Source organism: Oncorhynchus kisutch, linkage group LG10 (assembly GCF_002021735.2).
Source record: "Oncorhynchus kisutch isolate 150728-3 linkage group LG10, Okis_V2, whole genome shotgun sequence".
Classification (NCBI taxonomy): domain Eukaryota; kingdom Metazoa; phylum Chordata; class Actinopteri; order Salmoniformes; family Salmonidae; genus Oncorhynchus; species Oncorhynchus kisutch.
In genome coordinates, this window is record NC_034183.2 from 14,354,192 (window position 1) to 14,415,139 (window position 60,948).

General features: G+C 42.4%; 1 protein-coding gene and 1 pseudogene across 2 annotated transcripts; one reads left to right on the top strand and one right to left on the bottom strand.

Moving 5' to 3' along the window:
* The first annotated feature begins 22,352 nt into the window (after positions 1 to 22,352).
* Positions 22,353 to 36,685, top strand: cdhr5b (cadherin-related family member 5b). Of its 2 annotated transcripts, XM_031833166.1 has the most exons (15): positions 22,353 to 22,592; positions 26,739 to 26,914; positions 27,124 to 27,174; positions 27,729 to 27,818; positions 28,091 to 28,177; positions 28,294 to 28,392; positions 28,548 to 28,724; positions 28,890 to 28,980; positions 29,167 to 29,264; positions 29,688 to 29,894; positions 30,173 to 30,286; positions 30,421 to 30,487; positions 30,684 to 30,875; positions 33,243 to 33,418; positions 33,812 to 36,685. In XM_031833166.1, exons 1-15 carry the CDS (start codon positions 22,502 to 22,504, stop codon positions 34,364 to 34,366), a joined length of 2,271 nt encoding a protein of 756 aa, XP_031689026.1. In that variant the 5' UTR covers positions 22,353 to 22,501; the 3' UTR covers positions 34,367 to 36,685. The 2 variants fall into 2 exon arrangements, with proteins under 2 accessions (XP_031689026.1, XP_031689027.1); XM_031833167.1 differs by lacking the exon at positions 30,684 to 30,875 and having other exon boundaries at positions 22,355 to 22,592.
* A 623-nt stretch (positions 36,686 to 37,308) lies between these two features.
* LOC109897457 (cathepsin D-like) lies at positions 37,309 to 53,868 on the bottom strand (annotated as a pseudogene).
* Between the last annotated feature and the right edge of the window lie 7,080 nt (positions 53,869 to 60,948).

Genomic DNA, 60,948 nt, shown 5'->3' on the forward strand with positions numbered 1-60,948 from the left:
ACTCCCTGTTCACCCATGACTGCGTGGCCAAACACGACTCCAACACCATCATTAAGTTTGCTGATGACACAACGGTGGTAGACCTGATCACTGACAACGATGACACAGCCTACAGGGAGGAGGTCAGATACCTGGCAGAGGGGTGCCAAGACAACAACCTCTCCCTCAATGTGATCAAGACAAAGGAGCTGATGGTGGACTACAGGAAAAGGAGGGCCGATCATGCACCCATTCTCATCGATGGGACTGTAGTGAAGTAGGTTGAGAGCTTCAAGTTCCTTGGTGTCCTCATCACCAACGAACTATCATGGTGCAAACACGCCAAGATAGTCATGAAGAGTGCATGACAACGCCTATCCCCCCTCAGGAAATTTGGAATTGATCCTCAGAAAGTTCTACAGCTGATCCACCAAAAGTATCCTGACTGGTTGCGTCTGCACCTTGTATGGCAACTGCTCGCTCTCTGACCACAAGGCGCTACAGAGGGTAATGCGTACCGCCCAGTACATCACTGTGGCCAAGCTTCCTGGCATCCAGGACCTCTATACCAGACGGTGTCAGAGGAAGGCCCAAAAAATTGACAAAGACTCCAGCCACCAAAGTCATAGACTGTTCTCTCTGCTACCGCACGATAAGCAGTATGTGTGGGGTACAGAAATTAGGTCGTCATTAAAAAATTATGGTAAACACTATTATTGCATATAGAGTCAATGCAACTTATTTTGTGACTTGTTAAGCAGATTTTTACTCCTGAACTTATTTAGGCTCGCCGTAACAAAGGGGTTGAATACTTATTGACTCAAGACATTTCAGCTTTTCATTTTGAATTCATTTGTAAAAATGTCAAAAAACATAATTCCACTTTGACATTATGGACTATTGTGTGTAGGCCAATGACACAAATAGCAATTTAAAATAGCAATTTAATCCATGTTAGATTCAGGCTGTAACAACAAAATGTAGAGAAAGTCAGGGGGTGTGAATACTTTCTGAAGGCATTGTATATGTAAACACATATTCATTATTTCTGTCAATGGTGAAATTGGTTAATTTGTCATGACACTGTATATCCTATTTTTATCTCTTATGTAAATATCTTGGGACAAAGTCAAATATGACTGGATTGCTGTGTGAATAGAGAAACAAAGAGGCCAGACCATATCCAATCTTCTCCCTAGTATGAATACATTTGTTTATTGTAATAATAGTAGCTACTCTAGACAAGTCAACCTCGCTGGCAACCGATTATTAGGACATTGGCTCAATGTTATTACCAGTATAATAATTGTTTTGTCTTTTACATTATACATTGTTTTCTCTGCCAATGAAAAGGAGCCATGTGAGAAATGCAAGCATAACTTTTTAATTAGTTCACTAGACATGACATTATATTTTGTAAATAGATCTTGCATAATGCACAGCACAAAGATAAATGGTACGGATGTATAATTACTTAGCGGAACAAATAAATGTAAGACAAAGGGAGACAATTATGTTGTAAACTCGTGACAGGTTTCCACTTTTCTTGGAACAATTGACAAGTACAGTTAACCAGTGTATTTGTTATGTCATTATCCAGCACCTGCAAAGCTTCCTTTGGCACTAATAACCCTGGTTGCACCTCAAATTGCACCCTATTCCCTGTAGTGCACTAATTTTGTCCAGGGCCCATCCCAGCAAACAGGTGTTGTCATGAGGATGTTTGGTTATGTTCCCATTAGGACCCTTAAGGGTTTTGGTGTGATGTTATTCCACTGACATTCTGAGAACGTTTGAAGAACGTCCCCGGGACAAACCGGGAACTATAAAATGGTCCCCAAGGGAACTTTTTCTTTGGGACCTCTGTATAGTTCCTTGTAAGTTACCAGGACGTCACTGAGGACCATGTCTGGACCATGTCAGGTCCTTTTAAGGATATTCTCAGGTCTTATTTTACTAGTCCTTGGGACATTGCGTGATGGTCCCAAGGGAATGTTCTCTGGGAGACCTTTGTGTAGTTCCCTGTAAGTTCTCAGTACTTCACTGAGGACCATGTCATGACCATGTCTGGACCATATCAGGTCCTTTTTAGGACATTCACAGGACTTTCATTATAATTGTCCTTTGGACATCGCGTGATGGTCCCAAGGGAACATTTTATAGTTCCCGGTTTGTCCCGGGGAAGTTTTTAGTACATTGTTTCATGGTCCCCTGAAGGTCCTCTGAACGTTCTTGGGATGCTGTGTCATGGTCCCCTGGAGGTTTTGTGTAGTTCCCAGTTTGTCCCAGGGACGTTTTTAGGATGTTGTGTCATGGTCCCCTGAACGTTCTTGAGACGTACCCTGGAGGTTTTTGTCATGTGATTGATTGTCCAAGGTGTCCCAAATAATTATATGTAAAGTTATTACATTGTATGGGGGTTTTAAGGAATGTGGAACACTGTTCAGCTAAAATTGTGTAAAAATCTTTAATCAATGACCTTACATAACTTAGTAGTGACTTTTCAATATGACCCCACCTGGGTTTTTTAGTTTACTAGGAAAGTCAGTTAATAACAAATTCTGCCTTGTTCAGGTGCAGAATGACAATTTTTTTACCTTGTCGGCACCGGTATTTGAACTTGCAACCTTTCGGTTACGAGTCCAACGCTCTAACCACTAGGCTACCCTGCCGCCCCGCAACCTTTTGGATTTGAACTCACAACCTCTGGATTTGAACTCACAACCTCTGTGCTGTGCCACAAACTCTGTAGTATTTCATAAGTCCCCTACACTTTCAGTACCTAAAATACATCTCTGCACTTTGCAAAATAGTGCCTGCGTACTTAATTATCAGTTCATTTGACTATTCTCTCATTGATTTTATTTATTTATTTCATCAATCTGAGTTTGAGTTTTCAATATAGTTGTCTAATTTTGGTGGGGCACATTATTCTGTTTTAATGTTACTGAATCACTATAAAAAATATAATAGGTTTTTATTCCGTGTATTTTTAACAGAGCTGAGATTTACTTTGAAGTGAAAAGTGCAGGAATAGGCCTATAGGTAAAATCAGTCGTTAATACAGACATGATGGCGTAGCAGGAAGTCCAGAATGCTGTGAACCAGGAGGTTGTGCGTTTCAATCCCAGGAAAGTATCATTACTGTATGAATACACATACATAATGTAATCATGTATGTCAAATATGTAAATTGAAAAACACTATGTTTAAAGAACTGTTTGTGTGGTTGTCCCTAGTGTTGCCAAAAGAGCTGTGACTTGAGCAGTTCACCAATCAGGGCCTTGATGGGCTAGGCAACAGTAAACAGGGTGGTGTGTAATGAATCTAGGGTGGTGTGTAATGAATCTAGGGTGGTGTGTAATGAATCTAGGGTGGTGTGTAATGAATCTAGGGTGATGTGTAATGAATCTAGGGTGGTGTGTAATGAATCTAGGGTGGTGTGTAATGAATCTAGGGTGGTGTGTAATGAATCTAGGGTGATGTGTAATGAATCTAGGGTGGTGTGTAATGAATCTAGGGTGGTGTGTAATGAATCTAGGGTGGTGTGTAATGAATCTAGGGTGATGTGTAATGAATCTAGGGTGGTGTGTAATGAATCTAGGGTGGTGTGTAATGAATCTAGGGTGATGTGTAATGAATCTAGGGTGGTGTGTAATGAATCTAGGGTGGTGTGTAATGAATCTAGGGTGGTGTGTAATGAATCTAGGGTGGTGTGTAATGAATCTAGGGTGGTGTGTAATGAATCTAGGGTGGTGTGTAATGAATCTAGGGTGGAGTGTAATGAATCTAGGGTGGAGTGTAATGAATCTAGGGTGATGTGTAATGAATCTAGGGTGGTGTGTAATGAATCTAGGGTGGTGTGTAATGAATCTAGGGTGGTGTGTAATGAATCTAGGGTGATGTGTAATGAATCTAGGGTGGTGTGTAATGAATCTAGGGTGGTGTGTAATGAATCTAGGGTGGTGTGTAATGAATCTAGGGTGGTGTGTAATGAATCTAGGGTGGTGTGTAATGAATCTAGGGTGGTGTGTAATGAATCTAGGGTGGTGTGTAATGAATCTAGGGTGATGTGTAATGAATCTAGGGTGGTGTGTAATGAATCTAGGGTGGTGTGTAATGAATCTAGGGTGATGTGTAATGAATCTAGGGTGGTGTGTAATGAATCTAGGGTGGTGTGTAATGAATCTAGGGTGGTGTGTAATGAATCTAGGGTGGTGTGTAATGAATCTAGGGTGGTGTGTAATGAATCTAGGGTGATGTGTAATGAATCTAGGGTGGTGTGTAATGAATCTAGGGTGGTGTGTAATGAATCTAGGGTGGTGTGTAATGAATCTAGGGTGGTGTGTAATGAATCTAGGGTGGTGTGTAATGAATCTAGGGTGGTGTGTAATGAATCTAGGGTGCTGTGCCCTGGGTAGAACATTTTTTAGAGGAAGAACATTTTCTTTGCAACCATCAGGTGAACGAGACAAAACCTCCAGGGGACCATGACACAACGCCCTGACGACTTTAGGCCACAATTTTGCAATGTCCGATGGACGTCCTAACAACGACACATTATTGTTTGCAAGGATAGAGCTCTGGTCAAAATTAGTGCACTATAAAGCGAATAGGGTGCCATTTGGGACGTGGCCCCTGTCTGATTAATTTGGTCAGTCAGTCATAGTTCATCCCCAGTGGAACTAACAGTTCTTTAATTGACCAGTCCACAACAGAGGAGGATTCCGCCTGTCACAAGCAGTTCAGGGCCATTAAGGAGATGCCTCCGTTGTGTCTGTACTCCGCACAGTGAGCTTTACTGTTCTCCTTATATGGTCATCACGCATCACTTCAATGCAGACACTTTCGTATCTGGTATAGTTAATCAAAAAGTTTGTTGCCAAGGGGTAGTGGGGACCGGGGAGGGGGAATGGGGTTTCCAGGCACTTTTGGCAGTTGAACTCTTTTTCAGTGCTGGGAGGGCAGACCTCTTCTAATGTGTGCAGCTGACCATTTTCCTACATGGCTCCAGTCAGGCCTCCATGGGCTAGATTGCTTGTTAAATACTGTAGAGAGTGAAACAGTAGACATGCCTCTCTGGTTCTGGTCATGCAGAAAGAATAGCGTGTGTGTGTGTATCTTGTTTGCAATTGTTTCAATACAGCAGGGCATCCCTGGCTTTACAGTAATGCTATTGTTATTCTAGCTGCATGGAAAGTATGATAATGGTGCCTTTTATTCCAAAACATTCATCATGCTTTATTTTCTCTGATATTCATTGTGTTATTGTCTTTGTTGACACTGGTCCTTTTGTTAATGTGTGATGTTGGGTTTGGTTAATGTCTGTTGATGATGACAATGAGTCTGTTTTGAAATACTGGCAGTTGAGTGTTGTAGTGTGTTTGGTATGAATTCATTTAGAAAGAATAGAAGGTATTTATGGGTAGCAGCCAGGGTTGGGGAGTAACGATTACATGTAATAGATTACAAAAAAAACTATTGCTGTAATCTGTTAAATTAACAGCAAAAATATTGTAATGAGATTACAGATATTTTGGGAAAAATAGATGATTTCTATGATTACTTTTAAATTTAGAAAGGATGTTTGAGCAAAAACTATGACACTTTTCTGATTTCAATGACATTAAAATCAGCAAGTTTAAGTTTGTTCTGTCTGAGCGAGTCTGAACACAATAGGGAGGAACTAAAACGCGACACACCAAATGCGTTTGATGGATCGCAGGAAAAGAGCAGGAAAAGGCTTTTGTAGGCTACAGTCCAAGCTTTGTCTTCTAATGGAGTGACTGCTGTCGGCATCCACATATTATTCAATTTAAATAAATGCTTGGAGGTAAGGACGACAGCAGTGGTACATAGCCTTAGAGATGAGCGATACTGATATCTTGGCTACATAGCGCACTGATGTGAATCACACTGCTGCTCTCTCATGTATTTTCCCTCTGCGGATTGTGGTTGTTGTGGATGGCTGTTCACAAATGCATACATATATTTAAACCCAATAATGGCTGAATTGAAATAGTTTAAGCAATCCATCAATAATTGTTTTTACGGCCAGTGGTGTATTCATTACGGAAACCATTTACCGTTTAAGAACCAAATGGAAGCAAACAGAGCAAAACAATAATTTTTGTTGGACAAATTCAAATCCCAAATCGTTCCATTTGCTTCCGTTTAAGAAACAAACGTTTTGGAACGGAATCGGAGGCAATGGACAGCCAGTAAAAAATGTTCTCTTGCAACAACAGCTCGCAAAGGCCTAGTGCAGATCTCAGCCAAAATAATACAAGTTTTAGTTCCTCCCTTCTAAACTTCCCTGTGGTATTGTGCTCCATACTGTAACTGCGTTCTTCGTTTGTCGAAAGAGAGTCGGACCGAAATGCAGCGTGGTGGTTACTCATGTCTTTAATGAAACAAATGACGATACATGAAATAACTTATAAATACAAAAACAACAAACGGAACGTGAAAACCTAATACAGCCTATCTGGTGAACACTACACAGAGACAGGAACAATCACCCACGAAATACAAAGTGAAACTCAGGCTACCTAAATACGGTTCCCAATCCGAGACAACGAGAATCACCTGACTCTGATCGAGAACCGCCTCAGGCAGCCAAGCCTACACTAGACACACCCCTAATCAACCACAATCCCAATGCCTACAAAAACCCCAACAAGACAAACAATAACCCCATGTCACACCCTGGCCCTAACAAACAACCAAAGAAAACACAAAATACCAAGACCAAGGCGTGACACATACTATCAAAATAAGATTTTATTTTAAGGCCTTGAGAGTGGTTTTTATTTTCTTAATTGAAAATGTACCATCTAGTTTTTAACATGCAAATAGCACTTTCTTGGTACTGCTCAAACCATGCCATTCCCGAGAGCAGCATTTATTTTTCAACTGAAGCAAAGAGCCCCATCACGGCTTTTGTCGTAATGAGGATCAGACCAAAGCGCACCGTGGTAAGTGTTCATGATTTTATTTGATCACAAAAACACTCAAACAAAATAAACAAGAGTGGAAACCCGAAACAGTTCTGTAATGTGCATACACTATACAGAAAACAACTACCCACAAAACACAGGTGGGAAAAAGGCTGCCTAAGTATGATTCCCAATCAGAGACAACGATAGACAGCTGTCTCTGATTGAGAACCATACCCGGCCAAAACATAGAAATAAAGAAACTAGAATGCCCAGCCTCGTCACACCCTGGCCTAACCAAAATAGAGAATTAAAGCCTCTCTGTGGCATGACAAGCCCAATCAGTCTTCCATGACAACAAAATAATTAAAAACAACAGATTAGGCTAATTAGTCCTTAGTTTTTGGCTTATGCTGAGATAGGCCTAAAACAATTAGGCTAATCCATATTTCCATGTAAGAAATGAATTGGAAGGACTGGAAATCTGACAGACTGTTTTTTAAGTAAAAATATAGTCTAATAGTATTATTATCTGTAGTAGAAAGCAAGGGGTCGTTAGAAGAAGCCTACACAACCAATCCATAAAGTAAAATGCAACGTCCATTTATGCCCAGCTATGTAAACTCTAACATTGATTTATCCTGCAATAGATGTAGTTCAGTTGGTAATATACATTTTTGTCTTCTTCTTAAGCAGGTTGGCGTTTATTTGGAGGAGTCTTGTCTTTGGGGCAGAACTGAGAGATTTCCTCTAGATGGGCCATCTGCAAAGTCATAATTGGCTATTGTAAAAATTGAGGAAAACAAAAATGTGCTTTTTGGTCTTAATTTAAGGATAGGGTTAGGAATTAGGATTAGAAGTGTGTTAACTCAGTGTCTGCGCTAAGGTTGGAAAGTTGTGATATGGATTTCACATGATTGGGAATACAGATATGCATCTGTTGGTCACAGATAACTTAAATACCATGGATCAGAAAACCAGTCAGTATCTTGTGATCACCATTTGCCACATGAATCGCGACATCTCATTCATCTAGAGTTTCAGGCTTTTGATTGTGGCCTGTGCGAAGTTGCTGGACATTGGAGGGAACTGGAACATCTGTCGATCCAGAGCATCCCAAACATGCTCAATGGGTGACATGTCTGGTGAGTATGCAGGCAATGGAAGGGCAATGGGCCATTTTCAACTTCCAGGAATTGTGTAGAGATCCTTGCGAAATCGGGCCGTGCATTATTATGCTGAAACATGAGGTGATGGCAGCGGATGAATGGTACGACAATGGTCCTCAGGATCTCGCCAAGGTATCTCTGTGCATTCAAATTGCCATTGATAAAATGCAATTGTGTTCGTTGCTTATGCCTTCCCATACCATAACCCCACTGCCACCATGGGGCACTCTGTTCACGATGCTGACATCAGCAAACCGCTCACCCACACAACGCCATCGTCTGCCATCTGCCCGGTAGAGTTGAAACTGGGATTCTGGAAGTACTGCCAAATTCTCTAAAACGACATTGGAGGTGGCTTATGGCAGAGAAATGAACATTAAATTGTCTGGAGACAGCTCTGGGGGACATTCCCGCAGTCAGTATGCCAATTTTATCCTCCCTCAAAAGTTGAGACATCTGTGACAAAACTGCACATTTTAGAGTGGCCTTTTATTGTCCCCAGCACAAGGTGCACCTATGTAATGATCGGGCTGTTTAATCAGCCTCTTGATATGCCACACCGGTCAGGTGGATTAATTATCTTGGTAAAGGAGAAATGCTCACTAACAGATAACGTGTGACCATGGTGCATGAGCTGATGATTTGGGGTTGTTCAACAGTTGTTTGACAGCATCGTGGGAGTCAATCCCAACCATCCCCCTTTCTCTCCAGCTCATCAGATGTTGGAGTTATCCATCATCTCCGTCTCTCCAGAGTAGGGTGTCCGTAGACTTGGCTCATTGCTAGCCGCTCGTTGACATCATTTGGGGATGCGGAGACAGATGGCTGCAGTTAGGAAGGCGGTAGAGCGAGACCGTGATTCAAAAAACAGGACAGATTTGGGAGTCACCTCATGGTACAGAATCAAGGGGACCGGCTCACCTTGGCCTCCTGCTCCTCCTCCTCCTCCCAGTCCTCATCCTCCTTCTCCCCTTCCTCCTGCTGCTTCTCCTCCTCCCCTTCCTCCTTTTGCTCCTCCTCCTTCCCTTTCCTCCTCCTCCACCTGTTCCTTCTGCTCCTCCACCTCCATTTGGCCTGGGCTGCAATGCCTTCTATTTACTGAGATTGGTTCTGCCTGCTGAGGTCATATCAATGTAGCCTGGTCCCAGATCTGTTTGTACCCTTGCCAACTCCAAGAGAGCAGAAACAGACTGGCACCCAGACTAACATCCGTGCAGCCATCACCTCCTTCCAATGTAATTTAGTTTCTGCATATGGGTGCCAGTAGGATTTGGGAAATGCCACAGCCTGCTGTGATGGGTCAACTTGTCACATCGATGGCACTGGTCTGGTGCCACCCTGCTAGCTAGGAACTCAAATCAAATCAAATTGTATTTGTCACATGCTTCGTAAACAACAGGTGTAGACTAACAGTGAGATGCTTAATCACTGGCCCTTCACAACAATGCAGAGAGAAAAAAATAGAAAAATAATAGAAAAATGAGGAATAAATACACAATGAGTAACGAGAACTTGGCTTTATACAAGGTACAAGAACCAAGTCGATGTGCGGGGGTATGAGGTAATTGAGATAAATATGTACATATAGGTAGGGGTAAATTGACTAGGCAACAGGATAGATAATAAACAGTAGCTGCAGCATATGTGATGAGGCAAAAAGGGTCAATGCAGATCGTCTGTGTAGCTATTTGGTTAACTATTTAGCAATCTTGTGGGGGTAGAATCTGAGTCCTGTTGGTTCCAGACTTGGTGCATCGATACCGCTTGCCATGCAGTAGCAGAGAGAACAGTCTATGACTTGGATGGCGGGAGGCCTTCCTCTGACACCGCCTGGTATTGAAGTCCTGGATGGCAGGGAGCTCGGCCCCAGTGATGTACTAGGCCGTACGCACTACCCTCTGTAGAGCCTTGTGGTCGGATGCAGCCAATCAAGATGCGCTCAATGGTGCAGCTGTAAAACTTTTTGTGGATCTGAGGGCCCATGCCAAATCTTTTCAGTCTCCTGAGGGGGAAGAGGCATTATCCTGCCTATTTCATGACTGTAATGGTATGTGCGGACCATGTTAATTTCGTAAGGATGTGGAAAACAAGGAACTTAAAGCACTCTACTCGCTCCACTACAGCCCTGTCGATGTGAATGGGGGCGTGCTCAGCCCTCCGTTTCCGCCCCATGGCCTTCTAAATGTTAACCTGTTTAAGGGCCTTACTCACATCGGCTAAGAAGAGTGAGATCACATAATCGTCCCGAACAGCTAGTACTCATGCATGGTTCAGTGTTGCTTGCCTCAAAGCGAGCATAGAAGGCATTTAGGTCGTCTGGTAGGCTCTCGTCACTGGGCAGCTCGCGGCTGTATTTCCCTTTGTAATAAATGATAGTTGGCAAGCCCTGCCACATTCAATGAGCATCAGAGCTGGCATAGTAGGATTCGATCTTAGTCCTGTACTGACACTTTGTCTGTTTGATGGCTCGTCGGAGGTCGGAGCGGGATTTCTTATAAACGACCGGATTAGTGTCTCGCTCCCTGAAAGTGGCAGCTCTAGCCTTTAGCTCAGTGTGGATGTTGCTTGTAATCCATGTCTTCTGGTTGGGATATGCACGTACGGCTACTATTAGGACGACGTCGTCCATGCACTTATTAATGAAGCCGGTGACTGATGTGTTAAACTCCTCAATGAATCTCGGAACATATTCCAGTCTGTGCTAGCGAAACAGTACTGTAGTTTAGCATCCGCTTCATCGGACCACTTCCGTGTTACTGGTACTTCCTGTTTGAGGTTTTGCTTATATAATGAATTTTAATGTTTGTGCTTGTCTTATAACTAATTTCTGTGTTTTATTCATGTGCTGTTCTAATAACCAATTTCTGTGTTCAAACAAGTGGCTGTCTGAACAAATCCTTACTATCAGTAGCTGCAATTTGGCAGTACGCCCAGACCTTGTTTTGAGAAACAAAAGATAGTTTCAAGGTCTAGGCTTAGAGAGAAGAAGCCGCATGAGGTACTGGTCTGTCACATGTTATGAGCCAGTATTGGTCAGCCTCATGGATGAAAGAAAACAGTAATGATGAATTAATTATGCTAAATCATGCAAATATTACTTGTCTCTGTATAGTCGTATATAAGACAACTACTGGGACTACCCAGGAAGAGCTTCTGATTGACATGTACTATGGTGCACTGAGTTGGTTGGAACCCCTCCAGCGTGCTGACAAATAAACAATGCTTTATTTAAGTATGGAAGGACCACCAGGGGGCAGGCTGGTTCCACGGATAGTAGCACTACATGTGAGTCAAGGTGATCAGAGGCAGTTAAGCACAGCTGATGGTACTAATCACCTATTTTCTTCCCCATACAAGAGAGAGGAGGGAACTGGCAGGGGGAGACTGGTTGGAAAAAAGAGTGATTGATTCTCCAAAGGGGAGGATTTACCTGACGATTAGGGGAGGATTTACCTGATGATTTGGAGAGGAAGAGGACAAACTACCTCTTGGGAATGGCAACCATGGATCCGCACCACCACCTGAAAGGAGCTCTCATCGAACTGATAGTTAAGGCGCTGACACACCCGTGATTTATGTTTATAGTTAAAAGTTACTCACCTTGTGTTACTTATTCCTGCAAAGAAGATGATTTCCGTTATCCTTGTGAGATCATCCTTGATTGTGTGGGAGTGTTTGTTTTAAGAGAAAATACCTCAAAAGAGAATTTTGTTCAATGTAAGAACCTGCTCTCGACTCATTTATTCCACCTTTCCGTTTTGGAGCAACCTAAAAAGACTTGGTCTACTCACATAAGATTGACTTCGAGTGTCCCTGTGTAAGAATTTCCATGACACTTATAAGCAGGAATCAGGAGGATAGAGTTATGGTCAGATTTTCCAAAGCGAGGCTGAGGGACAGCCTTAGTACTGTTAACTGGTCTGGTGCCAACCTGCTAGCTGGGAACTGTCCAGTGCTGTTTGAGGTGGGGCCGTTGGAGTGTTAAATACAGTGGGTCATACATCCTCTTTGGGTTCTGATGCCATTCCTCTCCATGTTTAGAAGATGTATCTCATTGTGAAAACAGTCAGTCATATTTCCTAGTTTACAGATTGTTTTTGAGTGGATTTTTCCTTTTATATAGAGCAACCACTATATACACGTGAGTACTCGAGGCATGCGCAGACCAACTGGCAAGTGTCTTCATTGACATTTTCAACCTCTCCTTTACCGAGTCCGTAATACCTACGTGTTTCAAACAGATCACCATAGTCTTTGTGCCCAAGAAAGTGAAGGTAACCTGCCTAAATGATTACCTCCCCGTATCACTCATGTCGGTAGCCATGAAGTGATTTGAAAGGCTGGTCATGGCTCACATCAAAACCATCATGCCGGAAACCCTAGACCCACTCCAATTCGCATACGCCCCAACAGATCCACAGATGAAGCAATCTCAATCACACTCCACACTGCCCTTTCTCACCTGGACAAAAGGAACACCTATGGGAGAATTCTGTTCATAGACTACAGCTCAGCATTCAACACCATAGTGCCCACGAAGCTCATCAGTAAGCTAATGACCCTGGGACTAAACACCTCCCTCTGCAACTGGATCCAGGACTTCCCGACGGGCCACACCAAGGTGGTAAGGGTAGGCAACAACACATCTGCCCCACTGATTCTCAACACTGGGCCCGTCACGGGTGGGTGCTTAGTCCCCTCCTGTACACCCTGTTCACCCATGACTGCTTGGACAAGCACGACTCCCACACCATCATTACGTTTGCTGACAACATAACAGTGGTAGATCCGATCACTGACAACGATGAGACATCCTATAGGGAGGAGGTCAGAGACCTGGCAGAGTGGTGCCAAGACAACAACATGTCCCTCAATGTGAGCAAGACATACAGTGGGGCAAAAAAAGTATTTAGTCAGCCACCAATTTTGCAAGTTCTCCCACTTAAAAAGATGAGAGAGGCCTGTAATTTTCTTCATAGGTACACTTCAACTATGACAGACAAAATGAGAAAAAATTCCAGAAAATCACATTGTAGGATTTTTTATGAATTTATTTGCAAATTATGGTGGAAAATAAGTATTTGGTCACCTACAAACAAGCAAGATTTCTGGCTCTCACAGACCTGTAACTTCTTCTTTAAGAGGCTTCTCTGTCCTCCACTCATTACCTGTATTAATGGCACCTGTTTGAACTTGTTATCAGTATAAAAGACCACAAACTGTCCACAACCTCAAACAGTCACACTCCAAACTCCACTATGGCCAAGACCAAAGAGCTGTCAAAGGACACCAGAAACAAAATTGTAGACCTGCACCAGGCTGGGAAGACTGCATCTGCAATAGGTAAGCAGCTTGGTTTGAAGAAATCAACTGTGGGAGCAATTATTAGGAAATGGAAGACATACAAGACCACTGATAATCTCCCTCGATCTGGGGCTCCATGCAAGATCTCACACCGTGGGGTCAAAATGATCACAAGAACGGTGAGCAAAAATCCCAGAACCACACGGGGGGACCTAGTGAATGACCTGCAGAGAGCTGGGACCAAAGTAACAAATCCTACCATCAGTAACACACTACGCCGCCACGGACTCAAATACTGCAGTGCCAGACGTGTCCCCCTGCTTAAGCCAGTACATGTCCAGGCCCGTCTGAAGTTTGCTAGAGAGCATTTGGATGATCCAGAAGAAGATTGGGAGAATGTCATATGGTCAGATGAAACCAAAATATAACTTTTTGGTAAAAACTCAACTCGTCGTGTTTGGAGGACAAAGAATGCTGAGTTGCATCCAAAGAACACCATACCTACTGTGAAACATGGGGGTGGAAACATCATGCTTTGGGGCTGTTTTTCTGCAAAGGGACCAGGACGACTGATCCGTGTAAAGGAAAGAATGAATGGGGCCATGTATTGTGAGATTTTGAGTGAAAACCTCCTTCCATCAGCAAGGGCAATGGAAGATGAAAGGTGGCTGGGTCTTTCAGCATGACAATGATCCCAAACACACCGCACGGGCAACGAAGGAGTGGCTTTGTAAGAAGCATTTCAAGGTCCTGGAGTGGCCTGGCCAGTCTCCAGATCACAACCCCATAGAAAATCTTTGGAGGGAGTTGAAAGTCCATGTTGCCCAGCAACAGCCCCAAAACATCACTGCTCTAGAGGAGATCTGCATGGAGGAATGGGCCAAAATATCAGCAATAGTGTGTGAAAACCCTGTGAAGACTTACAGAAAATGTTTGACCTCTGTCATTGCCAACAAAGGGTATATAACAAAGTATTGAGAAACTTTTGTTATTGACCAAATAATTATTTTCCACCATCATTTGCAAATAAATTAATTTAAAATCCTACATGGTGATTTTCTGGATTTCTTTCCCTCAGTTTGTCTATCATAGTTGAAGTGTACCTATGATGAAAATTACAGGCCTCTCTCATCTTTTTAAGTGGGAGAACTTGCACAATTGGTGGCTGACTAAATACTTTTTTGCCCCACTGTATATGTAGGCAATCACGCACCATCACACTCATAGAGGCTTTTGCTGTCTTAAATGATGGCTGTCAAAACTGACTTGACTGGTCAAAGACTTACACAGTACTTGTAGTTGATACATCTGCCACATTGACCTGTCCATTTTCAGTGCCAATGAGGCAAACTAAACACGTGTTAATCTGGGATTCACTCCTAGGTGTCGAATGTATGTCAAGCAATCAGTTCTCTGACATTGATTTTTTTCTCTGATTTCATCATGTGAAAACACCCATGTGACATGCCCAATAGTAGCAATCTGCAGCAGTTCAAACCAATTAAGGAAGTGAAGACCGGCAATGTGATTGATCTCTATTAAACAAAGTACACAAACAGGACCATCATGCCCTGATTAGAACATGAATAACAGAGATTTAATTACATCAGCAAATATGAATGACAATAAATAGTATCTATCAAGACGGGCAAAAGGGGTCAGTCTGAATGTGAAGCGGGCGGTTGACATCACTGGCGTAGGTTCTGTGAAGGGGTCAATAACGTCCAGGGCTACATAAGGCGACCACACAGAGGGACCCTACATTCTCTCTGAGGTGACGGTCACTCTTCTGCTTCATGCCACTCCAGACCAAGGTCAGTACTTTCCTTGTTCCTCTCTATTAGATCTGAGGAGCAATTGAAGGGGCTTCTAAGGCTGCATTTAGACAGGCAGCCCAGTTCTGGTATTATTTCCACTAATTTGTCTTTTGAAAAATCACAAGTCTTTTTCAGAGCTGATGTGATTGGTCAAGAAAGACCAATTAGTGAAAACATATAGTATTTGGGCTGCCTGTCTAAACACAACCTAAGTGGTTGAGTCGCTGCTACTGCTAGGATTGTTAGTATATCACTGTTGTGTTTGTGCTCAGATCTGGGAAAATGTATCATGTACAGTATGATTATTTAAAATATATTTTTTGGGTGGTCAGATTATGTGACTTGAAGACTAGACCTACTGTAGAACATTTGTCTTGTTATTTCCAAACTATTGAAGTTTTTTTCCAGGGTAACATCATGGCCTTTCTCATCAGTATGGGACAGATGTTACTGCTCACAACCATTCTCTTCCACCATACAGCATCCCTTCCTCTGTGGGAGAGGTAAGATGTTCTTGTCCACTCATTTATAGCTCACCTTGCCTGATCTGGATGTCAATACCTTTGGTCCCCTGCAAATACCTAATTTCATACATGTGTATATGTGTAGCCAGTGTTACTAGCTGGTGTGTGTTATTCCACAACTTAATATCATATCATGTCATTACCACAGTAACCAGGGGGATCTGGAGGGGATCATCAGGAGTGAGATCAGTCATTTAAACACACAGTCCCTGTTCGCCAGGAACTATGTGGATGCCCTAGTCGAGGCAAGATTTAGGTAGGTTACACATCCATGCTCCTCTTAAAAAACGATTTCTCTCACTATGGGGGCTTCATGTGTGACATATACAGTGCCTTGCAAAAGTATTCATCCCCCTGTGTGTTTTTCCTATTGTTGTTGCATTACAACCTGTAATTTAAATAGATTTTTATTTGGATTTCATGTAATGGACATACACAAAATATCCCAAATTGGTGAAGTGAAATGCAAAACATTACTTCTTTCAAAAAATGTAAAAAAATAAACAACTGAAAGGTGGTGTGTGCACATGTATTCAGTATTTCGCTATAAAGCCCCTAAATAAGATCTTGTGCAACCAATTACCTTCAGAAGTCACATAATTAGTTAAATATAGTCCACCTATGTGCAATCTAAGTGTCTCATGATCTGTCACATGATCTCAGTATATATACACCTGTTCTGAAAGGCCCAAGAGTCTTCAACACCACTAAGCAAGGGGCACCACCAAGCAAGCGGCAAACCAAGGAGCTCTCCAAACAGGTCAGGGACAAAGTTGTGGAGAAGTACAGATCAGGGTTGGGTTATTAAAAAAATATCCAAAACTTTGAACATCCCACAGAGCACCATTAAATCCATTATTAAAACATTTAAAAAGCATCACAACAAACCTGCCAAGAGAGGGCCACCCACCAAAACTCACAGACCAGGCAAGGAGGGCATTAAATAGAGAGGCACCAAAGACACCAAAGATAACCCTGAAGGAGCTGCAAAGCTGCAAATTGGAGTACCTGTCCATAGGACCACTTTAAGCCGTAAACTCAACAGAGCTGGGCTTTATGGAAGAGTGGCCAGAAAAAAAGCCATTGCTTAATAAAGAAAACAATGAGCAAACACGTTCTGTGTTCGCCAAAGGGCACGTGGGAGACTCCCCAAACATATGGAAGAAGGAACTCTGGTCAGATTTTTTTTTTGGGCCATCAAGGAAAACACTATGTCTGGTGCAAACCCAACACCTCTCATCACCCTGAGAACACCATGTTTTTCATCGGCAGGGACTGGGAAACTGGTCAGAATTTAAGGAATGATGGATGGCGCTAAAGATTGCTGTAAACCAGCGGAACCCATCCAACTTGAAGGAGCTAGAGCAGTTTTGCCTTGAAAAATGGGTGAAAATCCCAGTGGCTAGATGTTCCAAGCTTATAGAGACATACCCCAAGAGACTTGCAGCTGTAATTGCTGCAAAAGGTGGCTCTACAAAGTATTGACTTAGGGGGTGAATAGTTATGTTTTTTTTTGTCTTATTTCTTGTTTGTTTCACAATAAATCATATTTTGCATCTTCAAAGTGGTAGGCATGTTGTGTAAATCAAATGATACAAACCCCCCCAAAAATCTATTTTAATTCCAGGTTGTAAGGCAACAAAATAGGAAAAATGTCAAGGGGGTGAACACTTTTACAAGCCACTGTATCTGCATTGGTTAAATATTCTAATGAGACCATATCGGCATGATAAGCACTAGTACTAATGTTTCTACCACTTCATTGATCTGCCTACTATTCCAGTCAATCTAGAAGATCAGGCCCACAGACGAGACAGTTGGGGGACATTGAGTTCTCCAACCGATACGCTGAGTACCTGAGGTCCAAAGCAAAGCACAGCTCAATCTGCGCCTTCCTCCAACGCATGCAGAGTGTTAAGAAAAGGTAATGTCACTCATAGAAATATAATTACTATCACGTAACGTTGACTTGAATGTGGATGTCTGTTATATACAGCTCTATTTTTTTATGACAACACCAGGGTCAAATCTCTCTCTGTCTCTCTCTCTCTCATTTTTCCCTTTCTCTCGCTTGCTTTCTCATTTCTTTCTCTCTCTCTCTCTCTCTCGCTCTCTCGCTCTCTCGCTCTCTCGCTCTCTCGCTCTCTCGCTCTCTCGCTCTCTCGCTCTCTCGCTCTCTCGCTCTCTCTCTCTCTCTCTCTCATTAACAGAGTAAACAAACATATTAATTTCCATATGTGTTGGTGTTTCCTGCTGTACGTGTCAAAACTCATCATAATTTCATATACTGTATCAATGTATCACTGCATGCTTGTCCACAGTGGGTTAGGAGCAGATGCAGAGGTCAACCTGCTGTTAAAGCAGTACATGTGTCCCAATGTCTACCACTGGGCAGACTGAGTTACAACTGAGTTGTAACTGGAGGACAACAGGGATGGAAATGCGGGAAGCGACTGGCGTCTCTCCAACTGGACTACCATGAAAGACTGACTACCTAATGTTACAGTAGTAAACAATGGATTGTTTAGACATTTTAAGATACTATTCTATTAGATGTGATGTTTAATCAATCATGGAACTATATGCTATTTAGAGGTCTCAGGATGTAATAAATATATTTTGTGAGTATGAATTAGGCTAATCTGTAGTTATTTATAAGTTGTCATAGTGATTTAGATATCTAGTTTCCCACCTGTATCACCAGTGTCTGTACCACTTTACAATAGCACAGTAACTTTCATGATTAAGCATTAACAAACTATTTATCAATATATATATTTAAAAACATTTATAAACATTACAAGTAATGAGCATTTATAAAATCTTAAGTAATGGCTAGTTTATTAACGTTATTATAAAGTGTTACCCAAGTATCTGCAGTGGTGTAAAGTACTTAAGTAAAAATACTTTCATGTACTACTTAAGTCGTTTTTTGGGGTATCTGTACTTTACATTACTATTCATTTACTTTTTACTCCATACATTTTCCCTGACAACCAAAAGTACAGAACAGAAAAGGGTCCAATTCACACACTTATCAAGAGAACATCCCTGGTCATCCCTGCTGCCTCTGATCTGGCGGACTCGCTAAACAGAGAACATCCCTGGTCATCCCTGCTGCCTCTGATCTGGCGGACTCACTAAACAGAACATCACTGGTCATCCCTGCTGCCTCTGATCTGGCGGACTCACTAAACAGAGAACATCCTTGGTCATCCCTGCTGCCTCTGATCTGGCGGACTCACTAAACAGAGAACATCCCTGCTGCCTCTGATCTGGCGGACTCACTAAACAGAGAACATCCTTGGTCATCTCTACTGCCTCTGATCTGGCGGACTCACTAAACAGAGAACATCCCTGGTCATCCCTGCTGCCTCTGATCTGGCGGACTCGCTAAACACAAATGCTTTGTTGGCTATCCGTAAACAAAACAAACAAGAAAATTGTGCTGTCTGGTTTGCTTAATGTAAGGAATTTGAAGTTATTCATACTTTTAGTTTTTACTTTTGATACTTTAGTATATTTTAGTGATTACATTTTCTTTTGATACTTAAGTGTATTTAAAACCAAATACTTTTAGACTTTTACTCAAGTTGTATTTCACTGGGTGACTTTCACTTTTACTTGAGTCCTTTTGTATTAAGGTATCTTTACTTTTACTCAAGTTTGACAATTGAGTACTTTTTCCACCACTGAGTATCTGTAGACTGGGTGTGTAAAATTATACCTGATACTATATAAAGACTGTCATGGACTGATACCTGATACTATATAAGGACTGTCATGGACTGATACCTGATACTATATAAGGACTGTCATGGACTGATACCTGATACTATATAAAGACTGTCATGGACTGATACCTGATACTGTCATGGACTGATACCTGATACTATATAAAGACTGTCATGGACTAATACCTGATACTATATAAAGACTGTCATGGACTGATACCTGATACTACATAAAGACTGTCATTGACTAATACCTGATACTATATAAAGACTGTCATGGACTGATACCTGATACTATATAAAGACTGTCATGGACTAATACCTGATACTATATAAAGACTGTCATGGACTAACCCCTTTTCTTTGCACATTGATCTGATAACAAGTTCCCTGTAGTTTATCTATCTACAGCTATCCTGAGTTTTAACCAAGTTTTAACCCATCCAGAGTTGTAACCAAGCCCGGCTTAGCTTTGATATTTGTCACTGATGACAGCTAGCTTCCATTCTCCTCTGAGTACATTGACTTCATTACAAAACCTAGGAGGCTCATGGTTCTCACCCCCTTTCATAGACTTACACAGTAATTATGACAACTTCTAGAGGATGTCCTCCAACCTATCAGAGCTCTTGCAGCATGAACTGACATGTTGTCCGTCCAATCAGAGGATCAGAGAATGAATCTAATACTGAAAGCAAAAGCTTCAGTTAGCTAGCACTGCAGTGCATAAAATGTGGTGAGTAGTTGACTAGAAGAGAGAGAAAGACAATTGTTGAAGAGTTTTGAACAAATTAATTTCTTCAAAAATTAAGGAGAAGCAAGAGAGAGAAGAGACATGCTTTTTTAAATAGTTTTCTTTCACTTATCTAGCAAATGCAGCTATCTAGTTTTGCCTACTCAAACACCTGGCTCAAACAGAGGGATGATATGTTAGCTAGCTGGCTATGATTATCCAACACAACACTGGAACTGTTCCAAGTACAGGGAAGCTTTTTACCTAGTATTGTGACAACGATGTAGGCTGTGTGTAGCAGTTATGATATGGTTTGGCATGGAAAGATTTTTTGGACCTGGTCACATACAGCTGATGTGTTGTGCATTGAAGTCCACAAGCGAAGGGAAGAGGTAAGAGGAGGAGAGCACGTAGATGCAAGAAGGAATACAACGTAGCTGCTATGAATGTGAACTGTGTTTACGTATGATCAGGGGTGTATTTATTACGCCGATTCAATTGAAAAATAAATGGAGATAAACATACTTGAATTTGTCCAATAGAAACTCTGGTTTGCAACTGTTGGACTAATTATTACACCCTAGATCAGCTAGATGCAGACAAGAGTGAGCAAGGCAGGATTGAATGTGTCACTGTCTGACCATGTGTTACTGTCCATCACCGGAAATGTATCTCTCGAGCTGTGTGCACCTACTGTGTAAACTTTCATTTATAGGCTGTAGCAACCTCATGATGGGTATTGGGAAAATTTGAGTATCATGTAGTAGCCTAAACCTGTCGCTGTTACATTGAAACAGGCGAATGGAATATTAATGACATCCAAAATGCTGTAATAGAAAAAAGGCCCTGCTCTTGAGAAGAAAACAAATTGTCCTTCCTCATTTTAAACAGCACCGACCACCGCTGGTATAGGCATACTGGGTTTCTTTTTGCCACTATCTGGTCAGAGTCAGCCCACACACCTGGCCTACATAACTACATAAAAGTACATAAAAACAAATCATGAAAATCATCATAGTATGACAGTGGCACTTGGTGGGTGGAGTTGAATAGTCTTGTGGTGTAGTCACAGATGAAACTAGGTTATATCCTATAGTATACGCCCTTGTGTTCCACCCATTCAAAGGTCCTCCAGCATCTCTCATCGAAACGATGAAACAATCTTCTCCTAATCATTTCCTTATTAATGTCATGCCCTGATATGTTTCACCTGTCCTTGTGCTTGCCTCCACCCCCCTCCAGGTGTTGCAGATCTTCCCCACTTATCCCCTGGGTATTTATACCTGTATTGTCAGTCAGTCTGTGCCAGTTCGTCTTGTTTGTTCAAGTCAACCAGCGGTTTTCTCAGCTCCTGGTTTTCCCCAGTCTCTATTTTTCCTCGTCCTCCTGGTTTTGACCTTTGCCTGTCCTGACTCTGAGCCCGCCTGCTTGACCACTCTGCCTGACCCTGGGCCTGCCGTCCTGTACCTTTTCCGCTACTCTGGATTATCGACCCCTGTATGCCTTCACCTGTCGTTTGCCTGACCCTGTTGAAACCTGATAATTAATCTGATGTCGTTTTGAATTCGGCCTTACGGTGTTTGGCCAAAGTCTTAAATACATTTATGGATGTCATATGGATCTAATTCTCCCCAAATCATTAAAGTAGTGTCTGCAGTAGGTAACATTGATATTTGGATAGTCAGTAGTATAGGCCTTTGTAACTCCTGATATTTGTTGTCCTCATGTGGATGGTTGTTGTACATTTACAAGACTAGTAGTTCCATAATAGAAAATATGACAAATATATCAAATCATTTTTATATGGGCTTAATCGTCCAAGTTTAGGGAGGTCATCATGCCTTACATGATTTCTTCTTACAGGTTATTCACTATACTTTACAACAGTTGTGTTCTATTCTCTGGACACTATAGCTTATAGGACAAAAAGGTCCATCCCTTTCCTCCATGCTGCCCTCAAAACAGATAATGTGCAATTTCTCATATAATGATCAGACAAATAGATCTCATCTCAACCTCAAAAACAGATCCGCTTTCATGTAGGAGTGGCTCTTATTATTGTATGATTTCTCCACAACAGATGTGTATTTTTATGAGGGGGCAAAGTCCACCAGAGACATGCTCCTCTCCTCTGATCATAAAACAGCAGATAAGCCTTATAGTCACAAAGGTGGAGACTAAAGTCAGTCCTCTCTCCTCAGGCCATTTAATCACTGCTTTATGCGGACAAGTACAAGTCGGTACAAAAGCCCTGCTATTCCTACCTTATTTCATTAGGATCGATCGGACAATTGAACAAGGCAATGGAGAAGAAATATCCACACTTTACTTTGAGGACCTTGTTGAGCTTTCTGCTTGTGTTTTTGCTTCACAGATCAACTGAAGCACAACAGAGTAAGTATTTCTAAACTGAAATTATTATTGGACATTGATAGGGACACAGCTTCAGGGTCTGCAGCTTTTGAAATATGTTTCAGATTGGTTGTCCAATGACTTTTTTACACTTTGAATTTGGAATTCTAATTCTGGAGTTGGAATTTGTCCCAAATAAAATATAGCATTTTCTCAGTCCTTTAATCACCAATGAAACTAAGGCTATATATGTATTACCTTTATTTTCTTGTTATTTAATTACACAAACCGTAAGGCTATCCACTTGGCACAAACCGTAAAGCTTTTTACTTGGCACAAACCGTAAAGCTTTCCACTTGGCACAAACCGTAAAGCTTTCCACTTGGCACAAACCGTAAAGCTTTCCACTTGGCACAAACCGTAAAGCTTTCCACTTGGCACAAACCGTAAAGCTTTCCACTTGGCACAAACTGGTTGTTTCAACGTCATTTTCCAGCTTATAGTGACGTGGAATCTACGTGGGAAATACATTGGATTTTGTAAACTGTTGTTTTGAGGGTAAAATTTCAACCACAGGATTATGTCATCCCGGTAACGAATTTTCAACATAGACAAACCTTGTATAAAATATGTTGAATTTGTACATTTGAAACAACATCTGATCTTCAATGTAATATCCACTGTAGTTGATATTACACTGACTACAACCAAAGTGGTATCATGAGAATGATTGTTGAGAAATCTTAACTTAATAGATTCACTGTTGCTATCAAAGTCATTCCAAAGGCTAGACTCAACAGAGGGACCGAGCTCCCTGCCATCCAGGACCTCTATACCAGGTGGTGTCAGAGGAAGGCCCAAGAAATGGTCAATTATAGTGGATTTATCGGTGGTGACAGTGTTTCCTAGCCTCAGTGCAGTGGGCAGCTGGGAGGAGGTGCTCTTATTCTCCATGGACTTTACAGTGTGCCAGAACTTTTTTGAGTTTGTGCTACAGGATGCAGATTTCTGCTTGAAAAAGCTAGCCTTAGCTTTCCTAACTGCCTGTGTATATTTGTTCCTAACTTCCCTGAATAGCCCCCGTGCATATCACGGGGGCTATTCGATGCTAATGCTTATTTAAGATGTTGAGGAAGGCACTTTTTAGGAATAAACGGGCATCCTCTACTGACAGGATGAGGTCAATATCCTTCCAGGATACCCGGGCCAGGTCAAAGTGTTTTAGGGAGCGTTTGACAGTGATGAGGGGTGGTTGTTTGACCGCAGACCCATTACGGATGCAGGCAATGAGGCAGTGATCGCTGAGATCTTAGTTGAAAACAGCAGAGGTGTATTTGGTGGGCGAGTTGGTTATTATGATATCTATGAGGGTGCCTGTGTTTACGGATTTGCGGTTGTACCTGGTGGGTTCATTGATAATTTGTGTGAGATTGAGGGCATCAAGCTTAGATTGTAGGATGGCCGGGGTGTTAAGCATGTCACAGTTTAGGTCACCTAGCAGCACAAGCTCTGAAGATAGATGGGGGGCAATCAATTCATATGTGGTGTCTAGGGCACAGCTGGGGGCAGAGGGTGGTCTATAGCAAGCGGCAATGGTGAGAGACTTGTTTCTGGAAAGATGGATTTTTAAAAGTAGAAGTTTGAATTGTTTGGGCACATACCTGGATAGTAAGACAGAACTCTGCAGGCTTTCTCTGCAGTAGATTGCAATACCGCCCCCTTTGGCAGTTCTATCTTGTCGGAAAATGTTTTAGTTAGGGATGGAGATTTCAGGGTTTTTGGTGGACTTCCTAAGCCAGGATTCAGACACGGCTAGGACATCCGGGTTGGCAGAGTGTGCTAATGCAGTGAATAAAACAAAATTAGGGAGGAAGCTTCTAATGTTAACATGCATGAAACCAAGGCTTTTACGGTTACAGAAGTCAACAAATGAGAGCACCTGGTGAGTAGGAGTGGAGCTAGGCACTGCAAGGCCTGGATTAACCTCTACATCACCAGAGGAACAGAGGAGGAGGAGGATGAGGGTATGGCTAAAGGCTATCAGCACTGGTCGTCTAGTGCGTTCAGAGCAGAGAGTAAAAGGAGCAGGTTTCTGGGAGTGAGAGAGTAGATTCAAGGCATAATGTACAGACAGAGGTATGGTAGGATGTGAGTACATTGGAGGTAAACCTAGGCATTGAGTAATGATGAGAGAGATATTGTCTCTAGAGATGTTTAAACCAGGTGATGGCACCGCAAATGTGGGAGGTGGAACTAAATGGTAGATTAAGGCATATTGAGCAGGGCTAGAGGCTCTGAAATAAAGCAATAATCACTAACCAGGACAGTAATGGACAAGGCATATTGATATTAGGGAAAGGCATGCATAGCCGGGTGATCAATAGGGGTCCAGTGACTGGTTGGGCTGGCTAGAGACACGGCGATTCAGACAGCTAGCAGGCCGGGGCTAGCAAGCTAGCAGAAGGACCTTAGAGGGACGTCTTGATGGGGAAAGTCTTTTTTAGCCTCCACGTGCGGTGACGTCGATAGACCAATCGTGATGAATTAGTAGGGTTCCGAGTAGCAGAGGGGTCCAAGTCCAATTGGCAAAATAGGTATAATGGCCCAAGAAATTGGCCGATGGAGCTATACAGCCAACAGTCCAATATACTCTAGACAGCCAGAGGGCCGTGGCTAGCGGATGGGCATTCAGGGGACATCGCGATGTAGAGGCCAGATGAGTGCCCCCTCGAGCATATTACGCCATAGTCCAGTCGTGAAGGATCGGCAGGGTTCCGTGCCCCGTACCGGCAGTAGAAGGTGTCCGGGTATTGTGGCCCACTAGTGGCTGATGGGCCTCTTTAGCTAGCCGGGAGAAAGGGCCTAGCATGGGCTAGCTCTAGGCTAATTGGTTCTTGTTCCGGGACCAATGTTAGCCAGTAGTCCCTCAGATAGCAGATAGCTAGCAGCGATGATCCAGGTGAAAATGTTCAGAGCTTGCGGTAGGATTCCGGGGATGTGGAGAGAAAATAGGTCCGGTATGCTCTGGTTTGAGTCACGTTGTACAAACTGGCGAGAGCTTTCCGAGCTAAAGGTTAGCTGATGACCGCTAGCAGTGGTTAGCTGACTACTAGCTAGTAGCTAGTGAGCTGGCTAGCTTCTGTTGGGGGATTTCGGATTCGAGGTGAATAATACTTTAGATAAAAACAGATCCGCACCACATTGGGTGAGGAGGGTTGCAGGAGAGTGTTTTGAAGTTGAGGTTTAGAAAAAATATATAAAAAAGATATGCGAAGAAAAATATATAAAGGGATATATACACGGGACAGGACAAGACGAGGACAAAAGATGCCTGACTGCTACGCCATCTTGGATTCAGGATTTTTGCAATACATTTAATAGCCTTTTAACTTTTCTACAGGTTAACTAATTATATGTTGGATTCATGTCTCCATCTCAACCGTAATATAAGTTAAATACATAAAATAATAGGATTAAGCTAGTGGCCCAGATCTAACTATCCAAGCAGTAGATACATCTGTGTTGATTTTTGGTTGCGTTGTCAACCAAACACAATTCAATATTACTTTTGTTAGGCAGTAAATAGCCTAATGTTAAGGATATCTTGAATACGAATGTAACAACATTTATTCAACCTTAAAATGAGTAACACATCCATGGCCACATGTTGAGGTTACCCTAATGTAAGTATAAATGTCTTCCTATGTAATCATAGAAAGCATGCTTGTTCAGGGTCGCACGTCTGTGGAAATCTTCACAATTGCTGTAATAATCTGCACAGAATCTCAAACAGCATTGATCACTTACAGTATGTTCTTTAATGTAACACATGAAGTTGTTTAATGAATACAAAGATCTGACCTTGTATTACCATTTGAACTTTGTTGTGCTTTTAAATGGTTGAAAGTGCTGTGATAACACATTGAGAAGTCAACAAACTTCTGACTGTCTTTTTGAGTTGGTGAAAATAGGTTGGAATCTCATTCATCAACGTACTGTATCTACCAAATGACCCAATTCTCCATGTTTAAATGACGTGGTGTGCCCAGTGGGATAATATCCATAGAGTTCAAACACATTTTGCTTGAATGATACTTTCATTGAAAACAGACAATTATTTGACTTTATGTTACATAATTTGGGTACTGTTCAGTCATTGTTATACGTCTTTTCTCTCTTCCATTGCAGTATGCTCCATGCTTGGGGCAACGCCTCCCACTATTAGAGAGAACAACGCTGTTGGTGCTGTTGTGACCACCATCACCACAGACGAAGGGGTGACCCTAACTATTGCCAGTAATCCTGCAGACTCTTTTGGTCTGAATGGCAATAATCTTATAGCGGTAAAAGTTTTGGACTATGAGGTATGTTATCACTTTTTTAGCATGAATAGGTTTTCATCTTGGATCTAGATTAAGCTACGAAAGGCACATGTGTTGTTGGGTACACTTAATTCCCTTGGCTTTGCTGGTGCCTTTTCCACATTAATTAGCCCTTTTCTTGCAGTTGATTATGAATATAGTCAATTGTATAATGCAGATGAGAAGTTGGTGTAATTTTGTTTATTTCACAGACTAAAACGTCTTTCACCATTGACCTTCTTTGTACAAAAGGTGACCAATTTGTAAGTGCACTTTCTTATACTTTTAATGATTGATATGTTATGGGAGTGGCTACCGTATGGGCAAGCTGGACCAATAAATACATTATTTAGAAAAGTAATTACAATAAAAAGTAATGTCCATAATACATCGATTGACATTATAATACAAATCATTTGGATTTGAGATTCATTCAGTCATAACTGGGGGTTTTGGCTACACACTTGTGTATGGTAATTTTATGGAATAGACATACAGACTGTACACTGTACATTTAGTTTACTATCAAAGTGTAAATGGAGAAATATTCCAAACTGCATTCCATGACATTTTCACGTGCAAATAGCACTTGATTTCTATTATACAGTATACCTGTAGTGCTCAAGGGACAACACTCCTTTAGAGCAAAATTACTTATCAAAGATATATTCAAAGCTACTGTGACCTTTTTTGAGGTAAAACCCTTAAATATTGTTAGATTTATAACATATGGCATGCAATATTAAACTCAAGTTAAACCTAATTTGACTTATATACCTCTATGGAGTCAGTAATTCAAATGTGATCTTCATTCCAGCTCACTCTAATAGTAGTGGTACTTATTGAGAATGTGAATGACAACCCGCCAGTATTTGCAGAAAGCCAGTACACTCTCAATGTCGATGAGGTGAGTGCATATTTCTTTCTCGGTTAGTGTACTTCATTATCAGTCATAGGGAAGTTAGATCACATTTTTAGCTAGTCAGTCAAACAGTTAAGCAGATAAACAGTTTAGCAGTTGGTATACTAGCCATGAGTACTTTACCATATTTCTAGAATCCTGTTAAGGTTTCATGGTAGAATGTCTGATTCCATTTACTCTATTCTATATATAAAACATATTAAAAAAACTACTCATGACAGAAATAAACACTGTATGTGTTATTTTCTTTGGACCAGTTGTCACCTGTAGGCAAAAGTGTCGGTGCAATTGTAGCGACAGATGCAGATAAGGATCGACTCTATTACAGCCTAGTGCCAGATACAGTAAGTCCCCATCCTCATCCTGTCTAAACATGAGAGCGAATACTAAAAGAAAATGCTCCTCCCAGCCATACATAACTTATCGAAAAATAAAATAATGTCCTTTTAAATTCTCACAGGAGGGTTTTAGACTGCAAGAAAACAGCCCAAATATACTAGTGCAACATGTTCTTGACTATGACGCAGCGACAAGTGTGACACTTATATTATCTGCTCAGGTGAGTGCTTGTTCTGTTTTTATAGTTCTTGTAATGAAAGTGATTGATTGTTTGGGGCCGTGGAATAATAAACTGTATTGGTTGAAACCATCACCTATTTGACGGCATCCAAGCTTTAGATCTTCACCGAGTCCTTTTGTTGTGTTTTTTTTTAGGATACCCTCACATCCACACCACCTTCATTCACTGCCACAGCCACTATCCATGTCAACATCATGGACATTGACAACCGTCCACCATGGTTTCAGCCCTGCACAGAAACCATAGTTGACATGTCCAAAATCTGCCTCAGCTCTGGATATACAGGAACAGTCAACTTAACAGAGCAAGTGGTGCGTCCACCATCCTCTCCCCTCAAAAACAACAACGTTGTTATAATCTTATAATACATCTGACTAATATTCACAATCTACTCAGCTTAGCCCATGACATTATTGGATTGAAATAGTAGTGACAGTAGCCACAGTAAGTAATGCAAAGTCTCATTTACGTCCCAGGTTGGTGCATTGCCATTGCTGCCAGGTCCGGTGCATGCCATTGATGGTGACAAAGGCTTAAATGTGCCTATAATGTACAGATTTCCAACTGGTAAGCATCATGAATATTCAACATTTTACAAGTAAATACTCTCAGAAATATCACGATCATTGATACTGACAGACTCGGCTATAATTCACAGAGCAACTATCTCACCTATAGGCCTGGCCAACAACACATTTCTTCTCCAATGAAAATACCTCTACTAACAGGGCTCTCACGTTTCTTCTTTTTAAGGGTCTGAATCTGACATTTTTCAGATCAATCAGAACACTGGGGACATCACCATGTCGAAGGCGGCAGATATAGCGGGCCCACTGACCTTAACAGTTTTGGTAATTCAAAGTTTCTCTGAATGAATCCATAATGTCCATATAGACCTCTGCCAACCATATAGTCGATACACGCTTAGAAAAAAAGGTGCCATCTAGAATTGAAAAGGGTTTTTCGGTTGTCGCCATAGGAGAAGCTTTTGAAGAACTCCTTTTGGTTCCAGGTGGAACCCTGTTGGATTCCCTGTAGAACCCATTTCACAGAGGGTTCTACATGGAACCCAAAATAGTTCTACCTCAAACCAAAAAGGGTTCTCCTATGGGGACAGAAGCAGAACCCTTTTGGAACCCTTTTTTCCTAAGAGTGTGTAGTTAATAACCTCTTATTGCAATTAATATAATTATGCAGTTGACATCACATGATTATGTTTTTGCGGCACAGATACAATCATTGATAGAAAATGTTAACGCGGTTTTTATTCTCAGGCTTTACAGACATCCAACGGCGACCAGTTTGCGACCACAACGGTCACTATCGTTGTTGTGAAAAAGAGTGTGAACCCGCCGCAGTTTGAGAAGATGGAGTATGAGGGCTTCATCTCTGCAGACGCGGATGTAGACAGCATGGTTCTGGAGAGCAAAGCCTCCAACAGGCCACTCAAGGTCCAGGCCAAGGACACAGACTATGCTGATGTAAGGTCTATGGGTCTATTCCCTTGTGTCGGTAGCAGTGAAAACATATTGCACATGTAAATACAGATCTCAGACAAAAGGTTGCAATTAATGTGTGACTTCGATATTAATTGGAGATATTTTATTTTTATAGACACCTCAAGTATGTTACAGATGATATTGATATTGATCACACCAACTCTAAATATGATCTTTAGTTAGCTTACATTTCCCATTTCAGGGACCTTATTTCATGGTACCCCTATCTAACATTATGGCTAACCAATCCTTCTCTACAGGGCATCAACCCTGATGTGAGATATGAGGTTCAGGGAAGCACTGAATTCTCCATTACCCCGCAAGGCTTCATCCTCATGACTAAAAACGTTATGCCAGGCACTGTTTCCATGAATGTGAGTGTGTTCTGTTCCCTTTAAGCCAAAACAACAACCTACAAATAAACTAGAGTAAAGTCAACTGAAGGTGTTTGAGTAAGACGTTCTTGTACTTAGACTTTCAATGTTGAACTTTTTGATTGTTTGCTCAGTTGCATGCCATCGACTCATCCAATGCAGAATCAACTACAGCATCTCTCAAGGTGGAGGTCATGCCAGGTAAAACCCATTAATGTAGCTAATATACTTACATAGTTATAAATAACACTGGGTTGCCTATGACCCTCCCTGCTCTCCATTAATTACACGCAAATCATGTGCTATTGCACGCCCTATGTCATTCTCCATGCTATGGAGGGACAGAGATGGGGAGGGGGTCCATGCTGAACAGCTGCTGACACTGCACTCCTCCCAGGGATTACAACCATGGCCCCAACCACCACTGACATGGCCACCACTGACATGGCCACCACTGACATGGCCACCACTGACATGGCCACCACTGACATGGCCACCACTGACATGGCCACCACTGACATGGCCACCACTGACATGGCCACCACTGACATGGCTACTGCCACCCATGCCGCCATCAACTCCACAACAGGTACCCACATGGAAAAATACTACAGTTTACTATAGAATATTATAATATTTACTATAGAATTCTCTAGTAAACTGTAGTAAATGGTAGTATACTGTAGAATACTATACTCCACACTGTAGTATCCCTCGATCATGTCTAGTACTTACTTTAGAATCTTGTAGTATACTGTAGAATACTATACTACACACTGTAGTATCCCCCTTGATTGTGTAGCGCTTACTTTATAATTTAGTAGTATATTGGAGAATACGATAGTAAATGCTACAGTATCCACATTTAAACACTGTAGTGAAGTAAATAATGCAAAAACACGACAGTGTCTGCTAAAACACTATAGTTTTTAACTATAGTAATTTTACAGCATTTCAATTGCATACACCCCACCCATTCCTATCCACCATATCCCAGTTTGTGCTACCCATGAGTGAGAAACCTACATGCCAAGTATAGACCACATATTGTGTTCCCTACAGGTTACACTGAAACACCTCTGTCCATCATGCTCCAGATGTCAGACTGATATAAACTCAACCTCACATTCCACACAACATCAATATACAGTGCCTTGCGAAAGTATTCAGCCCCCTTGAACTTTGCGACCTTTTGCCACATTTCAGGCTTCAAACATAAAGATATAAAACTGTATTTTTTTGTGAAGAATCAACAACAAGTGGAACACAATCATGAAGTGGAACGACATTTATTGGATATTTCAAACTTTTTTAACAAATCAAAAACTGAAAAATTGGGCGTGCAAAATTATTCAGCCCCCTTAAGTTAATACTTTGTAGCACCACCTTTTGCTGCGATTACAGCTGTAAGTCGCTTGGGGTATGTCTCTATCAGTTTTGCACATCGAGAGACTGACATTTTTTCCCATTCCTCCTTGCAAAACAGCTCGAGCTCAGTGAGGTTGGATGGAGAGCATTTGTGAACAGCAGTTTTCAGTTCTTTCCACAGATTCTCGATTGGATTCAGGTCTGGACTTTGACTTGGCCATTCTAACACCTGGATATGTTTATTTTTGAACCATTCCATTGTAGATTTTGCTTTATGTTTTGGATCATTGTCTTGTTGGAAGACAAATCTCCGTCCCAGTCTCAGGTCTTTTGCAGACTCCATCAGGTTTTCTTCCAGAATGGTCCTGTATTTGGCTCCATCCATCTTCCCATCAAATTTAACCATCTTCCCTGTCCCTGCTGAAGAAAAGCAGGCCCAAACCATGATGCTGCCACCACCATGTTTGACAGTGGGGATGGTGTGTTCAGGGTGATGAGCTGTGTTGCTTTTACGCCAAACATAACGTTTTGCATTGTTGCCAAAAAGTTCAATTTTGGTTTCATCTGACCAGAGCACCTTCTTCCACATGTTTGGTGTGTCTCCCAGGTGGCTTGTGGCAAACTTTAAACAACACTTTTTATGGATATCTTTAAGAAATGGCTTTCTTCTTGCCACTCTTCCATAAAGGCCAGATTTGTGCAATATACGACTGATTGTTGTCCTATGGACAGAGTCTCCCACCTCAGCTGTAGATCTCTGCAGTTCATCCAGAGTGATCATGGGCCTCTTGGCTGGATCTCTGATCAGTCTTCTCCTTGTATGAGCTGAAAGTTTAGAGGGACGGCCAGGTCTTGGTAGATTTGCAGTGGTCTGATACTCCTTCCATTTCAATATTATCGCTTGCACAGTGCTCCTTGGGATGTTTAAAGCTTGGGAAATCTTTTTGTATCCAAATCCGGCTTTAAACTTCTTCACAACAGTATCTTGGACCTGCCTGGTGTGTTCCTCGTTCTTCATGATGCTCTCTGCGCTTTTAACGGACCTCTGAGACTATCACAGTGCAGGTGCATTTATACGGAGACTTGATTACACACAGGTGGATTGTATTTATCATCATTAGTCATTTAGGTCAACATTGGATCATTCAGAGATCCTCACTGAACTTCTGGAGAGAGTTTGCTGCACTGAAAGTAAAGGGGCTGAATAATTTTGCACGCCCAATTTTTCAGTTTTTGATTTGTTAAAAAAGTTTGAAATATCCAATAAATGTTGTTCCACTTCATGATTGTGTCCCACTTGTTGTTGACTCTTCACAAAAAAATACAGTTTTATATCTTTATGTTTGAAGCCTGAAATGTGGCAAAAGGTCGCAAAGTTCAAGGGGGCCGAATACTTTCGCAAGGCACTGTATACAATATTATACAATAGTTTACCATATTTGATTAGTCTCTAGAAAGAACCTTTTCCCCGACCAAGATGGCTGTCTTGTAGACATATTAGCTGGATGCCAATGTCCATTCTTGTGTTGTATTTATTTCTGTGAGGGGCAGCATGTTTTAAACATTGTGTTTGACCTTGGACCTGCAGAAGGGGTTCTTGGGGCCCCAGGTGGGTATGGTCCCGGGGACATGGCTGCCCTGGGTGCTAGCCTGGCTGTGTTACTGGTCATCTCTATGGTCGTCATCGGCCTGCTCGTCTTCCGCATCCAGAAGGGCAAGACAGATTGGAGGAAGCTGTCAGAGGCCAACATCTTCCGTAGCTCTGTGAGTTCATTCTACACTGCAAGAAGAAATAGCAATGCAAAGCTTTTAAAAGCAACACTAAAAAATAAATTGCTATCTTGAACCTTAAAGGGTTATTCTACTGTCCCCATATGATAACCCTTTGAAGAACCCTTTTTGGGTCCAGGTAGAACCCTTTTGAGTTCCATGTAGAATCCTTACCACAGAGGGTTCTACATGGAAACTAAAAGGGTTCTATCTGGAAACAAAAATGGTTCTACCTGGAAACAAAAAGGGTTATCCTATGTGGACAGCTTAAAATCATTTTGAATTGTAGTAATCAATTGATGGCAAAAAATATATATTTGTGTTAAAGATTTTTGCTCTGCCTCCCTAAATGCAGTCTGTTCTGACTGGTACATTGCTTGTTTACAGCTTGGGAAAGGTCCCGGCGAACTCAAGGCTGGGGTGCAGTACACCAACGAGGGCTTCCAGAATGATGGAGACACTAGCAGCGTGGGATCCAAAGGCCCAGAGGAGATGGATGGGAAGCGGTCCATCGGGAATGGAGTGACCTCCAGAGCTGTGGAGGAGAATGTCATGAAGGTCTCGGCTCCACTGTACTCCAACCTTCTGCTTGACACCAGCAGCCTGGCAGGGTCTGATAAGGCCGACAGCGAGAAGGAGGTGAAGCCCATCCTGACCAAGGAGAGGCGTGTGGAGGAGGGCTACAAGTCAGTCTGGTTCAAAGAGGACATCGACCCCAATGCCAAGGAGGAAGTGGTCATCATACCTGACAATGGGGAGCGGGAAGGTGACGACGATGATGATGATGAGGAAGAGGAGGGGTTTAGAGAGGAGGAAGAAGAATATGACAACTCGTCACCACAGACCCTAAAGGTGTTGTTCTCTGATGCTGATATGGATGATGGCCGTGGAGTGAGGTTTGAGGATTCTGAGAAAGAAAAGATCCAGACGTCTGACCTGTGAGGAGTAGAGGGGTAGGCCTGCACTGGATTTAGCTTGCCTTGTCTGTTTGGGTGGGTGAGGTTTTCTTTTTTCGTTCAGTTGTGCCGGGTAAGCTAAATATTGCTCAATTGGGGCCCCATTTATAATTGTTGTGTAAATTCCACACTAAATATCTGTGTGCGCCATTTCTGTCTAAACATATTGAGATTTCTAAACTTGGTACATGCCCTACAAACACATTTCTACCATTATAATTCAGACCTGTCGTTAAACTGTGCACACATGGACAAGCATTCTAACTCTGTCAGAAAAAGTCCTTTCATTCACCTTTTATAGTGACAATAACGCCCTTTATTTGCTGTATAATTTGGAACTATTGGAATTAGGCCACGTAGGTTTCTGAAAGAAAGAGTAATGGCAAATTTGATGACATTTTGTAGAGGTGTGTGCAGAATGTTTTAGTTTTTTACAGTGACTTTTTCAAACTTAACATTCATGCTGCCTATAGTGAGTGCCAAGCACTTTATTGATTGTATATTCAAAACATTTTACTTTGACAGTATGTGTATAGGCTACAGTATTGCTGTGCAATAGGAGCGTGACATCATAGCCTGTTTAAGCCTATACCAAGACAGGAGATAGAAACACAATCATCGATTGGTACACTAAATATTGAACAACAATTTGTCTTTTGCGTAAAACTGTGGGCTGTAGCATTTGACTTAAAACTACTTTTCTATTTACTGTGTTGGCAGACTGTTTTAATCTTTTGCAGTAACATTCTGTATTTAGCAAAGAACTGTGACAATTTCTGAAGGAGAAATTATGGTAAATTGTTGTGGACCTGTCAGCAGAACGTCTGACCTCAACAATGTTTTACGTTGACTCTCCCCCCAACCTAATATGCTGGACTGCCCGGGAAGGCGAGACATTTATTCTGCAATGGTTATGAAAATAAAATAAATAGGAATAGATTCCTATGTCTAATCATTCAACAACAAAAAAATGAACAGAAATTGCTTCATCTTGTTATTATGTTTTTATGAATAAGCGTGTCATAATAGCAACCATTTGCACAAAATACTTATGCCTTGTTCACATGCTATTACTGGCCTGCTTGCAATGCAATACTTTAACCACTAGACAATGTGTGTGCGTGTGGTGTAAAGTTTGCGTGGAGGGACATTCTCAAGTTAAATTTGGATAAATGCCCAAAAACTGTTTCGGGGTATATTTTGTATGTACGCAACATTCATAAATGAGGCCTCTGAAGTGCTGTACTGTATGTGAAAGAAAGAAATGCTATTTTCTGCACCAGGATCCCACCTGTCTGAAGCATCACATCAACCTTTTACTGCAGTGGGCTAAATCAGGGTCACACAGAGTGTTAGTGTTTCTTGGTAGTCTTAATCTACTTTGAAACAAAGAATACACTTCACACACCTGGTTATGGGCTTAAAAAAAGAAGACACCTGCATCATGTCAGATATTGAGTTAAAATGTATTCAATTTTGAGCATCCCAATATTACACTTTATATACATCACAGCAGATTGAAATATAACAAAACCGGTTGACGTAGAAACACTGGATTTTTAACAGGTTTTTTAAAATGATGTTTATTAATTATGACATTTTGAAAAATATGAATAACATTTTACCCATGAGGCCACTAGAGGGCGATTTGGTCATTTGACTGCAGGAATGAGGTTTTAGACTACTATTTTATTGGACAACATGTTAGAACTTCTGCTGCTTTTTCATCAATCCTGGAAACATTTAGTCCTGCCATACTTGCTCTCCATTATTAATCATGTGGAACTTTGACCCTAGTACACATCGGAGTCATGCTTCCTTGTTGCTTACCGAAACTCTGCTGTTCACTAATCAGTAACTCACTTTATTGCTTGATACAGTACTATTAGAAAATGTGTTATCATACACAAACACAAACAGAAAAAAATAACATTAAGTGCAATGTTTACTCATTTTGTTTTCCCGTTGTTCGGGTAAGATCATTCATGGCTTGAACTTAAACTTTCAACTTTCTTGTATCTTTGTAAATAATGGATGTTAAAAATTAAATTATTTATGTAATAATAAAGAACTCAAGTATGATTTGACAAACCAAATATCAAATGATCATGTCTCACATGAGTTTGATAATACAGACACCTGAATGTAAAAACGTGGCAGTACAGATGCTGATAGCAACAAGTCCTCCATTGTTAGTGCTTGTTTATGATAAGGCCCTGGTTACCAGCAGTCTGGGGCTGTAAAAGAGCAATAGACTGATGCAAACAAGTGCACTTTGTACTCTAATAAAATAATCATCCATGTACAATAATCATAGATGTTCTATATTTATGAGAATGAGTACATCTTAACCCATGACATACCAGGGGAGAACAAGTCCACTTGTCAATCCAATCCATCACAGGGACTGAATGAAAATGTTAGCTATTTGTCACTGCAGTATTTGTGTGGAATTACCATAATAATGTTGTGCCTAACGACCCCACACGTGTTCATGTATCAGCAATATCACTATTATCTAATGTCAAATTCCAAATCTGAATAGGAAGCAATATCCTCATAACATTGAATAATACACATTTATAAATGTACGCAGTATGAAAAGCATGTAGAGGGCGTGCTGAGTCCATATAGATGGGAAGTGATTCAAAAGTCAAAGGAAAGCACATTCATTTCCTCATGGCAACAGCAAAGCCATAACCAATTGTGATAAACATCGCTGTTGGTGCAACTTCACAACTACACCCAATCTGCTACAATTACTCTGAAATAACACGACATACACACAAATGCCAAATAACTGGGAGTTAAGTCTTTATTTGATTCATTCATCTCTTTACACACAAAAATATCAAATAGAGGTAATGATTAAATAGGGAGATTAACCAGGGAAATGACAGGAAAATGCACCCACTTACTCATAAAACAAACAAGACTGAATGCTGTGAAAATGAGTTATGATACTTGTCTGCTTATCCTCCTTTTCAAGGACAAATATAATTTTTACCAAGTTTGTTATTCTAAAATCATTTTAAATCTATGAAAGCACGAGAGACTGAAAAATAGCTTCTATCTCAAAGGCATCCGACTGTTAAACAGCCATCACTAACACAGAGAGGCTGCTGCCAACATACAGACTTGAAATCATGTGTCACTTGTCACATTAATGATGCCACTTTAATGATGTTTACATATCTTGCATTACTCATCCCATTTGTATATACTGTATTTTATACCATCAGGTGTTTTAGCATTACACTCTTTTCAACATTATTTCACTATCTAGAAGGTTTGGATTAAATGCGGATGCAGAAGACACATTTCGGTTGAATGTATTCAGTTGTGCAACTGAAGAGGTATCCACTTTCCCTTCCTCTTATATTGCTTTGGCAAATCCCACCCTATCGTTGTCCCGGTCAAAGACTGTGTAGTAAGCTCCAATGAAGATATCTCCCAGGGTCCAGCCAGGGAAGCCTGAGGGGAAAAATCCTAAAAGGCAGACTTTCTTTCCCTTCGTAGTCCACTGTTCACACACACACACACACACACACACACACACACACACACACACACACACACACACACACACACACACACAGTTAAGAAGGTGAGAAGGAGCACCAGTGACATCTACAGATATAATAACAAGGTTTCTATTATAACAGCCTGTATAATGATGCTACATTATTACACTGTATATTTCCATGTGCCTTTTACTTTCCTAGACTCTGACTATGCTAACATTACATTGCAGTATCATATGATATACATGATATATATACAGTAAATATATAGTGCATTTAGTTCTTTACAAACTGCCTGATACGCTATATACTGTACATACCCTGAGAATATACTGTTCCCCGTTCAGAGGGTAGACCTTTCCACTGACAGTGAAGGAGACACTGGGGAGGGAGGACACTTTCTCACAGTCAACCGTGTACTGTGAAACAAGTAACAGATAGTGTTTAACAACAGTAAAACCCCCCTCTTACAGCTAACATGCTTTAATGTCAACAGAATCCCTAGAGAGACGTGAAATGGCTATTCGAGGACCTATTTAGCTTAATGATTGCAAATATATTCACCCTCTTTGGTTTGGTAGATACCAGGAGGATATACTCATCGGTTGGTATGCATTTTCTAAAGAAAAGGATTAGGGAGATTTTGTAGAGAGAAGAGATAGAAAATAATAGGTGATTCTAGTTTCTGTCATCTGTCATGTTCTACCTTTCCACGGTTCCAGTGCACAGCTCCTACAGCCTTCTGCAGAGCACTGATCTCATCATAGGGACCTAGGATCAGGGAGGTGCCAGTGTCCACCATGGCCTCACAGCCACCTTTACACAGCTTGACATCCTCTCCAACGCTCAAACTGCCAAAGACACCCAAATATTTAGTTAGAGAAATATACTGAACAAAAATATTAACCCAACATGCAACAATTGAGTTACAATTCATATAAGGAAATCAGTCAATTGAAATAAATGAATTAGGCCTTAATCTATGGATTTCACATGGAAGGGCATAGGCCCACCCACAGGGGAGCCAGGCGACATTATGAGGGAACACGGCTGGCAAGGAAGCCTGAGAGGCAGCCCCCCCAAAATGTTTGGGGCACACGGGGAGTGTGGCTGAGTCAGGTTGGAGACCTGAGCCAACTCCCCGTACTTACCGTGGCGAGCATGTGACTGGTCAGGCCCTGTGCAATTTATTTTGGTTTGGTCAGGGCGAGAGTTGGGGTGGGCATTCATGTTTTGTGTTTCTATGATTTTCTATGCTTTGGCAGGGTATGGTTCTCAATCAGGGACAGCTGTCTATCGTTGTATCTGATTGGGAACCATATTTAGGTACCCTTTTCCCCACCTGTGTTTTGTTTGATGGCACATAGCCTGAAGCTTCACGGTTTGTTTTGCATTGTTTTGTCGGCGTGATTTCAAATGAAAGAGAAAATGCAGACTTACCACGCTGCACCTTGGTCCAGTTCCTTCAACAGCCGTGACAAATTGTGTATATAAACCTCATGTCTCTATCATAATACGTTGGATTTCTATTGGAGTTTTTACTCTTGTAGGATGGTCAAAAATAGGGAGTGTCACGGATCCCCCCGGTACTGATGCTCATTCTGTTCACCAGTTCCGGTGGTCTACATCACTGGCTTTCTAGGCTTCAAAATCCTTTCTCCAAAATCCTTTATATCAGCATGACTGGGAGACTAAATCTATGGAGGCCAGAGGAAAAAAAGGGTCAAAAATCTGGTAAATAGCATCCAGCCTAGCTGACGCGATGCTATCTGAGAATGAAGGTTACCCGACAGGCTTTCCATTGAACTCGCCATCTTTCTTCTCATATCCGGAGAACATAAAACAATATAGAGAAGATAGATATCAATTTTGAGACATGACATGTAGTATTTTCATATTAGTATGTGCTGTTCATATTAATTAAAAGTTTCTTCTTTTTCGAAGACTTCTCACAAAAACAAGCGTACAGTGGTTCCTCCTTTAAAAGTTGCGTCATACTATTCTGTGGCACATCATTTAATTGTCAGCCATTTTTTTCTGTTAATGCAAGTTAGTGCTAGTTTGACCACCAGAGGGCATTTTTGAGAAGCATTCAATAGTCTTCCATATTGCAGGCACGTGGGACACCGGGGTTCAATTCCCCAACGTGAGGAAGGAGTAGGCTGTCCTTGTAAATAATAATTTGTTCTTAACTGATTCCATATGTAATTTTAAAGTTGTGATGTCTTCACTATTATTCTACAACGTAGAAGAGCTAGCTACTTCCAGACACAAATGAGACCACTCTGACCATTTTACTCACCCTAGCAGAGCTGGTTAGGCAGTTTTCGTGTTAACCAGAGCTTTGGTGACTGTAACTGTGCTGCTGGAAGCAATTTAATTACGCTTTTTTTGCCAACGTTTACTGACACCGGCAATATTCAATGGGTGTTGAGCGCTAGTAAATTCATTATTCTGCGCTCTGGTACACTCAGACTAGAGTGCTCTGAAATTGGAGTAGATAGCCTGAGCAAATTTACGAAAGCACCCGAATGTCCATTGAGAACACACAATGACTATACCATTTAGCTAAGCTAAGAATGACGAGAATAATCAAGTCAATAAACGTTGGGTAGTTAGCCTATAGTAAATATACTGTCAAGTTTGATGTATAACTACTAACGTTAGGTAGATAACTAACATACCGACTCAGCGGCTTGAGCATGCTTTTGGTGCACAGTCGGTAGCGCGCTGGACTTCGGGCAAGAAGGTTGAGGGTTCGAAACCTGCTCCCTGCTTGTTTCATTTGATGTCGTACACAATTATCAGTTTATTATTTGGTTTATATTGCCCATTCATTGTCAGTTAGAGACACAGTAGTGCATTGGGACCCAAAGCATAATCAGTGCTTTAACTCCCCCTGGGTCGTTAGAGCAAATCTGGTCTGTGATAGGACGGGTGTTTTTCACACCTAGCTCGAATATTAGATTATTATTTAGTAAACGCTGAATAGTCTATTGTTCAGCTATTAGCCCCCCTCCCCACCTTGCAACAAACCGATGTCTTTGTCAAAAGCATAACTTTTATTTACAATAAAATAAATATTGTTCTGAAAGCAAAAATGAGGCTTCAAAGTTTTTAAAAAATGTATGCAATCAAATATTTTGTAATGGAGCAAAACTTTATTCATTTTATTCCCCTAAAATATTTAGAGAACAAAAAAAGCATTTGAAAACAAAACTCCAATTTAACTTAGCTATCAACCACCCTCCATTTTGACAATTGTTTTAGTGTCAGTTTGGCTACAACCAATACTGTTCAGCCTTTCTTTCCGATACAAAGGAAGTCATAGCGGACACCTACAAAGGACTGTGTGATGATGGCATCTCAGGTAAGCAGCACTGGGCCTTCTTCCGTCCAACTTTTACATAGCTAGTAGTTAGCTGCTACGATTCAGTGTCGGTTCATAACATTCTACTATATTGCATACATGCATACATACATACATACCGTAGAATGATAAATCATGCCATTTTTATTCTCAGGCTAACCAAAAGCATTTAGCTCCGAACACCTGTTCTCACCATTTCCAGTTGAATTAATCTAACTTTCTTTCATGGCAACTCATAAGCAGGCCCATGTCCTATTTGTTTCATAGTCGATATATAATCATATTACATGACAGTGTAACGGTTAGCTTTTTTTACAGAAGGATGAAAGAACACAATATGTCTGTCAGGGAATGCTATTCTGATATGTCAGATGAAGAGTTAGACCGGAAAGTCAGGGCCATTAAGGCAAGGATGCCCCATGTGGGCTTTAGAATGGTCAAAGGAGGTCTCAGAGCAATGGGCCATCGTGTACGATGGTGAAGAGTTAGGGAGTCTTTGCAGTGTGTAGATGGTGCAGGTATCATTGTCAGAGTGATCCAGCTTCGTAATATTGCCCAGCAAAAATACTCTGTTTCTGCTCCCCTGTCTCTCGTCCACATTGATAAACATCATATATTTATAAGGTACTAAGATGTATAATGTCTCCATCAAATCTAAGAAGTTATTTAAACTTTTTTTATTCTTACTTATTCCTAGACACATTTTCGCTGATGTATGAAATTGGAGTTGTTCATCAACTGGTAATACATTAATAATGAAGCGAGTTAATAGGTTAAACATTTCACTTTAATTCCAATGCTTTTCTCAAGATACAACATTGTCATCTTTGGCGGTATAATGAAGAACCACAATACCAGTCTGGTATTCAGCTTTCTGGGCTGTATTGACGTATCCTAAAAATCTGCTGCTTTAGATTGAACAGTCATATCTCAGTTATTGTTTTCGTATCTATAAAAAATAAGCTGTTTTCTTTACTATCAGGGTGCGAGTTGATCAAGGAGTCAAAAATTTAGACATTGCCAGATGTTCACTGTCCGAGGAACAGGCCGTGGAAGCTGTATTGCTGGCAAGTGTCCATAACCAGAGGTAATTAAACTGTTCCGTGTTCTTTTTCTCTCTTCCTCTCTGCCTGTCTTGTTGTACATAGAACCTGTCTCACATGCACAGTTTGGAGAAAGAAGGGTACCTTGACCTGTCGAATTCTATCCACCTCTTCTGTGTGGGATATGTGTTCCTACCTCGTCTGTGGGCAGATCTGCAGTATTTCACAGAGTTGGAATAATCAGCCTTTAAGTACAGAGGCGAACCTGACACCTCACAGGTGTGGCATATCGGAACGCTCCAAAGACGTGCACATTTTTGTTTTTGCCTTAGCACTACACAGCTGATTCAAATGATCAAGTCATCATCAAGCTTCAAGTGGTATTTGTCTAATAATGACTATCTTCTATTGTTTGTCCTCGTGTGTCTGTTTTTCAGCAAGTACTGTAGCCACTTAGTGTAGACACCAGGTGAGACCACACACAATAACAGTCGCTCTCCTTCACTTCATCCCTCTCCCCCTTCTCCTAAATCCTCTAGGTTATATCAGCTGTTGGTGAACCCCTCCCGCATCTGAAGTGGCTGACAGTGGGCACAGCATGATTATAGGTGAGAGGTTACCTGGTCGGGTCAACAGGAAGTATTATTAAAGAGATGCTTAACATCGAAATACAGATAGAGATGTAGAAGTCCCAGAGTTAATGATGCATGGTCAGTTTTGCATTTCACCTCCTGATGATTATGATGACTGACCGTGTTAGAATAAAAAAAACAAGGCTTAATCATGCACTCTCTCTATCCACCTCTCTCATCTGCAAGTATGTTTTGATGTGAGAGAGGAAGCCAGTCCCGTCATCGCCACCTCACCTGCTATTAAGATAACCTTCGGGCCGACTGGAAATCCAAGGCTGGTTAGGAGACACCACTAGAGACACTGTAATTGTGATGAACTGAGAGAATATTAGGGTAGCACTGTAATTGTGATGAACTGAGAGGATATTAGGGTAGCACTGTAATTGTGATGAACTGAGAGAAAATTAGGGTAGCACTGTAATTGTGATGAACTGAGAGAATATTAGGGTAGCACTGTAATTGTGATGAACTGAGAGAATATTAGTGTAGCACTGTAATTGTGATGAACTGAGAGAATATTAGGGTAGCACTGTAATTGTGATGAACTGAGAGAATGTTAGGGTAGCACTGTAATTGTGATGAACTGAGAGAATGTTAGGGTAGTACTGTAATTGTGATGAACTGAGAGAATGTTAGGGTAGTACTGTAATTGTGATGAACTGAGAGAATGTTAGGGTAGTACTGTAATTGTGATGAACTGAGAGAATATTAGGGTAGTACTGTAATTCATGAATCATACGCTGTCTGCCTCTGTTCTTACAGCTTTCCCTTTCTGTCTTCTACACCTCTCTCCCCACCTCGTCTTTCTTCCTCGTTTTATAATGCACACCCATATGTGCATTGAAGTACAAATTGAACTTGTATTTATAATATTACAATTATCATTATAATGCATGTATTATGTATTTGTAACACCTGGATAATTGACTTCTTTCATGAAAGTGTTTCTCATTCTCAACTGGTTGAAATTCCTCATATCCTGTGACATCAGATGAAGGGAGTTAGATAGGCATGTTTTCTTTTCTGTATATATGAATTACAAATAAGCCTTTACTTCAATCATGATTCTAGTCTATTGCATAGTTACAATGTGTAATCATTGATGTCCCAGGAGTAGGAGTGGTAAATACTGTTGAAGTTTATTAATTGTAATACATAGATACAGACACAACATCATTCAAAGAACGGCACACTGAGCGTACTGCAAGCTTTTATTTTCAAAGCCTTTTAGTTCTATTTAATTCAGCTCGTGTCATGCTAATTTACCCACTTGCTTCCCGCGGAAGCAATTTGGAAGACGACGACCACAAATTGTGGAATGTAAAGTTTGATGAGATTATTATTGGATGTATTAGGTTACAAAATCTGACTTTTGACGTTAATGATAAACTCAGCAAAGTCCTCACTGTCAACTGCTTTTATTTTCAGCAAACTTCACGTGTAAATATTTGTATGAACATAAGATTCAACAACTGAGACATAAACTGAACAAGTGTCGCAGACATCTGACTAACAGAAACACACGAGCAGCATGACACCAGCCATACTGCACACGAGCAGTATGGCTGGTGACATTGTCATGCTGGAGGGTCATGTCAGGATGAGCCTGCAGGAAGGGTACCACATGAGGGAGAAGGATGTCTTCCCTGTAACGCACAGCGTTGAGATTGCCTGCAATGACAACAAGCTCAGTCCGATGATGTTGTGACACACCACCCCAGACCATGACGGGCCCTCCACCTCCAAATCGATCCCGCTCCAGAGTACAGGCCTTGGTGTAACGCTTCCTTCGATGATAAATGCAAATCCGACCATCACCCCTGTTGAGACAAAACCGCGACTCGTATGACAAAAGAGCACTTTTGCCAGTCCTGTCTGGTCCAGCGACGGTGGGTTTGTGCCCATAGGCGACGTTGTTGCTGGTGATATCTGGTGAGGACCTGCCTTACAACAGGCCTACGAGCCCTCAGTCCAGCCTCTCTCAGCCTATTGCGTACAGTCTGAGCACTGACGGAGGGATTGTGCGATCCTGGTGTAACTCGGGCAGTTGGTGCCATCCTGTACCTGTCCCGCAAGTGTGATGGATGTACCGATCCTGTGCAGGTGTTGTTACACGTGGTCTGCCACTGTGAGGACAATCAGCTGTCTGTCTTGTCTCACTGTAGCATTGTCTTAGGCATCTGACAGTACAGACATGGAAATGTATTGCCCTGGCCACATCTGCAGTCCTCATGCCATCTCGCAGCATTCCTAAGGCACGTTCACGCAGATGAACTGGGACCTTGGCATCTTTCTTTCGGTGTTATTCAGAGTCAGTAGAAAGGCCTCTTTAGTGTCCGAAGTTTTCATAACTGTGAAAGACAGGGTCCTGAAAAAGGGACGTTTCTTTTTTTGCTGAGTTTGTTGGAGATGGATCCTTCAGTGGGATCTAAAACATGAAGAATCAGATGTCTCTGTGAAATGTATTTTATAACATAAAATATGGTAAAAAATTTAATATTCAGTTAACTCATACCCAAATAATATTGTTGATTCATCCTATTCTCGTATTTGTGGCCAAAGCATAAGTTGAAGAAAAAAAACACTTAAAAAACACCACCTAAAACTTCTCAAACAGACAGTTTATAAAAATGCTGGCTATTTCCTCATAGAGGATGATGTCATCCTCCTGAGGAGGACGAGCTGGCCAATCAGCGGTCTACTCGCATGAATTATTTTGATGACCATGTTACAAATGCACAGAGGCTTGTAGGGCTTTCTCCTATAGAGCTCCATTTTTATGGAATGGTCTGCCTACTCATGTGAGAGACGCAGACTCAGTCTCAACTTTTAATTCTTTATTGAAGACTCATCTCTTCAGTAGGTCCTATGATTGAGTGTAGTCTGGTCCAGGAGTGTGAAGGCGAACGGAAAGGCACTGGAGGAACGAACTGCCCTTGCTGTCTCTGCCTGGCCGGTTCCCCTCTGTCCACTGGGATTCTCTGCCTCTAACCCTATTACAGGTGCTGAGTCACTGGCTTACTGGTGGTCTTCCATGCCGTCCCTAGGAGGGTTGTGTCACTTGAGTGGGTTGAGTCACTGACGTGATCTTCCTGTCTGAGTTGGTTCCCCCCCTTGGGTTGTGCCGTGGCGGAGATCTTTGTGGGCTATACTCGGCCTTGTCTCAGGATGGTAAGTTGGTGGTTGAAGATATCCCTCTAGTGGTGTGGCGGGCTGTGCTTTGGCAAAGTGGGTGGGGTTATATCCTGCCTGTTTGGCCCTGTCCGGGGGATTCGTCGGATGGGGCCACAGTGTCTCCCGACCCCTCCTGTCTCAGCCTCCAGTATTTATGCTGCAGTAGTTTATGTGTCGGGGGGCTAGTGTCAGTCTAATATATCTGGAGTATTTCTCCTGTCTTATCCGGTGTCCTGTGTGAATTTAAGTATGCTCTCTCTAATTCTTTCCCTCTCTCTCTCGGAGGACCTGAGCTCTAGGACCATGCCTCAGTGCTACCTGGCCTGATGACTCCTTGCTGTCCCAAGTCCACCAGGCCGTGCTGCTGCTTCAGTTTCAACTGTTCAAATGTGACATATTTTCTTCAGTGTCAGTCACCAGTGAGGTTTTAACACCCTCGATGTAGCAGTCACATTGCTTGGCCGCAACTGAGTCATCATGTACAGAGTTAATGGAGACGGGTGAACTTCGACATCTGCATTGCTTGCTATTTGGGGTTTTAGGCTGGGTTTCTCTACAGCACTTTGTGATATCTGCTGATGTAAAAAGGGCTTTATGAATACATTTGATTGATTGATTGATCTTCTCGATGCTGTCCTGCCGCTGCTGAGTGACAACAATGGGCAAGATTATTGTATTTTTGCAGTTCTTGCAGCGTTGCTCTTTTGCTGGACATGTAGACTGTTCCACAATTAGAACAACGTTGCCCCCCAGTGGTTTCCTGCACCTTTTGGACTGGTGCCTCAGCCAGTGTGTGAAGCCCTGCCCCTTGAGATGAGCTCTGTAGGTCAGTGAGAACAACTTCCATTTGTTTTCCAACAGTAAGTCTTTAACAGCAATTTCTCCCTCAGTGGAGAACATGACGTTGTTTTCAATGATCTGATCATATACAAATTTGTTTTCTAGTGGTCCCAATCTGCATGGTCCCACTAGGTACTGTGCTACGGACTCACACGGTAGTTGGGCTCCTTGTCTGAAGAGAAAACAATGCATGATCACACTGCTTGAGCTACTGTAGTGTTCCTCGAGAGGTTGGGCAGCCGATGTAAACTTGTTCTCCACTGGCTGCAGAGTGGAGAAGACACATTGTCCCTCAGCGCCGAGGTAGCGGAGTAGAATCACCTGTTTGTGTGTGTCGGCAGCTCCATGCATATTGATAGCTACCATATACAACTGAAAGGATTGAAACCAGTGATTGCATGGAACAGGTGGATCTCCAGGGACAGGGAGAAATAGAGATGGTGGAGGTAAGCTAAACTTGGCCATCCTCGTCGCCAAATGTTACAAATGCACGGAGGCTTGTTGTGCAATTAAACTGAACGTCTTTACTTCAGATCAACATGTTAACAACTAGTACCAACTCACCCATCCTATCCTCACACCTCCGTACACGCACAATTTGCCTGATACATTCTCAAAGCAACAGTATTCAATACACAACTGAGCTACGACACAAATTACTGAACACAACAGACCGGTATACACCCATATTATTCTGTTGTTGGGATATGCAGATAAAATAAAATACACTGGATGTTATAAATCCACTGGTTATAATTAATACACTGGTTAGCAGCACTAACCCGTCCATGTGGATGTTCCAGAGGTCCTTTGTGGTGACGTTGGCATAGTGGAAGTCCCCAGTGTAGTATGCAGGGTCAGTCCCTCCCAGCAGTAGCTGTCCCCCTGGGAGATCCTGTCACAGAACAGTAGCGCCCATCAGAAGACAGCATCTGCAGTTCATTTCCAGTGGCACAAGTCGATTTCTAAAACTGCCATGTTAACTTACAGCTCATTCAGATCTCCCTTGGGAAAGAGTTCTTCTCAATGGGACTTTCTGGATAAATAGGTATAAAATACAATACTGATCTGCGTTCCACTTCACTATCGCCACTCACCTGTGGTTGATGTAGAAGGAGAAAACATTCTCCGCCAACAGCTTCTTTCATTATGTTGTCAAAGACAGGGCTCATGGCATCATCTGTTGGGTAAGACATTCCCAGAACTCCATCGAACTTAGCACCAACGAAGTTCGCTCCATATATCTTGACGGCCTCACAAAACACCTGATCTTTTACGTATACACTTCCAATCTGACAGAAGAGCAAAGCAGATGATTTAAACCTATATAATCTGTTAGTGGCAGCCATTAATTTCTCCTCCTTTCCAAACTTACTGTGCACGTATCCTGGCTGAGGTACCCAGCTACACTTCCCAGTCCATAATGAATTGAAAACTTTCTTCCACCCTTGACATATGTGCTGGACTTGGTATCATTGTATTTCCGGTGAATCACTGCAATACAATGTTAAACATACATTATCAGTTTGATATGGTGTTTTCTGAACAAAAAAACTAGCTAAGACAGGAAGTCACAATTCTCATGTTTATTCCTAGTATTGACATACATGTCACTCAGACATGAAATCAGCCGTGGGTTTTAACTCTTAACTCTTTATTTTTAAACCTTATATCCATTTACTTCAAATTTACACTGGGTGTGCAAAACATTAGAAACACCTTCCTACTATTGAGTTGCACCCTCCTTTTGCCCTCAGAACAGCCTCAATTCATTGGACTCTACAAGGTATCGAAAGTGTTCCACAGGGATGCTGGCCCATGTTGACTCCAATGCTTTCCATATTTATGTCAAGTTGGCTGGATGTCCTTTGGGTGGTGGACCATTCTTGATACACACAGGAAACTGTTGAGCATGAAAAACCCAGCAGCATTGCAGTTCTTGACACACTCAAACCGATGCGCCTGGCACCTACTACCATGCCCTGTTCAAAGGCACTTAAAATTTTGTCTTGCCCATTCACTATTTGAATGGCACACATACACAACCTATATCTAAATTGTCTCAAGGCTTAAAAGTCCTTCTTTAGCCTGTCTCCTCCCCTTCATCTGCACTGATTGAATTGGTTTTAAAATATGACAACAAGGGATCATAGTTTTCACCTGGATTCACCTGGTCAGTCTGCTATGGAAAGATCAGTGTTCTTAATGTTTTGTACACTCAGTGTATATTTCTATATGCCTTTAACTTTCCTATACTCTGGCTGTGCTAACATTACATTGCAGTAACATATGATATACCTACAGTAAAAATGTTTTGTACTTTAAGTGTATATGCTACAGGGAATAGTCTACCCATGTGCACAGTGCATGATGAGACTTACAGCATGTGATGTCAGCGACGGAGCACTTGGAAGAGGGCACCCAGAGATTGTTGGATCCAGTGTCAAAGGTCACCCTGAACATTTGAGGTGGGGTTCCTAAACTAATCTCTCCATAGAACTGAGCCTGAAGACACAATCACATCAAGGATGAAGAAGATATATCTGTTACGGTTTTCTAAGTGTGGTGAAGGAGTCGGACCAAACTGCAGCGTGTCGATTGCGATCCATGTTTATTTAAACAAACGTAAACACGAACACTCTAAAAATAATAAACGAAACGAAAACCGAAAACAGCCTATACTTGTATCAACTAACATCAAACAAGGACATCAAGACACTCAGGACAAATAGGACAATCACCCACGACAAACTCAAAGAATATGGCTGCCTAAATATGGTTCCCAATCAGAGACAACGATAAGCACCTGCCTCTAATTGAGAACCACTCCAGACAGCCATAGACCTTGCTAGATAACCCCACTAGCTACAATCCCAAAAACATACACACCAAAACCCCAAGACAAAACACACCACATTACAAAAACTCCATGCCACACCCTGGCCTGACCCAATACATGAAGAAAAACACAAAATACTAAGACCAGGGCGTGACAGAACCCCCCCCCCCCCTAAGGTGCGGACTCCCGAACGCACCTCAAAACAATAGGGAGCGTCCGGGTGGGCGTCTGTCCATGGTGGCGGCTCCGGCGCGGGACGTGGAACCCACTCAGTTAATGTCTTAGTCCCCTCTCCTCGCGTCCCTGGATAGACCACCCTCGCCGCCGACCATGGCCTAGTAGTCCTCACCCAGAACCCCACTGGACTGAGGAGCAGATCGGGACTGAAGGACAGCTCGGGACTGAGGCAGCTCGGGACTGAGGGGAAGCTCGGGAGTGAGAGAAAGCTCGGGAGTGAGAGAAAGCTCGGGAGTGAGAGAAAGCTCGGGAGTGAGAGAAAGCTCGGGAGTGAGAGAAAGCTCGGGAGTGAGAGAAAGCTCGGGAGTGAGAGAAAGCTCAGGCAGGTAGATAGATCTACCAGATCCTGGCTGGCTGGTGGTTTCAGCAGATCCTGGCTGACTGGCGGATCTGGAAGATCCTGGCTGACTGGCGGATCTGGAAGATCCTGGCTGACTGGCGGATCTGGAAGATCCTGGCTGACTGGCGGATCTGGAAGAGTCTGGTTGACTGGCGGATCTGGAAGAGTCTGGTTGACTGGCGGATCTGGAAGAGTCTGGTTGACTGGCGGATCTGGAAGAGTCTGGTTGACTGGCGGATCTGGAAGAGTCTGGTTGACTGGCGGATCTGGAAGAGTCTGGTTGACTGGCGGATCTGGAAGAGTCTGGTTGACTGGCGGATCTGGAAGAGTCTGGTTGACTGGCGGATCTGGAAGAGTCTGGTTGACTGGCGGATCTGGAAGAGTCTGGTTGACTGGCGGATCTGGAAGAGTCTGGTTGACTGGCGGATCTGGAAGAGACTGGCTGACTGGCGGATCTGGAAGAGACTGGCTGACTGGCGGATCTGGAAGAGACTGGCTGACTGGCGGATCCTGGCTGACTGGCGAATCCTGGCTGACTGGCGGATCCTGGCCGACTGGCACTACTGGCGGATCCTGGCTGACTGGCTCTTCTGGCGGATCCTGGCCGACTGGCACTTCTGGCGGATCCTGGCAGACTGGTGGATCCTGGCTGACTGGTGGATCTAACTGATCCTGACAGACTGGCGACGCTGGGCAGACTGGCGACGCTGGGCAGACTGGCGACGCTGGGCAGACTGGCGACGCTGGGCAGACTGGCGACGCTGGGCAGACTGGCGGCACCGGCGGCACTGGGCAGACTGGTGGCGCTGGGCAGACTGGCGGCACTGGCGGCGCTGGGCAGACTGGCGGCTCCTTGCAGACTGACAGCTCCTTGCAGACTGGCAGCTCCTTGCAGACTGGCAGCTCTATGCAGACTGACATCTCGGGCTGCTTCATGTAGACTGACAGCTCTGGCTGCTTCATGTAGACTGACAGCTCTGGCTGCTCCATGCCGACTGACAGCTCTGGCTGCTCCATGCCGACTGACAGCTCTGGCTGCTCCATGCCGACTGACAGCTCTGGCTGCTCCATGCCGACTGACAGCTCTGGCTGCTCCATGCCGACTGACAGCTCTGGCTGCTCCATGCCGACTGACAGCTCTGGCTGCTCCATGTAGACTGACATCTCTGGCTGCTCCATGCAGACTGACATCTCTGGCTGCTCCATGCAGACTGACATCTCTGGCTGCTCCATGCAGACTGACATCTCTGGCTGCTCCATGCAGACTGACATCTCTGGCTGCTCCATGCAGAATGACAGCTCAGGCTGCTCCATGCAGGCTGGCAGCTCTGGCTGCGCTGAACAGGCAGGAGACTCCGGCAGCGCAGGAGAGGAGGAAAGCTCTGGCTGCGCTAAACAGGCGGGAGAATCCAGCAGCGCTGTAGAGGAGGAAAGCTCTGGCAGCGCTGAACAGGCGGGAGACTCCGGCAGCGCAGGAGAGGAGGAAGGCTCTGGCTGCGCTAAACAGGCGGGAGGCTCCAGCAGCGCAGGAGAGGAGAAAAGCGCTGGCTGCGCTGAACAGGCGAGGCGCACTGAAGGCCTGGTGCGTGGTGCTGGAACTGGTGGTACGGGATCGAGGATACGCACAGGAAGCCTGGTGCGGGGAGCTGCTACCGGAGGACTGGAGTGTGGAGGTGGCACAGGATGGGCTAGACCGTGAAGGCGTACTGGAGATCTTGAGAGCAGTGTTGGCACAGGACGTGCAAGGCTAGGGATGTGCACAGGAGGCCTGGTGCGTGAGGCTGGCACCAACTTCACCAGCCGACTAACACGCACCTCAGGACGAGTATGGAGCGCTAACCCAGGTGCCATCAAATCCCCGACACGTTCCGTCGGGCGAATTCCATGCAAAAAGCACCAACACAGCAACTCCCTCATTTCTCTCTCCTCCAATTTCCCCATTAACTCCTTCAGTCTCTGTTTCGCTCACCTCCAACACCGGCTCTGGTTCTGGTCTCCTCCTTGGCTCCTCACGATAAACAGGGAGAGTTGGCGCAGGTCTGACTCCTGACTCTGCCACACTCTCCCTGAGCCCCCCCCAATAAATTTTTGGGGCTGATTCTCAGGCTTCCATCTGCTACGCCGTGCTGCCTCCTCATATCTGCGCCTCTCAGCTTTCGCCGCCTCCAGGGGCGGCGATATTCTCCAGGCTGAGCCCAGGGTCCTTTACCGTCCAGTTCTTCCTCCCATGTCCATTTCTCCAGGTGGTGCAGCCTCTCCCACTGCAGCTGCTGCTGCTCCTGCTGCTGCTGCCTCTGTTGCCTCTCCTGTGGCTCCTGCCTGTTAACACGCTGCTTGGTCCGTTGGTGGTGGGTGATTCTGTTACGGTTTTCTAAGTGTGGTGAAGGAGAGTCGGACCAAACTGCGGCGTGTCGATTGCGATCCATGTTTATTTAAACAAACGTAAAGACGACTAAACACGAACACTACAAAAACAAGAAACGAAACGAAAACCAAAAACAGCCTATACTTGTATCAACTAACATCAAACAAGGACATCAAGCCACTCAGGACAAATAGGACAATCACCCACGACAAACTCAAAGAATATGGCTGCCTAAATATGGTTCCCAATCAGAGACAACGATAAGCACCTGCCTCTAATTGAGAACCACTCCAGACAGCCATAGACCTTGCTAGATAACCCCACTAGCTACAATCCCAAAAACATACACACCAAAACCCCAAGACAAAACACACCACAATGCAAAAACTCCATGCCACACCCTGGCCTGACCCAATACATGAAGAAAAACACAAAATACTTAGACCAGGGCGTGACAATATCAAAACCAATGCATAATGAGTAATGCATAATGGGTGAAGTATGACTTGAGTTACTGTGCATAAGGCCACTAACTGTGCACATTAAATAGGACTTTTATATGACTTATACTGTGCATAAGGCGGGCAGACCCTTACATCAACATAGTTCCTCAGAGCCACTTTGCTGGACCCACAGGCGCCATCGTCGTCAAAGTTGTCGGAGTAGGAATCATGGAATAGACGACTGAAATCCCCCTCTGAGTCAGACATAGATTGTCTCAAGGAGTTACACTTTGTGAGGGGTATACTGGATAGCAAAATAAACAAAAAAGGTACACAGGACATAAGGATCTTCTCAGTGCCTCTAGGACCTTTGTCGAGCCTTTACTAAGGTTGAACGAAAAAGGTCTCTAGACTAGCAATAATGTTTTAAGCAGTATACTTTTATATAGATCTGCAGCAATCTATTTTTATCACTACATAATTCATATAGAATTACTGCATAATTTAGGTAATGTCCAGTTGCAAACCACACATTAATGCAGTTAGTAATGCAGTTAATAATGCAGTTTTATAAATGAACTAGAAATGCTATTAAAAACACATCTGCCGTGTATCATACCGTATGAGTGACTCGGACGTCCACGTACATGCTGCTAACACACAGAGATATAGAATCTTCATTTTGAGTCTTTCTTGTGGTTGTTGTCAATGCAAATTCTGATGGCTTCTCTACCACTGCTGTGGCGTTGGACAGTAGGGTAAGGATCCATACACTGGATAGCATCTCTCCTGAGGGCAGTTTATACAAATCATTGTTTGCTTGTTTCTGTGTACTTGTCACTCCTGTCATCCAACACATTACCTACCTGAGGCTAATTCACAGGTTCAAATATTGGAGCTAAGATCATTCTTATTGATGTAGACTATGCCGGCGGCAGGCAGCCTAGCATTTAAGAGTGTTGGGACAGCAACCAAAATGTTGCTGGTTCAAATCCCCAAGCGGACTAGGTGAAAAATCTGTCAATGTGCCCTTGAGCAAGGCACTTAACCCTAATAGCGCCATCAATAATGACTGATCCCTCGCTGTGACCTCACTCTTAGAGGGTCTCTCAGGGGGAGTTGGGATATGCAATAATCACATTTCCAATTCACACATGTATATAAAACACACTTGTGTGAAACTGGACAAATATATGCACCCACCTAATTATTATCAGGCACCGCTCCACCTGAAGAAGAATGTGTGTCATTCAGAATGCATTTTGTGCTTCTGCTCTTGGAGTTTATTGAATATTTTTACTTCGTTGTGTAAATGAATATTGAAATATTATGTTAATCTTGATTGTTTAATTTGTACAATCTGTTTGAGCAGTTGCTTCAATGATATACTGAAGGTGGCAGCTGTTGTATGAATGATGAATGATATACGTGCCAGTGAAATATTTCAAACTGGAGCCAAAAAGCTTGCAAAAAAAGTTCATCTGAAAGTCTAACAGAAAAATATCCCAAATATGCAGTATCTTCTCCCCATTCATCTGCCATCAATCATGACATCGTGGTGACCCCCTCCATGTGATACAGGCCGTCGAAAAATTAGAAAACTCTAAACAAACAACAACACGAAGAGTTATCTATCTAAAATAGAGATGTATGGATAAACCACTTCTCCAATATTTTTGGCTCTATAACAAAGAACAAACAATAAAAACATCTACACGATCAAATATAAATATTAGAATAAACTATTAAAGACTACCAGAACCCACTGGATTCTCCAATTACATTGAGTGAACTACAGGACAAAATACAAACCCTCCAACCTAAAAAGGCCTGTGGGGTTCATGGTATCCTAAATTAAATGATAAAATATACAGACCACAAATTCCAGTTGGCTATACTTAAACTCCTCAGCTCTGGTATCTTATCCAATATTCGGAACCAAAGACTGATCACCCCAATCCACAAAAGTGGAGCCAAATTTGACCCCAATAACTACCGGGGGTCAACAGCAACCTTGGGAAAATCATCTGCATTATCATTAACAGACTCGTACATTTCCTCAGTGAAAACAATGTACTAAGATTTTTTTTTATTGGCTTTTTACCAAATTACCGTACAACAGACCACGTAGTCACCCTGCACGCCCTAATTGACAAACAAACAAACCAAAACAAAGGCAAAGTCTTCTCATGCTTTGTTGATTTCAAAAGCTTTCGACTCAATTTGGCATGAGGGTCTTCTATATGGAAAGTGGTGTTATGTGAAAAACATACAACATTATAAAATCCATGTACACAAACAACAAATGTGTGGTTAAAATTGGCAAAAAAAACACACAGTTCTTTCCACAGGGCAGCTTAAGCCCCACCTTCTTCAACATATATATCAACGAATTGGCGAGGGCACTAGAACAGTCTGCAGCACCCGGCCTCACCCTACTAGAATCTGAATGATCTGGTGCTTCTGTCCCCAACCAAGGAGGGCCTACAGCAGCACCTAAATATAAAGCACAGATTCTGTTAGACCTGGGCCCTGGCAGTAAATCTCAGTAAGACAAAAATAATGGTGTTCCAAAAAAGGTCCAGTTGCCAGGACCACAAATATAAATTCCATCTAGACACCGTTGCCCTAGAGCACACAAAAAAATGATACATACCTCGTCCTAAACATCAAATCAAATCAAATTTTATTTGTCACATACACATGGTTAGCAGATGTTAATGCGAGTGTAGCGAAATGCTTGTGCTTCTAGTTCCGACAATGCAGTAATAACCAACAAGTAATCTAACTAACAATTCCAAAACTACTGTCTTATACACACAAGTGTAAGGGGATAAAGAATATGTACATAAAGATATATGAATGAGTGATGGTACAGAGCGGCATAGGCAAGATACAGTAGATGGTATCGAGTACAGTATATACATATGAGGTGAGTATGTAAACAAAGTGGCATAGTTAAAGTGGCTAGTGATACATGTATTACATAAAGATGCAGTAGATGATATAGAGTACAGTATATACATATACATATGAGATGAATAATGTAGGGTATGTAAACATTATATTAGGTAGCATTGTTTAAAGTGGCTAGTGATATATTTTACATAATTTCCCATCAATTCCCATTATTAAAGTGGCTGGAGTTGAGTCAGTGTCAGTGTGTTGGCAGCAGTACCACAGGTAACTTCCACAAAGATGTGAACAATCTGAGAGACAAAAGGAACATAAAGGAACATAAAAGGAACATAACATTTCACATACCAATTAGGATCTGGCTAAAAAAATACTTGAATCAGGTATCGCACCTATTGCCCTTTATGGTTGTGAGGTCTGGGGTCCGCTCACCAAACAAGAATTCACAAAATGGGACAAACACTGAATTGAGACTCTGCATGCAGAATTCTGCAAAAATATCCTTTGTGTACAACGTAAAACACAAAATAATGCATGCAGAGCAGAATTAGGCCAATACCAGCTAATTATCAAAATCCAGGAAAGAGATGTTAAATTCTACAACCACCAAAAAGGAAGCAATTCCCAAACCTTCCATAACAAAGCCATCACCTACAGAGTTCCTGGAGAACTCCCTAAGCAAGCTGGTCCTTGGGCTCTGTTCACAAACACAAACAGACACCACAGAGCCCCAGGACAGCAACAGTTAGGCCCAACCAAATCATGAGAAAACTGAGAGAACTAGAATGCTATTTGGCCCTAAACAGAGAGTACACAGTAGCAGAATACCTGACCACTGTGACTGACCCAAAATTAAGGAAATCTTTGACTTGCTATTGAGAAAGGCTGCCGAAGGCAGACCTGGCTCAAGAGAAGACAGGCTATGTGCAGATTGCCCATAAAATGAGGTGGAAACTGAGCTGCACTTCCTAACCTCCTGACAAATTTATGACCATATTAGAGTCTCATATTTCCCTCAGATTACACAGACACACAAAGAATTTGAAAACAAATCACATTTTTATAAACTCCCATATCTATTGGGTGAAATACCACAGTGTGCCATCACAGCAGCAAGATTTGTGACCTGTTGCCACAAGAAAAGGGCAACCAGTGAAGAATAAACACCACTGTAAATACAACCTATATTTATATTTATTTATTTTCCCTTTTGAAAACTCTAAACAAACAACAACACGAAGAGCTGTTTAAAAGCACTGTCAACTTAGAGTATGTACACTTCTGACCCACTGTAATTGTGATACAGTGAATTACAAGTGAAATAATCTGTCAGTAAATAATTGTTGGAAAAACGACTTGTGCCATGCACAAAGTAGATGTCCTAACCGAAACTAAAGAAATTGTCCTAACCGAAACTAAAACAATTGTGGAGTGGTTGAAAAAGGAGTTTTAATGACTCCAACCTAAGTGTATGTAAACTTCCCACTTCAACTGGATATGCTGTATTGGGTAAATAAATGACACAAACTCCAGTAGGCTAATCTTTCTGAGTGTGAACTGTATTATTGTAGGCCTAGTGTATTGTTTTATACTGTATTATATGGACTGGAATTACGCTCCTCGTTCAAACCATGATCAAGTTGGGAGAGAACATGCAATTCTGGTGCAGCACATGCGAATTTGATTTAAATGTCGAATTATAATAGGGCCTATTTCTATAATTAGTAGGCTTGCATATATATATATATATATATATATATATACACCTTTTACAATATTTCCCCTACTATTGTAGCCTACGTCCTCGTTCTCTCTCTCTTGTTACTTCATTCGTTCCTCGCTTTCAACGATTCAATTAAATACGTTTCGTTATCCTTATCATCACAATTATCATCACAATTCTAATGACATGCGTGCATAATATAAGACTAGAATTAGATGCAGACAGCTTCTACTTCTCTTCACGAAGATTGGTATACGTCTGTGAACGTCTGACGTCATTTCCGGTCACAACTTGCAGGCTTGTTTTCGAGTTGCTGTGCGTTTTGTTGCCAACCTGTTTTTCTACCTGACAACTTTACGGTTTTCACTTTTTAATTACCTTTCATATATTTATTTATTTTTTCCTCAACTTTTTCACTCCGGACGCTTTATCTGGACACGATTCGTCAGGACCTCCAACAGGCGAAGCTAAGTAGTAACATTAACATGATGCCTTCTAATTGCAGCCGCTGTACTCGCCTACGGCGAGGATAGCTGTGCTGCAAGCCCAGCTTCAGACGCAATCGTTAGGCAAGGGTAATTTCAGTGTAGGAAAGGATGAAACAGTGTCTGTGGCACCAGTAAGTACAGATAGTAGTGTAAATCCCCTGGCACAGTCCCCGCAGCCGGACAACTTTCTCACGGTTTCTGGAAGGAAATGCTGTAGGAACGCTCAACCGGTGTCGCTCATTCAGCCGACAGAAACTTTCAACCGGTTTTCCCCATTAAGCAGCGGGTCGGAGTCAGAGGCCGATTCTTCTCTGGTCTCTACTCCTCCCGTTACGGGGTCTGAGACGCCGAAGCTTCCCACCATTAGCTCTGACAAATTGAAAACTCTAGTCATTGGCGACTCCATTACCCGCAGTATTAGACTTAAAGCGAATCATCCAGCGATCATACACTGTTTACCCGGGGGCAGGGCTACCGACGTTAAGGCTAATCTGAAGATGGTGCTGGCTAAAGCTAAAACTGGCGAGTGTAGAGAGTATAGAGATATTGTTATCCACGTCGGCACCAACGATGTTAGGATGAAACAGTCAGAAATCACCAAGCGCAACATAGCTTCTGCGTGCATATCAGCTAGAAAGATGTGTCGGCATCGAGTAATTGTCTCTGGCCCCCTCCCAGTTAGGGGGAGTGATGAGCTCTACAGCAGAGTCTCACAACTCAATCGCTGGTTGAAAACTGTTTTCTGCCCCTCCCAAAAGTTAGAATTTGTAGATAATTGGCCCTCTTTCTGGGACTCACCCACAAACAGGACCAAGCCTGACCTGCTGAGGAGTGACGGACTCCATCCTAGCTGGAGGGGTGCTCTCATCTTATCTACCAACATAGACAGGGCTCTAACTCCTCTAGCTCCACAATGAAATAGGGTGCCTACTGTTTACAGGCCTCCTGGGCCATATACAGCGTTTCTCACTGAGTTCCCTGAATTCCTAACGGACCTTGTAGTCATAGCAGATAATATTCTAATCTTTGGTGACTTTAATATTCACATGGAAAAGTCCACAGACCCACTCCAAAAGGCTTTCGGAGACATCATCGACTCAGTGGGTTTTGTCCAACATGTCTCTGGACCCACTCACTGTCACAGTCATACGCTGGACCTAGTTTTGTCCCATGGAATAAATGTGGTGGATCTTAATGTTTTTCCTCATAATCCTGGACTATCGGACCACCATTTTATTACGTTTGCAATTGCAACAAATAATCTGCTTAGACCCCAACCAAGGAACATCAAAAGTCGTGCTATAAATTCACAGACAACACAAAGATTCCTTGATGCCCTTCCAGACTCCCTCTGCCTACCCAAGGACGCCAGAGGACAAAAATCAGTTAACCACCTAACTGAGGATCTCAATCTAACCTTGCGCAATACCCTAGATGCAGTTGCACCCCTAAAAACTAAAAAAAATTCTCATAAGAAACTAGCTCCCTGGTACACAGAAAATACCCGAGCTCTGAAGCAAGCTTCCAGAAAATTGGAACGGAAATGGCGCCACACCAAACTGGAAGTCTTCCGACTAGCTTGGAAGGACGGTACCGTGCAGTACCGTAGAGCCCTTACTGCTGCTCGATCATCCTATTTTTCTAACTTAATTGAGGAAAATAAGAACAATCCGAAATTCCTTTTTAATACTGTCGCAAAGCTAACTAAAAAGCAGCATTCCCCAAGAGAGGATGACTTTCACTTTAGCAGTGATAAATTCATGAACTTCTTTGAGGAAAAGATTATGATTATTAGAAAGCAAATTACGGACTCCTCTTTAAACCTGCGTATTCCTCCAAACCTCAGTTGTCCTGAGTCTGCACAACTCTGCCAGGACCTAGGATCAAGAGAGACGCTCAAGTGTTTTAGTACTATATCTCTTGACACAATGATGAAAATAATCATGGCCTCTAAACCTTCAAGCTGCATACTGGACCCTATTCCAACTAAACTACTGAAAGAGCTGCTTCCTGTGCTTGGCCCTCCTATGTTGAACATAATAAACGGCTCTCTATCCACTGGATGTGTACCAAACTCACTAAAAGTGGCAGTAATAAAGCCTCTCTTGAAAAAGCCAAACCTTGACCCAGAAAATATAAAAAACTATCGGCCTATATCGAATCTTCCATTCCTCTCAAAATTTTTTGAGAAGGCTGTTGCGCAGCAACTCACTGCCTTCCTGAAGACAAACAATGTATACGAAATGCTTCAGTCTGGTTTTAGACCCCATCATAGCACTGAGACGGCACTTGTGAAGGTGGTAAATGACATTTTAATGGCATCGGACCGAGGCTCTGCATCTGTCCTCGTGCTCCTAGACCTTAGTGCTGCTTTTGATACCATCGATCACCACATTCTTTTGGAGAGATTGGAAACCCAAATTGGTCTACACGGACATGTTCTGGCCTGGTTTAGATCTTATCTGTCGGAAAGATATCAGTTTGTCTCTGTGAATGGTTTGTCCTCTGACAAATCAACTGTAAATTTCGGTGTTCCTCAAGGTTCCGTTTTAGGACCACTATTGTTTTCACTATATATTTTACCTCTTGGGGATGTTATTCGAAAACATAATGTTAACTTTCACTGCTATGCGG

Excerpts from the sequence above, each read along its gene's own strand:
- cdhr5b (XM_031833166.1), top strand. The coding sequence starts at position 22,502 with ATGGAGAAGAAATATCCACACTTTACTTTGAGGACCTTGTTGAGCTTT. Across the intron at positions 27,819-28,090 it reads ACACTCTCAATGTCGATGAG|TTGTCACCTGTAGGCAAAAG; the intron begins GTGAGTGCATAT and ends TCTTTGGACCAG. Across the intron at positions 30,488-30,683 it reads CAAGGTGGAGGTCATGCCAG|GGATTACAACCATGGCCCCA; the intron begins GTAAAACCCATT and ends CACTCCTCCCAG.